This window comes from Panicum virgatum, chromosome 7K (genome assembly GCF_016808335.1).
Source record: "Panicum virgatum strain AP13 chromosome 7K, P.virgatum_v5, whole genome shotgun sequence".
Classification (NCBI taxonomy): domain Eukaryota; kingdom Viridiplantae; phylum Streptophyta; class Magnoliopsida; order Poales; family Poaceae; genus Panicum; species Panicum virgatum.
In genome coordinates this window covers 38808871-38874864 of record NC_053142.1, presented here as the reverse complement: position 1 = coordinate 38874864, position 65994 = coordinate 38808871, and the positions used below count along the sequence as shown (strand labels likewise).

General features: G+C 47.0%; 5 protein-coding genes and 1 long non-coding RNA gene across 23 annotated transcripts; 5 read left to right on the top strand and 1 right to left on the bottom strand.

The window, feature by feature from the left end:
• The first annotated feature begins 7113 nt into the window (after positions 1-7113).
• On the top strand, positions 7114-8899 carry LOC120642459 (protein LOW PSII ACCUMULATION 1, chloroplastic). Of its 5 annotated transcripts, none has more exons than XM_039918990.1 (4): positions 7190-7529; positions 7635-8228; positions 8329-8379; positions 8515-8899. In XM_039918990.1, exons 2-4 carry the CDS (start codon positions 7639-7641, stop codon positions 8654-8656), a joined length of 783 nt encoding a protein of 260 aa, XP_039774924.1. In that variant the 5' UTR covers positions 7190-7529; positions 7635-7638; the 3' UTR covers positions 8657-8899. The 5 variants fall into 5 exon arrangements, 4 of the variants coding, with proteins under 4 accessions (XP_039774925.1, XP_039774924.1, XP_039774926.1 ...); XM_039918992.1 differs by having other exon boundaries at positions 7218-7534; positions 8305-8379; XM_039918993.1 differs by having other exon boundaries at positions 7225-7534.
• Positions 8900-11205: 2306 nt separating this feature from the next.
• On the top strand, positions 11206-12891 carry LOC120642615. Its single transcript, XR_005662650.1, has 2 exons — positions 11206-11823; positions 12542-12891. It is a non-coding gene; the product is annotated as an uncharacterized LOC120642615 (long non-coding RNA).
• Positions 12892-18899: 6008 nt separating this feature from the next.
• Positions 18900-22167, bottom strand: LOC120642577. Of its 7 annotated transcripts, none has more exons than XR_005662616.1 (5): positions 21808-22160; positions 21637-21742; positions 20572-21102; positions 19498-20437; positions 18900-19152 (listed from the first exon to the last, which is right to left on the bottom strand). XR_005662616.1 is itself a non-coding variant. In XM_039919166.1 (2 exons), the coding sequence occupies exons 1-2, from the start codon at positions 22141-22143 to the stop codon at positions 21662-21664; spliced, it is 417 nt and encodes a 138-aa protein (XP_039775100.1). In that variant the 5' UTR covers positions 22144-22167; the 3' UTR covers positions 21631-21661. The 7 variants fall into 7 exon arrangements, 1 of the variants encoding a protein (XP_039775100.1); XR_005662615.1 differs by having other exon boundaries at positions 20572-21082; XR_005662619.1 differs by having other exon boundaries at positions 20572-20860.
• Positions 22168-24277: 2110 nt separating this feature from the next.
• Positions 24278-29190, top strand: LOC120640231. The gene is made up of 5 exons (XM_039916087.1): positions 24278-24485; positions 24589-24653; positions 24986-25102; positions 27300-27681; positions 28619-29190. Exons 1-5 carry the CDS (start codon positions 24278-24280, stop codon positions 29188-29190), a joined length of 1344 nt encoding a protein of 447 aa, XP_039772021.1.
• A 4830-nt stretch (positions 29191-34020) lies between these two features.
• LOC120642365 (DNA mismatch repair protein MSH1, mitochondrial) lies at positions 34021-52866 on the top strand. Of its 5 annotated transcripts, none has more exons than XM_039918846.1 (22): positions 34021-34302; positions 34818-34950; positions 35038-35135; positions 35218-35293; positions 35633-35752; positions 36225-36272; positions 37064-37128; positions 38327-38412; positions 38995-39159; positions 39619-39728; positions 40170-40269; positions 40357-40432; positions 46809-46867; positions 47536-47603; positions 48487-48660; positions 48876-49082; positions 49304-49560; positions 49657-49800; positions 50376-50427; positions 50842-51141; positions 51577-52284; positions 52361-52784. In XM_039918846.1, exons 1-22 carry the CDS (start codon positions 34193-34195, stop codon positions 52586-52588), a joined length of 3384 nt encoding a protein of 1127 aa, XP_039774780.1. In that variant the 5' UTR covers positions 34021-34192; the 3' UTR covers positions 52589-52784. The 5 variants fall into 5 exon arrangements, with proteins under 5 accessions (XP_039774780.1, XP_039774779.1, XP_039774782.1 ...); XM_039918845.1 differs by having other exon boundaries at positions 34066-34302; positions 40164-40269; positions 52361-52866; XM_039918848.1 differs by lacking the exons at positions 34021-34302; positions 34818-34950; positions 35038-35135; ... (1 more) ...; positions 35633-35752; positions 37064-37128 and having other exon boundaries at positions 36248-36272; positions 40164-40269.
• Positions 52867-58780: 5914 nt separating this feature from the next.
• On the top strand, positions 58781-65421 carry LOC120642373. 4 transcript variants are annotated; one of them, XM_039918864.1, is made up of 7 exons: positions 58872-59257; positions 60741-60982; positions 61127-61253; positions 61628-61704; positions 61827-63584; positions 63747-63936; positions 64592-65405. In XM_039918864.1, exons 3-7 carry the CDS (start codon positions 61181-61183, stop codon positions 65290-65292), a joined length of 2799 nt encoding a protein of 932 aa, XP_039774798.1. In that variant the 5' UTR covers positions 58872-59257; positions 60741-60982; positions 61127-61180; the 3' UTR covers positions 65293-65405. The 4 variants fall into 4 exon arrangements, with proteins under 4 accessions (XP_039774796.1, XP_039774798.1, XP_039774799.1 ...); XM_039918862.1 differs by lacking the exon at positions 60741-60982 and having other exon boundaries at positions 58781-59257; positions 64592-65421; XM_039918865.1 differs by lacking the exons at positions 58872-59257; positions 60741-60982 and adding an exon at positions 59856-60057.
• Positions 65422-65994: the final 573 nt, after the last annotated feature.

Below are 65994 nucleotides of genomic sequence, written 5' to 3'. Positions count from 1 at the left end.
CAAGAAATTGTTGCGGCAGAAGATCCCCCTGCAGCAAACTTGAGAAGATCAAAGCGGCGGAGGACAACCCAACAGGAACCTGATGTTGCTCAAGCGGAGGAGGAATTTGATGCAGATGAAGGAGAGACAGACGAAGATGTAGACTATGCAGAACATGAGGAAGAGTGGATTAGCAGCAGCGAAGATGGCGGTTCAAACAATGGAGATGAGGATGAAGATGGGCAAGAAGAGGAAGCAGAAGACAGCCAAGATCTTGTCCCTCTCAGCACGCGGCTCAAGAGAGTGCAGTCAGCTCAAAACAAAACTGGTAGTCCAAAAACTCAAGTAAAAGCAGCGGATAAATCAGGCAATCTGAACACCCTGCGTTCAAAGTTGAAGCTGCCAGACAACCCAATGAATGCATGGAAGCACGACAACATGACGGATGAGGGTTGCAGTGCTAGGGAGGGTAATCATGTTAAGGCAAAATGCGCAGAGAAAAACATGGATGAAGAATGCACCTCAAGGGGGAAAAGCCCAGCCATCTCAGCTAGTGTTGGCAAGGCTAGTTCTTGGGATTTCCCCCATCCCGGATTCGATATCATGAAGTCAATCGAAGAGGCGACCCCACCCGGTGAAGGAATAAGTGGATCACACCAAAACCAAGTGCCATCTACAGCTACTGCAATGCCTAATACATTCAACACCAAAACTGCATCATCTGGTATTCCCGCGCCCACCCCCCTAAAAAAGTTGAAATAGGCAGTTTTGTGTACCTGAATAGGCAACATAATTATTTCCATTTGACATTTTTATTCCCAACATTGCTTTTTTCTTTTCAATTCTGCGAGCATAACAGTATATCCCTCTAACACTTTTTCTTTCTTTTTTTTGCCTCTCTCTAGATGATGCATCTACATGGTCACTGGATGACATACCAGAGGAAGTGTTGCAGCAATGGGAAGCACAAGCTATTGAGGCCAATAGACAAGCCAAGGAAAAGCTTAAGATTAGTTTTCAAGATACACCATCGAGCGCACTAGCATCCACCAGCAAGACAAATGATGCTGGGCCACCAGGGACAACTAACATTCAAGTGTCAAGAACAGATGCTAACTCATCTGTCACACTTGTCTACACCCCTCCACCTAGACGGATTTTCAAAAGGAGTGCAGCACTCCAGTCTCTATATGCTGAAGCTGCTCCTAAGATACCATTCAAATGCAGCTGGGGAGTCAGCAAGGTATACAATGATGTGTGCATGTGTTCAGGAAGGTCCACCAGAGGCAATAATAGGAAGTATGTATGCATACACCCTGCTACTTATTTTCAATCATACTTTTACCTCACAAAAAAATTCTTAGCATTTTTTTTGCAGGGCACTCGTAATCAATTACAAGTCCACCTTTGCTGTACTGGGGGATCTAGTGGACTTAGTAAAATCAGAGGGGAGGTTGAAAAACACCATTGCAGAGGTTAGCATTAATGTTTTAAATGGCAAGAACAAAAGGGGCGCCACCAGATTTGTAATGCCGCTCTATGTCACAGTAAGTGGGATGAATATTTTCATGTTTCTTTTTGATTAAAAATGGCATAAACATGACTTCATCACACCCCCACGTAGACACTGTTGCAAAACAATCAAACCGAAATGGCATCTGTTAAATACGCATTTCAGAAGGATAGAAACAAGCTACACCACCGATAGTTGGTATGTGCCCACCAACCTTTTTTTTCTTTTTTTATTGGTCCCACGCTTTCTTTTTTCTGCTATCTAACGTGATCTGAAATAAAAAACACAGATATTCTTCCCAGTAATACAGCAGCTAGTAGAGAACAATGAACATTCAGGTCATTATTTTTTTATTGTACTTAATTTCCGCAACAAAAGGTTCGAACTGTTGGACTCATTGAGGACTCGTGGATATGCAAAACTGGAGGATTGCTGCAACAAAATTATGGCTGGGATAAAAACTTTATGGGGAATCCATTATGGTGATACTAACCACGATATAGAGAACTATGAACTTGTGGATATTGGAGTTGCAAAGCAGACAAACAAGTAACCTAATGTCACCTCCACCCCGTTTCTTTTTTTTTATGTGTGTGCTGAAAAAAATCACAAACACAGCCCCTGCTTATTTGTGTTTTGTATGGTTTTTTACAGCCACGACTGCGATTTTCATATGCTTTTGCATGCTGAGTTTTGTGATGGACACTACGTCTATACTTTAAAGGAGAAGGATATATCAAATATACGCAAGATATTGACACACAAGTGGCTAAACCACTTCGAAAATGATGCAGATTGGGAAAACATTCTAAACTTGAACTAGGTACGGGCCTTTCCATAAGCATTTTTAGTACTTCCCAATATGCAATTTCATCAAATACTAGAAGCTCGACCCCGCCGGCCATGGGCAGCTCGACCCCGAACCGGCCATGGGGAGCTCGACCCCGAACCGGCCATGGGAGAGCTCGACCCCGACCCGGCCATGGGGGAGCTCGACCCTGCCGGCCAGGGGGAGCTCGACCCCGACCCGGCCATGGGGGAGCTCGACCCCGCTCGGCCCTGCGGCGGGAGGGAGCTTGGCGGTGCGGCGGGCAGGAGCACGGGAGGGAGCTGCCGACGCCGGCGAAGGGATGGGGAAGAAGAGGAAACTATGTATGACATGTGGGGTCCACAGGTAAAATAAAGTATAAAGAGTGTAGATTTAAAAAGTCTGTTGGTTTAACTATGCTATAGAAGGTCTTCTATCTTTTTACAATGCTGGTAAAATTCCAAATTTAGATAAAACTATACAAGAGCTCTTGGAGATGCTCTCAGGATGATAACTATCAGATTTACATCTTCCTCTTCACACAGCAGTGATGGCACCTCAGCGAGACCATCGCATATCTACCAATGAAGCCAGCTATATGGATTTGGCAACGCTATTACTCAATCGATTGGAGCAAATTGGACATATATGGAAAAAAACCCAATTTTGTTTCTTCTTACGAACTACTCAATTGATTTGAAGTGCATATTTCTGAAAGAGTAAAGTCTATTTTTGACCATCCAACTATCGACTGCGTCCGGATTTGGCAATGCAACTCTAAAACCGGACATCCGCAGCCATCCAACTCTCAAAACCGTTCATGTTTGGCCATCGAGCTGTTTTGCTGGGTAGTTTTGCTGAGTTGGACGCCACGTGGCGGTGGGACCCACATGTCAGCCCTCCTCTCCCTCCTCTCTCCTCTTTCTCTCTCCCTCCTCTCTCCTCTTTCTCTCTCCCTCTACCTCTCCTCTCTCCTGTCCCCGTCGGCACGCGCACCTGAGCTCCGCCATCCCCGTCGGCCAGGTAGGCGGCCGGAGCTCCGCCATCCAGGTAGGCGGCCGGAGCTCCGCCATCCCCGTCGGCATGTGCGCATGAGCTCGAGCTCCGCCGCCCAGGCCGGCGAGCGCGCGAGAGGGGCGGGGCACACCGGAGCGCGCGAGAGGGGCGGGGCACACCGGAGCGCGCGAGAGGGGCGGGGCACACCGGAGCCGAGACAAGCGGAGGACCTGAGGCGGCGGCGGAGGAGGAGCCGGAGAGAGGGAGAGGAAGGAGGAGGGAGCAAGGGCGGGGGACGGCGCGGCCGCCGGCGGCCCCTGCTCGCCTCGCCGACCGACGCCACCGTGTCGAGGGAGCCGGCCAGGGCCACCGCCATCGCCGGAGGCCCGCGCGTGCCCTGGCCCGTTTGCCGCCGTCCGGCCCCGATCCACCATGGGAGGGAGGAGGAGGAGGTGCTCCCGGATCCGGTCGGCTCCGGAGCTTGAGGGCCGCCGCCCTGCTCGCCTTCGTGGGCTGGCCTCCGCGGTGCCCGGCGCCAGAGGAGGATGGGGAGCAGGGGTCGCCGCGCCGTCCGCCCGCGCGCGGGATGCCTGGCCGATCCCGCCGCGTGCCGGCTCCGCCTCGTGCAGGCCACCGGAGCTCGTGGCGGAGGGGTGCGGGAGGGGAGGGCCCCAGGGAGCCTCGCCGCGCCAGCCGCCGTAGCTCCTCGGCCTGGTGCAGGGGAGGCCGCCGCAGCTCCTCGCCCGCCGGCCCGGCGCGGAGGGAGCAGGGGAGGCCGGCGGCCACCGCTCCGCCCTGCACCGCCGCAGGAGCTCCCGCCGTGGAGGGGAGCAGGGGAAGGGGAAGGGGAGGGAGCAGGGGAAGGGGAGGCCGCCGTAGCTCAGCGGTGTTGGACAGGAGAGCGGAGAGGTAGAGGGAGAGAGAAAGAGGAGAGAGGAGGGAGAGGAGAGCTGACAGGTGGGTCCCACCGCCACGTGGCGTCCAACTCAGCAAAACTACCCAGCAAAACAGCTCGATGGCCAAACATGAACGGTTTTGAGAGTTGGATGGCTGCGGATGTCCGGTTTTAGAGTTGCATTGCCAAATCCGGACGCAGTCGATAGTTGAATGGTCAAAAATAGACTTTACTCTTTCTGAAAAGAAAAGGAAAAGCGCAAGATTAGTGGGCCCAGCTTCTTGAGGGGAGATGAACGGATGGCCTCTCCATGCACAGGGACACCTAAGGAGACATGCAAAGGAGACAGAAGCCCCAGCCGCACCAATGGCGCTCGAACCCCACGTGGCCACAAGTAGTGTTCCACGTGACCATGACACCATGTCTTGCGCTGCGTCCGCGAGCTGCCCGGAATATAGTCACTGGCGCAGGGGAACGCCCGGAATATGCAGCTTCAGATGTCATATGGTGCGGGACAATGAAATCCTGGAGGATTAAAGAATGTCCTTCTGAATGTAGCAGCAGTTGGTATTTCACTGGGCTGTGTTTAGTTCGCGAAAAAGTGTGGATTTTGGTACTGTAGGACATTTTGTTGTTATTTGACAATTAATATCTAATTATGAATTAATTAGACTTAACAGATTCATCTCGTATGAAACAATTAGACTGTGTAATTATTTATTTTTTAACTACATTTAATGCTCTTTCCGTGTGTTCAAAGATTCGATGTGTACTGCATGAATTTTTTTGGGAACTAAGGTTGTGTTTAATTCGCGAAAAAATTTAGGTTTTGGTATTGTAGCACATTTTGTTGTTATTTGACAATTAATGTCTAATCATGGACTAATCTATATTATAAAGATTGAAAGCAATCGAAAATCTTTCTCACCCAAACTGGGCCCGCCGCACATCTCACGCCGGACCCGCGTGTCAGGGCCGAGGGAGATGGGAAGGGGTGGAGGTCTGTAAAAATTGCATGTTGGAGAGCGGTTTCTGCTAAAAAGAAATTATTTTTGTCACCGCACCTGTTCCTAGCCCCGCACATCTTTAACGCTAAGGTGGGTCCACATCGTATGCCTGTCTCTCAGATCTCTTTCTCTGCTCTGGCACAGAACGACTAGATGCGGCCCGAGGAGGCACCTCTTCGCTGGAGTTGAAGGATGTGGAGGTGGAGCTCGGCCGCCGGTGTTGTGAAGATGAGCTGCTACCTGCTAGCACCCGACGGAGCTCGGTGCCGTGAGGGGCGCCGCTGTCGACGCCAGCCGACGCTTGTCCGCGCCGTGCAAGGCTCCGCGGCCACAGCCCACAGGCATTGGTCGGCCCTGGGCACACCGCCAGGCTCCCTCGCGCTGGCGCTCCACAGAGCTCGGCCGCCCCATGAGGGCTAACAATGAAGCTAATAGGAGAGACGGAGCTTGGGGAGGCGCAGGGCGACGACGCCGACGAGCCGACGGCCGGAGTGCCTCCTCTCCGTGCGAATCTCGAGAGCCAGGCGACCCAATGGGCAAGGGCGGACAGGAACGAAGGCAAGCGGCGGTCGCGAAGTTCGGCGTCTTGGCGGACCATGGGCTCAGCTCCGAGGAGGCCACGATGCGGTTGCAGCGGTACCGGCCCAACGAGCTCGAGCGGCACGCCCCGCGGTCAGTCTGGAAGCTCGTGCTCGAGCAGTTCGAGGACACGCTCGTCCGCATCCTGCTACCGGTGGCCGTCGTCTCGTTCGTGCTCGCGCTCTGCGACGACACCGAGGGCGGCGAGATCGGGGTCACCGCTGCAGGCAGTGCCGTGTTCTATCGGAACTGCCTTTTTCCTCCAGATTGCATACGGCAATTTCGAGGGAGGGTCTCTCATGTTCATCCTATGAAATCTAAATGGACGCTTAATATTAATCAACAATTTCAATTTAGTTTATTAATGCTTGCTTCAGAGATAATCTGGTTCAAAGCATCCTAAGTATTTCTGGTAGGTTTCATATAGTGGCGAATGGCAGGGATTAAACTGGGAAGACGAACATTCTCCTATCAAATTGTGTGCTTAATATAATTTTGACACGTATGATTCCAACAGAATTGTGCAAGACATTGTAATTAATAATTAATTCTATTAGGGTCCATGTGATGGCGAATGGTAGGAATTAAACTAAGGAGAGAATGGCGTTCTCCTATCACATATTGTTAGTTTTCAATGTTAGCAACCATGATCGAAGAATAAAAAATTGGGTCCCAATCAATCCTTTGGGGGAATCTGCAAAGCAAATTGCATCATATGATGGTGGGATTTAGACAATAAAATGTCCTATCAAATTGTATGTTTAATAATTTTGACTCTTATTGTTCCAACAATTATTTTTAGATAAGATAAAATGTATTACAAGGCTGCAAATAAATGAATTTTTGTTAGAAGATCATTTCTAAGATTTTTAATGTATTATAGTTTTATTTAATGCAAGAAAGACTGATTTGATGGATCCACAAGTCTTAAAGGTTTTTCAAAATACGTGCGTGTCGCACGTACATTTTACTAGTTAGGCTTAAAAGATTCATCTCGTGTGAAACAGTTAGACTGTGTAATTAATTATTTTTTCAACTACATTTAATGCTTTATGTATGTGTTCGAAAATTTGATGAGATGGATACTTTAGGAAATTTTTTGGGAACTAAACATGGCCTAATGGGTCCGCAGAATCAATTCCATCATTTTCGTCTGATACTTCTTGGTTGCATTGTGACACGCTGAATGCCTGCTGTGCTGTGGCGTATTAGCTGAAAGCCTGAAACTGCTCAGTACACTGTAATCTGGTTTCCTAGCAAGGCAAGAAAACCTGTAAACTCGAACTACTAATCAATTTTTTGAGCATAAAAGTAAGGCTAGGATCCGTTATCACTTTTCATGCGTGCTGAAATGCAGGTGCACAACAGCACAAGAATGGATGCGGCTGGCTGCGTAAGGCCCAGGCTCTGTCCTTGCTGTTGCGATTCCCGCCACAAAACCAAGCAGCGGTTGGAGGATGAAATCGTACCACTATCCGTCAGCGAGACGCGGACCAGACGCTCTGGTCTGCACTCGGCCGGGGCAGGCAAGCACGCAGTCCTGCCGTCCCCGAGATGGCGGCGTCTCTCCGGTCTCCCCCCTCCATCTCCGTCTCCGTCCCGTGCGCTGCCCTCGGCGCCTCGCTTCACTCCTCGCTGCCGTTTTCCCGCAAGCCATCGCTCCCCTGCGGCAGAGCATGCCGCGCCGGCGTCCGCTGCTCCGCCGCGAACAAGCCCTCCCCTCCTCCCCCCACCGCCCTGGACAGCAGCGAGGTAAGGTAGCCGCCGCCGCCGCCGCCTGCTTGTTTCCGCGACTCGGCGTGTCTCTGGAATCCGTGGGGACCTCACCGGCCGCGGCTGTTGCGTTGCGTGTGGCAGCTCCATGGCGAGGATACGGAGTGAGGTGCTGTCCCCGTTCCGGTCGGTGCGGATGTTCTTCTACCTCGCGTTCATGGCCAGCGGCGCGCTGGGCGGGCTCATCGCGCTCACGCAGCTCCTCCCCGCGCTGTCCAACCCTGCGAGGGCCGGCGGCGCCGCCGAGACGCTCAAGGGCCTGGGCATCGACGCCGCTGCCGTCGCGCTCTTCGCCTTCCTCTACTCGCGCGAGAGCAAGGCCAAGGACGCCCAGGTGGCCAGGCTCGCGCGGGAGGAGCGCCTGTCCAGGCTCAAGCTCCGCGCCGGCGCCGGGGACGGCAGCGGCAGGCCGCTCGCGCTCGGCGAGCTGCGCGGCACCGCGCGGCTCGTCATCGTGGCGGGGCCCGGGGAGTTCGTCGCCGAGTCGTTCCGCCGGAGCCAGCCGCTCCTGAGAGAGCTCGCGGAGAGGGCCGTGCTGGCGGTGCCCTTCGCCACGGACGGGAACGCGCCCGAGCTCCGGGTCGACGAGGGCGTCGTCGTCGTCGTCGACGACGACCTTGCCAGGAGGAGCAGAAGGCTCTGGCAGCTCAGGCCGGTGTACACCACCGAATGGGCACAGTACGACGAAACACGCTGAACTTACCACACACAACAATGTCCGAACACACCTTGCTTAGTCTCGCGTTGATTGCAGCTTCTTGTGCCTGATGATTTGCAGATGGTTAGACGATCAGAAGAAGCTGGCCGGCGTGCCGCCTGATTCCCCCGTGTGAGCGCCTCGAGACTCGAGTCGCCTAGTTTCCGAACGTTTTTTCTGAAGATTTTTTAGCCCTGTCAGGTTGCATCGACCTGTTCTTCTTACCCTGGCTGTCTGCTTGCTTGTGTTCGTGTGTTGCATTTGCAGGTACCTCTCGCTCCGGATGGACGGGCGCGTCCGCGGCAGCGGCGAGGGATACCCGCCATGGCAAGCGTTCGTGGCGCAGCTGCCGCCGGTGAAAGGGTTGTGGTCGGGCCTTCTTGACGGGATGGACGGCAGGGTGCTCTAGACCAACATCGCGAGAAGCCACCCGTTTAGCGGTGACTTGTTTAGCTAGATGTGACCAGTGCTTACAAGGATTTTTTTTTCTTTACTTGTTGTTCAACAGAGTTGAAATGGAGAACGTATTAGCATAGGAGCACACGGGCGTAATATCAGTTAAAGACAGACACCGGGTGTGTAGCCATCATCATCGTGCCTACATGTAATACACACCCATTTCGATTCAGCTAACAAATTTGTCACTGCTATAGTTCTAGGCACTTTTTTTTTGCCATTTTTGCCTTCGTGGCACCCCACGTCGGCCTGCCAGCGTGGCCAAAGCACAGAAAAAGACCGCGGTGCCCCTGCCTTTCCCTGCATTAGCCATCCGTTCTTCTGTCTCGGGCCACTTACGTGTGGGACCGGCACATCAAGGCCATCTTCAACCTCCAGCACACGGCCGTGGAGCTATGTGCATGGTGCGCTCATTCGCGTCGCCCACGCCCTCGCATTTGTAAAAAAAAAAACTCGGTCTGTGGGGGCAAGCCGCCCCCGAGTATTAATGCAAGAAGAATAACTCTCACGTAGATCAAGAAAATCCTCGAACCTCTGTCCCACCCTTACACAAAGGTGCCGTAACTCATACCGTAACCCGTATGAGAGCGGGTCGAAGTGAGCCAGGACATATTTCCATGTGCTTTGGCGTGTAGGCAGGCGAGGGGATTTTTTACCTCAGTCTGAAATTCGCTCCCACCAGAAGTCGAACTCAGAACCTGAGGAGAGCTACTGAGGCCACCTAACCAATCAGACTAGAGACCCTTTCGCACGCCCTCAGGGGCGGAGACAGTGGGGGGCGGGCAGGGGCCTGGCCCCCCTATGATCCCCAAATTTACACTACAAATTTAAATTTTGATTAAATTTTTATATAAATTTGTATGATTGGCCTCCTAACAATGAAAAAATTACCATTCTGGCTCCGCCCTGCACGCCCTTGCATTCGCACGCCACGGCCCCGGGGCCCGGTGGCAATCCGCCGTCCGCAGCGTCCAGCCGGCGACGCGACACGTGGGTTCCGCTCGCCCCGCCGTGTTGGCCGTGGACAGCTCCTTGCTCGTGGCCGGCGTCATCTCCGGCCAGCTTAAATCAACAGGTGTGGAGCATAAATCACTGGCAAGAAGTTCGATTCCTCGTGTGTTGAACTCAAATCCACAGTCGAGGATCTCGATTCCACTACAACGAGAATTTTAATACTTACTGTAATTTAATGTCTTCAATAGTAACATTCAGGTATGTTAATACTTAGCGCATTATATTTATTATGATCGTCTTCTCGTTTGATGCATGCAAAGCATGATAGAAAGAGAAGGTCAAACACTTGTTCCTGAATCGTAATGTTCGGCGCGCACACAAATATTTTGCCGTTAGACGAGCTTTATTATTTCCGTCATAATGTATTTATATACACGACACCGTGTATGAATTGGAACGGCTTTGTGTGAGCGGAGTACAGATCGAACGTGTGCCACTACGACCTAGATACAGAATTCGGTGCAATAACAAGTAGTGGGTATGCGGTAGAGGGTATGCGGGGCCGGGTGAGAAATTTTTTTTGGTAAACTAGACAGTTTGATCCTTCAACTTTGCTTCAAAAATCATGTTAGTCTTTTAATTTTCAAAAAAATCAATTTGGTCCCTCAACTTTTATTTTTATTTTAAATTTATCCATATACTGATGTAATGCTCCATAATACTATGAGACTAATGCTAAAATATTATCTTTACCTTTGGCTATTTTCTCTCGTTCACAATTTGTATGTTTAGCAATGGTGCAACAAGTTAATCAAATATGTGCAAATATTCTTATATGATCTAGACTAAATTAAATATAAAAACGCATTGCAACAAATACGAGAGATATCAACCCAGCTGACAGAATAATAGATCTATCGTGATCTAATATTGATTAATTACAACTATACAACAATGAAAAATGAGTATGAGAAGGAGCTAAGGCATCGTTTGATTTTTTCAGTTTAAGTCATAAGTCCCGTTACATCGCATGTTTACACACCAATTAGGATTACTAAACATAAACTTATTACAAAACTAATATCATAAGTCGTGACTTAATCACGAGACAAATCTATTAAGTCTAGTTCATAATTTGACCACTAGTTGCTACATTAACCATTTATTAATCGTGCATTTGTTATACTTAATAGATTCATCTAGAGTTCTAATTGCAACTTATGTAATTAGTTTTATATTAAATTGGCATATGAATATTGGAATTGACATCCGAATATTCGATGTGAAAACAATTTAAAAAACCATACGAGGTCTAAGGATAAAAATGACTTTTCACATCTATCTCATGGTATTATGAAGCATTACATAAATATAGGGACAAATTTGATCTAAAAATAAAAGTTGAGGGACCAAATTAGTTTTTAAAAAAATTGAGAGATCAACTTGACTTTTGAAAAAAAAAGTTAAATTAGAGCAAAAACACTCTCGAAACGGCGATTTCTATATATCTGTTCTTCATCCCACCTCCCTGACTGACAGGTGGGTTATAATAAAATGAGGGGGGCAGAAGTGGAGGGCACGGTTGGCATCTATCCACCCCTCGTCTGCCGCGCTAGAATCTGCTAGGGTTTCAGTAGCATCTCCTACGCCGACGGCGTCCGCCGCGCTAGAAGCTGCTAGGGTTTCAATCGCATCTCCTACGCCGACGGCGGTGCAGGGCGGCGTGGGGAAGATCTGCCTCCTGGGATCCCCCGGCCCGGTTTGTGTTGTGGATGAGGCTGTGGTGGTGGCGTCTTGGGTGGAGGACGGCAAGAGGAAGGTCAAGCTACTGGGATGTGAGGGCAAGGTGATTGAGGTGGATATGGCGGTCGACATGGCGGCTTCTTCGGTGATGGGCGGAAACAAGAAGTTCAAATTCAAGAGCTCCGACGGTCGGACGGTGTTGTGTTCGAGGTGGATAAGGCGTCGGTGATGCAGTCGCTGACGCTCCAGAACTTTTGCCTAAACTGCACCGACGGCATCCCAGTCGTCGAATTCAACTCCAAGGTCCTGGAAAAAGTCATGGAGTACTGCGAGAAGCACGCCCACTGCAACGCCGAGGAACTCAAGGACTGGGATGCAGATTTCATCAAGGTTGACCAGGCCATGGTTTAAGACCTTTTGGTGGTACTGTACTCTCCGCCCCACCTTCTCTCCCCCCACCCTTTACTTCGATTCACCTCTCTGCAGATTTTATCTGGATGTGAGTTGTTTCTTCACAAATCTGCGCATCTAGATCTTGTGAATGAATTTTGTACATCATTTTACACTGCGCTCTAAGATTACTTTTGCTTGGAACTGGATCAATATTATGTCTGGCACATGAATGTGCTGCTGAGTTGGCTTCCCTTTTAACAAAAGAAATAGAAAAAAACTAGAAAAAGGTCCTGCCTACCTCTACAATCTCATGCCAAAGGCCAATTGGGGATCGATCCTCCATTTCTGAGTGTAGAGCCTTTGTGAGGATCACCTTATGATGTCCCTGTGCCACAGCTAACAACAGACCATCCCTTGCTGCCAAAGCTTCAGCTGTGAGCACATCAGGTAGGAAATCATATTGCCTTGGTGCAGCAGCTACAACCACAGCAGCTACAACCAAACCTTGCCTGGCTGCCTTTGGAAGTTGGAACAATGCATTTTGCGCATGGTTTGTTTACTTTTTCAAAGGTAAGCCCATATGCACATTACTTAACATGAGGAACAATGCGATATTTTGCTGAACGTATTCTGTCTCCTCATTTAATTCTTGCTAGAATTATCATCCCTTGTTTATCATTTCCTTGCTGCCCATGTTTTTGTTCCTTTTTAATGACACGCTTTGACCATTTGGGTCCCTAACTTTCAGGCTGGATTCGATCTGAATATCAAGGGGCTACAGATACTCGTTTGCCAGGCTATTGCTGACATGTTGGTGGGCAAGACGCATGAGGAGATCCGCAAGATTGTCAAACGTCAAGAATGACTTTATCCCCAAGGAGGAAAAGATCTCAATGGAGGGCATGGAGGGAGCTGCGCAGAACATTTACCTTGATTCTGAGATCTTGGCCTTGTTTGGTTGATCTAGCACACAATTTCCGAAAAGAGAATCTCGCATGCATGGAGTACTAAATGAAGCTTATTTGCAAAACTTTTTTAAGGATGGGTGTAACTTTTCGTGACGAATCTAATGACGGTAATTAATCGATGATTGACTACTGTGATGCTACAGTAAACATTCTCTAATCACGCGGTCACATGTCTCATTAAATTCTTCAGGGTTCCTAGTGCATGGGTTTTGAAGTTGGTTTTAAAAACTGACTTAATTCAATACCTCTAATTAGCGGTTAAAGTTGATATAAATTCTAGCATAGCACAAACCAAACAGGGCTATTAATTCGTGAAATTTTTTGGGTTTTGACATTGTAGCACTTTCGTTGGTATTTGACAATTAATGTCTAATTATGAACTAATTAGGCTTAAAAAATTCGTCTCGTGCTAATCAGTTAGACTGTGTAATTAGTTATTTTTTCAATTACATTTAATGCTCTATGTATGTATCAAAAAATTCGATGTGACGGGTACAGTAGAATTTTTTTTGAACTAAACAGGTTATGAGGAAGGAAAGCCGTGTTTGGCAAGTGCTGATGTCAGCATGTTTCCTGATCTTTTAAGAGTCTTGATGACGTGATTATAGTTTGTTTGCTACTCCGAAACCTGGGAACCGAACGCTGCTATTCAGTTGGGTTATGTGATGGAGGTGTTTGCTGCATCTGTTTGCAGCAGAATTGCAGTACTCTTTGGACTTAAAACGGTTCTACTTGACATCCAAAAAAGTTTCGACTTGTCCAGGTCCTGGGTCGTGAGTGCCCTAACGTTATTTCTCTTGAAAAGTTGAGATGGTCAAGATCTCGTATCGTGCCTAATGTTATCAATATGTATTTGATTCTAATTGGCATCGTGGCTGCTGTGCTGTTATGAACCTGTACAAGGATTTAGTTGTAGAAGATTTTGAACCATCGATCCAAAGCCCATGTAATATCATCTCATGAATTCTGGACTAGCACAACATTCTGCAGGAGGCTAAGAAGCTCCTCCCAGCTTGCAATCTTGTCGGGTGCCACGATTAGGGACACACTAATCGGGGTACTAAGATCACCCTGAAAAACGCAAACACATGTTAAGCGACTGAGACCACGAAAGCCAACGGCCTCCTTCCAAATCTGGAAGAAAGGAAAGGACTCAAAGAAGCCCAGCGTGCAGCCCATTCGCATCCCCCTCGAATCCGCGGGACGATCTCCGCCTCGCTCGAGGGTCCCCGTCGAGACCCCTCGACTGCGCCCTGCACCTCCGTCTCGCTCGAGGGTAGCGAGCCCACCCTCGAGCGGGTCACTCATCTCCGCCTCGCTCGAGGGCTCCCCTTGGGACCCTCGACCGCACAACGCATCTCCGCCTCGCTCGAGGCCACCCTTCAGCATAAGGGACGAACGGCCCCGCCGCCCAACCGCTCGCCGTACGGAGGCATTTAATGCCCATCATTCTTCCACAGTGCTCGGGACAGGCAGCATCGGGCCGCCATTCCCACAGTAGCTGTGACAGGAGTCCCATCCATCACCTCCGGTCACTGCTCCGCCATCCCGGACGCTGTGGCGGTACTGTGGAACCTGCGACGCGGGACAAGACGCGCTCAGCACAGTTCCCGTCACTATTCTGCCAACTCCGGCCGTCCGGACTCTGCCTCATCATACGCATGGCCCCGGGCCCACCTCCTGCTCGGGAGGTGGTCCGGTGTCGCCACGGGCCCCTCGAGGAGGGATGTCCATCACCCGCGGCCGGAGTCCCGGACCCCCCCTCGAGGGGTCCGGGACCTCCACGTGTCTCCCAGACTTCCTGGTGCGCGCGCCTGCACTCCGCCCAGGGGGTTCAGGACCGCCGCGTGCCCCACCCCCGCTGGTGCACGCAAGACTTTGACCTGCGGGGCCCACCGGATGCCACCGCGCCACATATGGAAGACCGTACCTCCAACAGCGATGACCACGCCGCCCACAAGGACTGGCAGGACGCCGGCACGATCTCCACAAGACCAATGACGATATCCACGACAGCTGCCACGCCCAACGCCATGCCCCCACAGTGTACTTTCTACAGTATCCGACCACTGTACCCCGCGATTCGGGGGAAAACGACGACTTTCATGCCCCCACTCATGTGCGCCGCCCCTCCTTGTAACTATAAAAGGAGGAGGCGGGCTACCTTTAAACGGGACGCTCAGACGCTTCCAGACGAGATCCATCACCACTTACGCTCCGGCATCCCTATTCGCCACCTTCAACCCCTCTTCTAGCAGAGACTCGGGAGCCTTCCTCCCTCTCTCACCTCGCTTGTATCCCCTACTACAAGCACATCGGGTGCAAGATAATACAGTGTCCTCGCACACCCCCTTTGCTGGATGTACGGCCCCGCGGCCGGAACCAGGATAAACCGTGCGTTACTGTGTTGCCTCTTGCATCATCATCTGGGACGAGGAAACACGCATTATTTACTAGTTGGGATCCAGGCCCCCGGGTCGGGACACCGACAAATCTCCCTTGGAGACAAACTATGCCGAAAGTTTACACACCATTCACCATTAGCGAAGTAGTCAGCGATCAGGACGGTGGGGTCTTCACAAATTCTGAACAGTTCAGGGAATTGAGTTTTTACCGAGTGTCTCCCTAAAAGAAAGTAAGCGGCCCATCACCTAATTTATGAAGGGATGGCTCCCCATTAAAAAGGTGCTTGACTTTATGAAGTCCTTACCAAAACTGTGAGGTGTCCTTGCACATGGAATTGAGAAAATTCCCATCACCCATATATTTAGCCTCTAAAAGCTTGTACCTACCATGCATCATTTCCTCCCTTGGCAAGTAGTACATTGTGTGAAAAACGCCTCAGGCAATCTCAGAAGAAGAAAAAAGACGCCTCAGGCAAGCATCGAGAAGAAGACCTCGCTGGTGCCGGCAAGCTCGGTAGGCACCAGTGAAGCCCTCGTGGCGGCAGCCCCCCAAATCCACGTGTAGTAGCCAGTACAGAATTCTACAGAACCTCAGCAACGGGGTAAAAAAAAAGATTGCTCGGTGGGGGCTGGACCTATTGGTGCTGAACAGATGCTCGGCTGCAGCCCAGAAACATGGTGGCCCGTAGCCGCAGCTGCGCCGAGCGAGACTGTAAATTTGTGAATCTCTATTCTCTACTTAGTAATTTAGATCTATATCTACTTAGTAATTTAGAGAAGCCGACCGTACGTCGTGCGTTGCGATCGTCGGCCCCCTCTCGCACGCAGGGGTTTTTTTTAGCGACCGTTGAGGTCAAACCGCCGCCGCCCGGTTCCGGTTTACCGTTCGGTTTGACTGGAAATCGGTAAAAATCTGTCAAATTCAAATTTCAAACTATAGACGCCAGTTCAATCAGTTTCCACCGGTTAGCCGACCGGTTTGACCGGTAAACCGGTCCGGTTTGAGTGGAAACCGGTCCATTGAAAAAAAACAGACTTTAGTTCAAAATTTGAATTTTTGTATAACATGTTTTTAGCCTAAATAAACCCTCCAATCTTCTTTTGTACTACTTTTACATTAATACAATGTATAACATGTTTTACATTGTATTTGTATACTTTTGTATGCATATTTTTTTGTTTAAATTCAAATGCCCGTAAAGTATACTAAATGAACGAATATTTGAAAAAATTTGACACCATTAGATTCGTTGCAACTTAAAGTATTTTTAGGAATTTTTTGAGATTTTTTCATTTTTTGAATTCAAATTTAAATTTTAAATTTGGGCCGGTTTGAAACCGGTCCGGACCGGTTTGACCGGTAACTGCGGTTTCTGAACCGGTTCCGGTCGGTTTTTTTAACCTGCTCGCACCATCGTCCCGCCGCTCAGATTAGGAGCCGCCTATGTTTCTGTTGCCATCGCGAGACCGTCCGATCCAGGCATCGCGTCCGTGTCCCAGTACTGCGCGATCCGAACTCTATTTGCGAAATTAACGCCGCTGGGATCGACGGTCTGGTCGAGGGTTCGATCCATCGCTGCAGCCCTGCGGGGGAGGAGGAGAGCCACGCTTAGGGGTGGTAAAGGGCCCAACATTTTGAATTAGAAAATCTAAGGATCGGGCTCTAAAAGGGCCGGGCTTTAAACATATGTATTTTTGAACTAAAAATTTTAAAAATTTTATTGGGCTGTGAAGAAATCATTAGAGCCATGGCCCATTACCACCCCTAGCCACGCTCGGGCGGGCCGACCGGGCGAGGGAGCCCGCGAGTGAAAACGGGAGACAAAACGGGATGCAAGGTGAAAATGTCTACAGGTGGGCCGATGCTGCGGGTCGTTGGATCCTCTTTCGACGCTCTAGATTGGCCCAATGTTTCACCGTGACATGCTGTAGCAATGTCATGGAATCTGAATCTCATCTTGAGCACGCCGAGCACCAACACGTTGGGGAACGCGCCAGTGAGCACATTGTCGGAGAGGCGGAGCGCGCGGAGGCCCGAGAGCACGACCAGCGCGGCCAGGTGGGGCGCGGCGCCAGCGAAGAATGGGGCTCTTCTGGCTGCGCGGCGGCCCCGGCAGCGCGCGTCGGGATCCGAGGGAAGGGGACCAGCGAGGGAGGGTGAGGGGACAAGAGTCTAAGGGTAACATGGACATTTTTCTTGGTGGGTCTCACGTGTTAGAGCTATCTAACTGTTACGTACTAACACCAGGTGGACAGAAGAGTATATGGATAAAAAAATATTTGCACGAGGACATATAGGTACGACTGAATTTTTTATGGACACGAAGATAACCACCAATTTTTATAAGAATACTAGGTTCGTGCCCGTGCATTGCTACGGGTAGCGAAAATATTTTACCATAATACAGAGTACGGGGAAAACATAATCCGATTAGGCTCAATGGCACATATATGAAGGAATAACCTTTGTAATCATATTCAAATGAAAAAAAAGCAAAACTCTCTACAACTAATAAAAAAATCAACAGACCTTCCATCAGCGTGATGCTTGATGATATCATATGAAAGCAACACAAGAAACCCCACATACCCATATTGACATTTGAATCATTGAAATGGTGTGCTAGCATGGATTGGCATTGACCATTACAGATAAATCAAGCATTGACCACACACAATATGTCATACAACTCATAGATCAGACAATAAGTATTTTTTGAGTGGTCTACTGCTAATAAACATGTAAATTGCAAATATAATCAAGGATATTTAGAACACGGAGTATATGTAAGGAATCTAGACTACATTATATGCAAGCTACTTACATTCATGCTCGATCTATCAGCTATCAATGTTTGACTTCTCTGAAGTTTCAGATTCCATGTCAAAAAAATATTGGTTGAGGTATAATTCAATCCTATATATTTCACTATACAAATGCATCTCAACCGCTCTAAGCAGAAATTCAAGCACATGTAGTTTGTAAGCACCTTCAGAAAATTGAAAAAGGATGCCCAACTATTTCTAAACTGTAACTGATTGTACTTGTTTAAACGTTGATGGTCCTTCGCATCTAAGGTTAGAATAAACTTTATATACTAATAATGATTACTGCTTTGATTACTAATAACTTTATATACTGTCATAATCATCAGTGGGATCCAGATGGGCTGAATAATTAGTGATCATGAATTTATGATAGGCTTAATTTAAGAAGTTAAATGACAACAAATAGTCACAGTAAAAATATTGAAAAAGTGGAGATCTTGTTTATGTGCACGGTGAATCATGATGATAATGAATATGAACAGACAAAGGTTTTTTTTTCAAAATGTTATCAGGCTTAATAGTTAACAGTAGAAACTCCTTGAGCTTTTCAGACATGACGAAGTACCAACTTGATAAATATGCAAATGAATTATTTCAGGAAACACCTTGGAAGTACTAAAATGTTTAAAATTTGCCAAATTATAGAATTCAAAAGTGTCATATAGTACTTAAATAGGAAGCAGAGTGATATTCTCAAAATAAGTTGGCCTAATCATTGGACTATCTACATGCTAGCTACATTCAATACTAATCTGCAAAAAGAAAAGCCTCTGGATACAAAATAGATGAACATGGACTAAACATTTTGAGCTCCGAGATACATGTTCCATGGGAGAAGTCATAAATCCGAGAATGGAATTTCATTAACAAGTAGTAATAATCCAGTAATTGAGAAAATTCAGTGAGAAGGAAAAGTATATGTTCAAGAATCTTAATAGTAAATATTCAAGGTATGTCATGACAGGATAAAGAGTAATATAAAGTATAATTAATATGAGATAGATGACAGTGACACAGGATATTAAACATAAACCCAACACTCCCAACTAATGCAAAATCTAGACCTTCACTCAAAATTATTCCTTATTCTCTATTGCGCACAATTCTTCGGGGCCACTCCAAAATTTGAACATCGATGATAAATAGAATGATTCAACCTAGCAAAAAAAATTAGAGAATGGTATGGGCTAATGAATTTGGATCTGAATTAATAACGGGCATAAACAAATAAAAGCAAATTTAGTTGCAACTAAAATACAAAAGAGGACGACTTTGAAGCATCTAATTTTAATACAAGGCCTGATACACCACAATCATGACTACACAAAATTTTATTTTTAACAACTCCTGTACAACCAAGTCCAAGTTAATGAACCCATGAGGAAAGTATTAGAAAAGGCTATTACAGTGAGTACAATTAAATTGGACACCAAGTTGAATACTAAGTGGAGTGGGTCACGCTGAAAAAACAAAGGGAAATCATAAGTGCCTATATGCAGTACCTGATTGCTCGCACCCAAACCACGGCCATTGTTTTGCCCATCCATCACTCCGTCCCAGCCAGTCCTCTTGTCCACCTTCTGGCTCCAATCATCCATCAGAATGCACAAAGCTTCCTTGGCGCCTTCCTTGGCACTCCATCACCAATCGCCCTCCACACGCTAGGCATGTAGGACCAGCTGCCGTAGGGCCCTCAGCTCATGAGCCGGCAAATATATAGAAGTAATTTCCATCAAAATCATGGCATCACGGTGCTTCAAATAAACGTTATTGCACACTGAACGCTAGATCACTTAACACAAAAGAAAGCAAAGCCCTGGTACTTAACATTGTGAATCCAGTTGTAGATTTGAATCCTAACTAATTGAACGCACAAAGACAGTAAAGAATGCATCAATTGACCAAACCAGCATGAACATCTCGTAGCAGGGTATAGGCAAAACAAACCTATGGGAAATTTCTTACCGTCTGTTTGGTTGGAGAGTGGGACGAATTCGGGTTGGATCCAACCCAATCCATTCACCCCGCAACCAAACACACGGTTAGCCGTGGAGCATGTTGCACACTGAGCGGGTGGAAATGAACCCATGGAGGATGTCCTAGGTGCTGGAGAGGACGGCGCTATAGATGATATGGAGGCTTTTGGCCAACTCGACCTGGCTCCATCTTGCAGAGGTTACCAGCGGCATCGCATACGCCCTCCCCTTCATGGGGCTGTTGGCTGCGTCCACCGCCACCGCCAGTGCCATCGCCGTGTATTGACATCTCCTGTGCAGTAGTGCAGGATTGCGGGTCGAGGCGTCCATGAGCAGCTTGTGGTCCAGGGGTGCGCGCGGTGCCCAGCACAGCGGCCACCAGCACCCAGACCACCATTGCCTCCGCTGTCGCCTATGTGTCGTCGCCATCGCCTCCATCTCCCCTCACTTAGACATTCATGTGATTCTGAAAAAGTAACATTACTAAGTAAATTTTACATCTAATAGGTACCAGCAGCTATGTAAAGAAAGGAATGCCAAGCTATATTTAAGAATCAGCATTAAGTTCAAAAGAAAAAAAGAGTTGATTAGTACAGATACCTGGAACCACTTTGGATTATCTGGACTCTGCTGCGCGGCTAACACTTCAACAAATCCACATTGGGACGTGCCCTGAGCCTTCATTCTTGTAACCTCCAATATTGCTTCCCTAGACTCTTGACTGTGTCAGCACATAGATCTTTGAGATGTTGCTGTTGAGACAATTGCTGACAGGGATATCAATGAGCCTGTAGTTGGCACCCAATGGAACTGCAGGCTTGGCACACTTGTTTGTCAGGGGGGACAATCTAGTCCCCGCACCACCTCCAAGAATGATTCCAAGAACACTCTGAGGCAGCAATTATGTGGTAATTGCATCCAGACAAATCGATTGAACAAAAAGTGCATTAAATTTATGAGTAATAATAACAGAAGGGCCATGTAGATCATTTTCTGTTAAATGATAAATTACTCATTTGTAGATCATGTTGGATTATATGGAACCACTTCATATTTTCCTACTTTTAGGTAATGAATGAAGGCTCAGGGCACGTCCCAATGCATAAAATTCCTGAAAACATGGAGAAATAGCTATAGTAAAATCATTAGGTTGTCTTTTGGCGCTCCACCGCACCAGTTTTGAGAGAACGTTGTTATAAATTACTAATGCTGGCATCAAAAGTAAACTTTTCCTGAAACTGATGCAAGGGAGGATTTCTATGCTCCGTGGGACCAGTTTGATAAACCCAACAAACCCAAAGAAACTGAGCTATTTTTTATTGTTCATGCAGGCAATGGAGAAAGACTCATTTGATGCCACCTTGCTAGCGAATAGGAGCTTATGCTGGCTGCTAGATGCTCAAAAGTCCTCGTGTTGCAGATTTTCTGTGAAACTGAAAAGCTCCACCAATAATTTTTTTTACTATACTTATTTGATAAGGGGTGGATAACTTCTACCATCCTGATACAGGAAGGAGAATAGAATTGGTCACATGACATTATCTTGGTGTTTCGATATTTCAATAGACCAATCAATTATTTTGCTAATTGATGAGTTCAATCAATAGCCGAACTAATTTGATTATCCACGAGGCACATAACATCTAAATCTCACTTTTCCCATACCTCTGCTCATCGTCACAGTTTGTACTCAAGGAGCAAATTCATCACCATAGAAATTCCTTGAACTGCTCTGCGTCCAAGTTGCGGAGGCACACTGAACCTGCAGAAACTGAAAACGAGAGGATTACAAGTAGCAGTGTCAGATCCATGAGAAAAGCCAGAGCAGGTACTCACACTTGACTTCGAACGGGAGGGAGCTTGGGGCCGGAGATGATCTGGGAGATGGGAGAGGAAGGGAGGGAGCTTGGTGATGGACGGAGCCACGGAGGTGAGATGGGATCCAAGGGAGGGGTCGGGGGGAGAGCTGAGGCGCGGGTCACCGGTGGAGCGGGCGACGAATGCGAGCTCGTCACCGAGGCCCGTCGCCGCGCGCGCGACCTCCCTCCGCACTGCCCCGATCAGCCGAGCAGAGGCGGCGGCGGTGGCCACGCGCCATCGAGCACGCGATCCGGTGAGGGCGCGGACGGCACGGCGGGCGGGGCCGAGCGGCGACGCGGACGTCGCTGTCATGGCTGAGGCCACGCCGTAATGCGCCTACCGGAGATGAAGACGTATAGATATGATTACGTATCCTATTGTAATGCGAAAGTGAGTCGGAGTATCTGACAGTGGGCCTGAGGCCGTGTCGCCCGCGTGAGCTTTAGGCTGACCACAGCGGAGGGAGCAAGAGCAAATTTGCTCCCTCCTCGTTTCCCACGCCCTCTCTGTCTATAGTGCCAAACAGTGCATCTACAGTGTCAAACAGTGTATTTGCTCCTTCATTTGCTCCTTCCGCTGTGGACGGTCTTAGGGCGTGTTTGATATGGGCCAATTCAGTGGCTCGAGCTCCCCACATGCAGGCAGCCGATGTTTGATTTCCTTCCACTGCTCCTCGACCAGGCTCCAACGAACCAAAAAACCTTCTCTCTCTTGGCTCCCGTGCGACGCTCTTGACTTCCGTTTTTCTGGAGCCAAGCATGTCCCGTGCTCACGCGAGCCACGGGTGAGGATAGCGCTACCTCCACTCTCACCCACCGCCCCCCTTGAACACGGTACCTCGACGCCTCCACGTCGTCGTGCCCGGCGACACCGACGAAGTCCAGGCAGGCGCGCCAGGAGGAGGAGCCAGCGCCGAGAGCTTGGCAGCAGGGCGGCGGTGGATTGGGGTTCTGCTCGACGCTCCTGTCGCAGTCCGGCGCGGCGAGGACGCGTCGTCGCTCGTGGTGGAGCAGAGCACGGCTGGTCCAAGCCGTCGCCGCGGTGCCCCCGTCCGCGGCGCTGGCGTCGAGGCCGGCGCCGGTCTCACCCTCGGCCGCGCCCCTCGCGGTGTTCCTCACCATGGACATCCCGAAGCTGGCCGCGTCCCCCGCTGCCGCCCAGGCCAAGCGCCGCTCTCCCCTGCTCCACCGGCGTCCCTGTCCGACCTCATTCGTTCAGCGTCCGCGACCGGCTCCCACGGCAGCAGGCTCTGTCGCGGGCGACGGCGACCTCCGCGTGGGCCCGAGCGAGGCCGCCGGACTCGCCCACCGTGGGCCAGGCGCGGGCACCCGCACACCGGCCGTGCTGTCGTCGACCTCGAGCGGCGGGTGAGCGGCGGGCTCCCTGCTCCGGCGTTGAGATGCGCGAGAACGGCGGGCAAGCGCGGTGGCCAACCGACGAGTGAGAGCGTGCGCAGCGGCTGGCGGGAGCGAGACACGAGGGTCTCCACGGCGCTGAGGTGCTGCTTCGCCGGCCCAGAGGTGGTTGGCTGGTCGCCATGCATGTGTTCGACGAAATGACTCACAGGCGAGAGCAGGGAAAGGATGGGTGGTAAGGCTACATGTTGCTGGATGCAAGGTACCCATACCGCTGGTACACGCAAATCAAACACATTCGCTATATAGCCTGGCTCATTTGGTACAATTAAATCAAACAAGAGCAACTGCTGGCTTGAGCCTAGCTGTGGCTGGCGAGCCACGAGCCAGGCGCCCAGGCCTTCTAGAGCGCAGAAATCAAACACGCCCTTATAGGCCGCGACTGAACATCTTGTAAGACAAGTAATATGCTATGAAACAAATCGGAGGAGGAATCTGTCCTCGTCCCGGCGAATCTCTGTGTTCTTCTGTGATTTCTCACGTCTGGATTTGATCCAAGGCTACAGGTATTACAGTGGTATCAGATTCATCGATTCCTTGGTACGTCGCCGCCAATTCGCTATCTGTTTTGCTCCCTTGTTCGTCCCCTGTTCTTCACCGATTTCGTTTCGCTCCGCCGGATATCCTTCGATTCTGGCGTCCTCGCCCCGTCCTCGACTTCCGTCGACGCTGGACACCGCAAACCGTCGGTTAGCCGCTCCGGCGCCGCCGTCCACATACCCTTTGTTTGCGCCGCTTAGGGTTATAGATTCAATCAGGAGCGACCGTGTTCTGCAATTGACTCGGTTTTGGGGATTTTCTGGGGCGCATTTTGGAATTCGGATCTCGGATTTCCTTTTTCTACATTCCGGGTGAGCCAGTTATTCCGTCAATCTTGACCTTGCAAACGGATTTGGTTGGGCTATCTCGCCTCTACGACACATCGTTGCGGAGATCGATTCCTGTAATTCCTATCCACGCGGGTCGATTTGCGGTGGTTCATCACGGCCCCTCCAAAGCCCTCCGCGCAGTCTCAGCTACTCTTGGAAGCTATGGCTTTGGCGGAGCAGCGTGAGGAGGAAAAGTGGGAGCAACTCATGGCGAGCGTGGATCTCCTATTTGCCAGAGTTGGCTCAATTGATCGCAACCAACAGCAGATCAACGCTCAGTTGGATTTGAGTGCTCAGGTGATGGAGCGTGTGCTGCAGGACCAACAAACTCTGGCCAAGCAGATGGAGCTTACCGGCCAAGTGGTGGCTTGTCCCACCTTGGATCGCCATCCGACTCCACCATCATCATCGCGTCCAAATCATGGAGATACTCGTTTCACAAAGTTCCATCATGGGGCTTCTTCATGCAACAGGGAAGTACCACCTCCTGAACATCGCGACTCTCATCGGTCTCACTCAGATCATCACAGTTTCTCCCGTAATGCACTTCCTAAATTGACTTTTCCCATGTTTAATGGCGTCAATCCTGTGGTTTGGAAGGATAAATGTTTGGATTTCTTTCACTTTTACAATATTCCTGAGAGTCTGTGGGTTACATCTACATCTTTGAACATGGATGAAAATTCTTCTAAGTGGTATAAAACTTACAAGCTCACCAATGTGATAGGAACTTGGTCTGAATTTATTGCTGCTGTGGAACAACAGTTTGGCTCATATGAATATAGAGATGCTATAGGGGAATTGGTGTCTTTATATTAGGAGGGCACTCTGGAAGAATAAATATCTGCATTTGTGGATCTTCAATATCAGATTACTATGCACAATACAGGAATGGACCAGGTGTATTTTGTCACTCAGTTCATCGAAGGACTTAAACCTGAATTGAGAGCTGGGGTGCAGTCTCAAGTCCCTGAAGATATGAGGAAGGCAATTATGTTAGCTCGAGTACAACAACAGATTGCAGAGAGTAAGCATTTCAAACCACCCAAGTATTAGCACTTTTCTAAGGCCAGTAGTCAGTCTACCAAGTCTGATGGCCGTAGTACCACTACTACGGGTTCATTGTGGAAGGAAAGGCAGCTCCGCGATTACAGGAAGGCTAATGGTCTTTGCATGTACTGTGGGGACAAGTTTGATGCTGCACATGCTGCTAGTTGAACTAAACGTCCACAAGCTCAGGTTCATTCTTTGGTGGTGAATAACCGGGATCAACCTCTCTCTGATGATGTACTGACTCAGTTGGCTATGGAGGACTCTCTTACTGAAGACTTACAGCAGTTGTTGTAAGGATCACCGGGGTGTCCGACCCTAGAGGGGGAGGGGGTGAATAGGGTCGCTAATCGCTTTTTAACCTAGGGCTCAATCTAATTGCATAAGATAAACCTAACACGTCCTACACATGCTAGTTATGACTAAGGTTTATCTATGCTACCCTCTACTTACCCCAAAAGACTTGCAACCTATAGCCAATCCTAATCAAACTAACTAGGAAAGTAAAGGAAAGCAAGAAAGAATAAATACGGAAACGTAATGCGGTAAGTAAAGCGGTAAGGGAGAGGATATGCAAACTCCCATGAAGACACCAAGACACACGATTTAACGTGGTTCGGTTAGGACACCAAAGTCTCTCCCTACGTCCACGGCCACTTGTCCAACACGAACAAGTGTGATGCCGAGTCTCTTCGCTTGATCACCGTCTTGCCACGCCTCCAAGGCTCCCGACAAGCAAAGGCTAAGTGACGCCAAGTCACAAAGACGAGGTCACCGCCACCGTCTATCTCGAAGCGTCACCACGGCACCGTCTTCACTATCTAGGAGCTTTAACACCAAGTAGGGGCCTCCTTCCCCGCACAAAATGTCGTTGCCACTCCACACCAAGTCGGAGGGTCACACGACGAGTACACAAGGTGCTTGCCGCAGCAAGGCTTTCTCTCAAGCTAGTTCTCTCAAGAATTAAGCCTAAACAAGCACTAAGCACTCTCACAAGTGTGCTTAAGCCTATATGATGTACAATGAAGCTCTATGGTGGTTGGAGATGATCTTTAGCTCTTGTATACTTCCTTGAACTCCAGCACTCTCAAATGACCCGGCCTTGGGGGTATATATAGGCAGCACAAGCAAATATAGCCATTGGAGAAAAGCTGCTAGAAAACTGCGTAACGCCGGTTAATCCGACGTGCCCCAAAAGCCATCATCGGTTCAACCGGTGTATGTAAACTGCTAATTGAAAAACTAGCCGTTAGCAATCAACCGGTGTATCGTCGGTTTAACCGATGTAATCAACCGGTGTATGGAATATTAACGTCGGTTTAACCAGTGAGTGTACCTTCTTCACGTTCCTCCAAAAACCACCTCTCTGGACAACTGAACCGATGCAATTGACCGATGCATCGTCGGTTCAACCGGTGTAGGTATTTTCCTCGGTCTTCGTCTGCCAATGCACCGACTTATATAATTTCCGTAGCGTCGGTTCATCCGGTGTAAAACCCTAGCCCGCAGACCTTTTTTGTGATTGCACCGGTGAGTTCATTTTGCCCTACGTCGGTTTAACCGATGATAGCAAAATGCCTCAATTCTTGTTCCTTGGACCGAAGAGCTTTCAGGGCTGGCCCTTCGAGCCTAGCTACGCCTATTTTCTCTTTGTCATCACTTGAACCTAAAAGCCTGAGAATAGTCATCTTAACAATCACATTAGTCCAAGTGTTGTGTGTGTCATCAATCGCCAAAATATCATTTTGAAATATGGCATGAGAGGCCATTTTCGCTACAGTTGTCTTTGAATGCTTTGGCTGGTACAGCAATGGGTGATGTTCTCCAACTTAGATGCAAAATTCAAGATAAAGTAATGCTGGTCTTGTTGGATAGTGGCAGTTCTAACATTTTTGTCAGTGCCTCCTTCTTGGAGCGTGTGGGTATTACACCAACTCTAGCAGCTCCCAAACAAGTCAAATTAGCCAATGGCCAGTTGCTTATCACTAACCACAAAGTGCACCAAATGGAGTGGTGGTGTCAAGGACAAACTCTAGTGCATGATATGCAGGTCCTAGAGATGAGTGCTTATGATGCTATTCTAGGGTATGATTGGCTCAAGTTGCACATCCCTATGAATTGTTTATGGGATCAGTATGCTGTGGAATATATGGACAAAGGCAGTCTGATCAAGTTGCACGGGGTACAACCATCTCCATTAGCTGTCTCCCCTGTGTCAGCTACTAAGTTGATGAAGCTTCACAAAGGAAATGATGTCTGGGCATTGGCTATGGTCCACTTGTCTACTCCATCAGACAGTAATCAACCTGAGGAAGTCAAATCTTTACTACAAGAATTTGAAGATGTGTTCTCCAAGCCATCTAGCCTCCCACCTAAGAGGCCTTATGATCATACTATCCCATTACTTCCAGATGCAGTGCCAGTGAACTCTAAGCCTTACAGATATTCTCCTATGCACAAAGATAAGATAGAGAGGCAAGTCAGGGAACTGTTGGCAGCTGGACTGATCACCCACAGTAACAGCCCCTTTGCTTCACCTGTTTTGCTTGTCCAAAAGAAGGATGGCCAATGGAGATTCTGTGTGGATTATAGAAGACTCAATTCTCTCACCAATAAAAATAGATTTCCTCTTCCTATCATTGAGGAAATTTGGATGAATTGGCAGGCACAAAGTTTTCACTAAGTTGGACATGACTGCTGGATACCACCAGATTAGAATGGCAGAACAGGATGAGTTGAAAACAGCCTTCAAGACCCACCATGGGCATTTTCAGTTCAAGGTGATGCCATTTGGGCTCACAAATGTCCCAGCAACATTTCAATGTGTTATGAATGAGATCCTTCAACCCTTCCTCAGAAAATTTGTCCTTGTTTTCCTAGATGATATCTTGATTTACAGTCCAACATGGGAATCTCATTTGCAGCATATCAAGGCAGTCCTGCTTCAACTCAGGCAACATCAGTTTTATTTGAAAAGCAGTAAGTGCTCCTTTGCCCATAAAACACTGGAGTACCTGGGTCACATCATCTCACAAGAGGGAGTGGCAACTGACCTCACTAAAACAACAGCCATGCAGCAATGGCCTACTCCAACCAATGCCACTGAGTTGAGGGGTTTTCTAGGCCTTACTGGATATTATTGAAGGTTTGTGAGAAACTATGGTGTGGTGGCTAAACCATTGACCAATCTTTTAAAGAAAAATCAGTTCAGCTGGTCCTCAACAACAGATCAAGCATTTTACAACCTGAAACAACTCATGTCCAGCACTCCAGTATTGATACTGCCAGACTTTTCCCTCCCTTTTTTCATTGAGATTGATGCCTGCTCCACAAGCATTGGAGCAGTGTTTATGCAGCAAAACCACCCTGTGGCTTATCTCAGCAAAGCCTTGGGACCCAAACACCAACACCTATCCATTTATGAGAAAGAGTTTTTGGCTCTCATCATGGCAGTTGAGAAATGGAGGTCATATTTGCAAAGACAAGAGTTCCTCATAAGAACTGATCACAAGAGTTTATCCTACTTGACAGAACAGAATATACACTCTGATCTACAGAGGAAGGCTATGACACGGCTGATGGGGTTACAATTTAAAGTGGTCTATAAAAAGGGAATTGATAATACAGCTGCAGATGCATTATCTAGAGTGGGGCACTTGATGGCACTACAAGCAGTATCTGAGGCAACTCCACTATGGATTCAGGAGGTGCTGAACTCCTACTATACAGATTCTGAAGCTCAATCCTTACTGCAGTCCCTTGCCATTCATTCTCCCAATGCTCAGGGCTACTATCTGGACAATGGAATCATCAAGAAGGACAACCATATCTGGCTTGCCAATAATTCTGCTCTTAGAACCAAAGTCATTTATGCATTTCATTCTAGTCCCATTGGAGGCCATTCTGGTATTACTATCACTTATCACAAGGTGAAACAGCTGTTCTTTTGGAAGGGCATGCGCCAACAGGTGGAGGATTTTGTCAAACAATGCGGCATTTGTCAGCAAGCTAAACATGAACATTGACATGTACCTGGACTGCTCCAACCATTACCTGTCCTAGCAGGAGCTTGGCAGGAGATCTTTGGACTTCATAGAAGGCCTTCCTCTCTCTATTGGAGCTAATGTCATCCTGGTGATTGTGGATCGTTTTACCAAGTATGCTCATTTCCTGTCCCTCAAACATCCATTCACAGCTCATCACGTTGCTCAATTGATGCTGGACTCTGTGGTTAAGTTACATGGTATTCCAAAAACCATAGTATCAGACAGAGACAGAATTTTCCTTAGCCATGTGTGGCAGGAGTTGTTCACTGCATTGGGTACAAAACTGTTACACAGCACGGCCTATCACCCGCAAACAGATGGTCAAACCGAACGAGTTAACCAATGTTTGGAAATGTATCTCAGGTGTGCTGTCCAACAATCACCTCAGCAATGGAAGAAGTGGCTCCCTTTAGCAGAGCTGTGGTACAACTCTACTTTCCACACTGCACTTGGTTGTTCTCCATTCAAAGCTTTATATGGGTATGATTCCAATATGGGAGTGCTTCCCTCCCAGACTGATCCACCACTCACAGAACACACAGTGCAGGAGCTGTTGAGTGACAGAGAAGAACATATTGCTATGTTGAAAAATCAGTTGGCAGTGGCTCAAAACCGTATGAAGTTGCAGGCTGATAAACATAGAGTGGATATATAGAACCTTTCAGGTTGGAGAACAAGTGTTACTTAAGTTGCAACCCTACGTGCAAGCTTCAGTTGTCAATCGCCCATTCCCAAAGCTGTCCTACAAATTCTTTGGACTTTACACAGTGTTGGAGCGAATTGGATGTGCTGCTTACAAGCTGGACTTACCACCCGATAGTAAAGTTCACAATGTCTTCCATGTGTCCCAATTGAAGCCTTTTAATCCAGACTTCACACCGGTGTTCTCTGATATTCAGAAATTGGTGGATCTCAGCGTCCACAATCCACAACCTGAGGCTCTTCTGCAACGTTGCTTAGTAAAGAAAGGTAACACAGCTATCCCTCAGGTACTAACTAAGTGGACTGGCTTTTCTTCAGACAATGCTACCTGGGAGGATCTTTATGTGCTCAAGCAGCGTTTTCCTCTGGCTGCCGTTTGGGGGCAATCGGCGTCTCAAGGGGGGAAGATGTCATGGCTGAGGCCACGCCAAAGGAGTAATGCGCCTACCGGAGATGAAGACATATAGATATGATTACGTATCCTATTGTAATGTGAAAGTGAGTTGGAGTCTCTGACAGTGGGCCTGAGGCCGTGTCGCCCGCGTGAGCTTTATAGGCCGCGACTGAACATCTTGTCAGACAAGTAATATGCTATGAAACAAATCGGAGGAGTGATATGTCCTCGTCCCGGCGAATCCCTGTGTTCTTCTGTGATTTCTCACGTCTGGATTTGATCCAAGGCTATGGGTATTACAGTCGCGTCCGGCGTGAGTGCTAGGGGCGGGTCGGCGGCGGATCTGATGACGGCGCGGTGGTCGGGTCAGGGCGGGCGGGACCGAGCGGCGACGCGGATGTTCCGGCGGCGGCGTGGACCTCTCGACGGAGCGGCAGCCGGGACGGCGCAGCGCGAACGACGGCGCGAACGACAAGGCGTCGCGCGAACCGGTGAGGGCGCTGGGCGAAGGGGAGTGAGGCACCGCCCCAGCCGACCGAGCGTGCGGAGGTACCAGCGGGGGGTTGGATCTGTGCGGTGGAGGGGCCTTCGTCGGCAGGTGGAGTCGAGCACGGGCAGAGCGCAAGGGCGGCAGCAAGGTGGGGGAGACGGCGACGGCGGCGAGGGCGAGGTTGGGGGCGACGGTAGCACGCGGGGGTGTGGAGGGGTGGGGGGGAGGAGGTTGGGCCGAGTGCGAGGGTGAGGGAGATGGGAAGAGATGGAACCGTCGGGCGAGTGGGGAGCAGAGTTTACAAAACCAGTGGGAACCGGTCCGGTTCCGGTTTGGGCCGGTACCAAACCGGCCCAAATTCAAAATTCAAAATTGAATTCAAAAAAATGAAAAATTCCCAAAAAAATTCCTAAAAATACTTCAAGGTGCGACGAATCTAATGGTGTCAAATTTTCTCAAAAATTTGTTCATTTAACATACTTTTCGGGCATTTAAAGTTAAACCAAAAAAGAAAAGGAAAAAATGAGACGGCCCATTAAGGCCCACTTGGTAAACCGGTCAAACCGGCCGGTATACCGTTCCAAACCGGTTACACATGTGATTTTGAATTTGGATTTGAATTCAAACTGGTCAAACCGGCCAATAAACCGGTCAAACCCGCCGGTATACCGGTCCAAACCGATTACACATGCGATTTTGAATTTGGATTTAAATTCAACCGGTTTCCACCGGTTTCCGGTCAAACCGGTCCGGTAAACCGCTACCGGAGGGCGGCGGTTTGACCGGATCGGTCGGGATTATTAACGCTGGTGGGGAGACCGAGAAGCGGAACCGCGCGCGGAGCACAGACGGACGGACGAATCTCGAACGAATATTCGGATGACGATAAAAAAAAAGTCACCCTTAGCCTCTTTTTAGTAGTAGAGATATAGGTACAACTGGACGAAGGTAACCACCAAATATACAAGCAAGCCCGTGCCCGGCGCGGATTCCCTGACTTCACCACGGCAAAGTCAGGGCTGACTTTACTTCGTCCAGATGACGTTCGTTCTCCATCATGCAGCTGCTATCAGTCTCTTCTTTATGCACACATCATTCTGTCTAGTTGTAAGGCCTAGCCCAACTAAAGCCCATGTCGGGTGGGATAAAAAAACACCACAGGAATGAAGATTTAGACATTCAGTTCATATGCTCAAATCAGTTTTAGTGCAATCTGCAAAGGTACAACAACATTTCATTCCAATATTTTAAATAGTTTAATGCTTGAAATGAACAAAATAATTTCAAGCATAGGACACCACTGCAGTAGAAGTACACTAGCACTCGGCCACATAATTTCCAGAGTTGCTAAATATCCACTAAAAACCATCCATTAGCATACAGTTTTCAACAAGTGCTCAGCCTCCCAAAAGAACAAAATAACCTCCCTTCTTTGCAGGTGCTAAATTTGAGCCCTAAAGAAGATCTTGAATAGATATATTATCAATTTCACTAGGACCCTACAAAGACAAAGACAAAGGAAAAGTTAGAATGCAACAAATACTGAAATCAGTTTATACGAGTTGAAATAGAGCAATATAAACTGATGGAGTTTCTGCCGCCCATATAAGCATTATCCATTGGTACTTGAGTTTCTACACCATCAACATTCTCAGGATGCTGCATAAATCAACCAATATTTTTAGTTGATATTCATCAAATCAAGAACCTTCAAAGCATGATCACACAATACACCTGTCCTTTTGAACTGCTCACAACTACATGAAGCTTTTTTTTATATTTTCACATCACCAACAACTATGGGCTCTTTTTCAGAACTTAAATCACCATTTGCCCTCACAATTGCAACTGCATATGTGTTGTTTCCTTCTAATGTTGTAGTACATGTTGCCATGGATCTTTCATACTCCAGAATCTTCAGCAGCCTCAATTTCAAATGCTTGAAGTTCCGAAATCTTTCTCTGTGACAACATCAAATGGAAGGTTTCTGGCAAATAAAGAACATGGTTGTGTTCAAGCACCAAATCAATCACCTTATAGTTTCCTTCCACTCGGTCTAATGTAAGACCCATCCGGACTTGACAACCCGTCCTTGTTTCAGCTCGAGGATTTTTTATCCCATTATCCCTCTTATCCTCTGTTCGACGCCCCTCCTTGGGACACACATATCTGCATGAAGTTGGCTTTCCAACAAATTTACTTATGTTTGTGTATCTTTTTCTGACCTCGAATCCTGCATGACCTCCATAATCTACCCAAAATGACCGAGCATCATCCAAGTTTCTAAATGTCTGACCAGCCCGAGGTACCCAAACTAGATTCATATTTTCCCTACACCGAAAATAAACGTACACATATAGGTAGACATAAAGATACAAATAAAGCAAATAAATTTTGAATGTAAACCAAAGTCACTTGTTAGGTTCTGCCATTGAATCTCTATCAGTGCTCAGCCGAATTTAGACGCTCATTACGTACTAAAAAGACATGAATACATATGAGTGAATTATTCTAAACAAATGCAAGAGAAAGATGGAGTTCTTTCAGATATCTTTTAAATGCAGCAGGATAGTGAGGGAAGATGGCGGCGAATACCTATAAACCACCCGCGCCGCACTCGCGCAGCTAGCCGAGGTCCTGTGCCGCGCTCGAGTTGTCCGTCTCTTGTGCTCGCCGCCAGTTCCCCGGGCGACACTCCGCCAAACTCCGTCGCGCGCCACGGGCTCCCCGCCAAAACAGCGTTGTGCGCTGCTTATTCCCACGCCAAAACTGCGTCCAGCGGTGGCTGCAGAGCGAGAAAGTTTCTCATTCTCTTACTCTGTTCTCAAGTTGGGCTTTATTCGGGCTACCTGGCCTGAGTAATATACGCTGCAAGATTCATCGGCTATAGGATGGAGAAGAGAACGAACGGAACGGCATCTGGACGAAGTAAAGTCAGCCCTGACTTTCAGGGAATCCGCGCCGGCCCGCGCCCCACGACCAGGGTTCACCATTTCGTTTTTCGGTAGAATCCCGGTGATCGGCGGAAACGGAATTCCGTTCCGGAATTTCGGTGAATTTCGGCGAATTTCGGTGGATTTTGGACGAAATTTGTTGAATTTTGAATTTTGAAACGAAATATATCGAAAAATACCGAAATTTCGGATCCCGGTAACTAGCGGAAACGGAAAAAAAACCGAAATTTCGGCGAAATTTCGCCGAAAAGTTAAACCCTGCCCACGACACGGCCCCAAAACCCCACCTCTCCCCTCCACTCCGCTCCGCTCCGCTCCTCGGGTCCTCCACTGACCCCCTCCCCCGCCGCCTCCCATTCCGGCGGGGACACGACACCGGCGCGGTTACCAGCGCCGCGAAGCCCTAGCGCACCGCTGTTCTTCCCCCGGCGCGGCGGCGCCATGCAGCGGGTGCTCGTGAGCTCGCTCGTGGCCGCCACGCCGCGGTGGCTCCCCCTCGCCGGCTCCATCCTCCGGCGCCGCCGCCCGCGCTGCTCCCCTCTCCCCATGCTGTGAGTTTCCTCCCCTCCCTACCTCCGGGACATTGGACGCAGTTCCGCTTCGTTTTGCCGCGCGTTTTTCAGGGTCCCGTGAGTTTTTTGGACGCCGTTAGGCACTGCAGTGAGGTCATCTCAGCGACTTTGTTTTGATGTTTTGAGAAAATGGTATTCTATTTCAGTCCATTAGCAACCGAGAAGTAACTTGATTACTGCTTGAATGGAGCGGCCTCAAAATCTGAATAACACAAGTTCTAACTGCAAAATACAGAGTAGCAGTGTCCACGTTTTGAAGTTGGCACAAAATTTGGATAGTATTTTTGGTGATCCTCGTAGATATAAGAAGGAACATGCAATTCTGTTTGGTTTAAGCACAGATGTTTAATATGACTAATCGGTGACAAATTGTTGCCCCATGTATCTATGGTCAGCGTTACTGGAGAATGATGTGATCAGCTTGCTTTTTATTAATTTTGATTTAGTATGGCACTTTACATTACTTCCGTAATCCTGATGACCCTTTGTTCCAGGCTATTCGACCGGAGGACTTCTTCCAAACCTAGGAGGGTCTCACGAGGCATTTCAATGGCGTCTAGGAAATCTACCAAACAGGGAGAATATTGTGATGAAGGCATGCTATCACATATCCTGTGGTGGAAAGAGGTTCTTGCAAACTGCTGATTTCTCTGCCTCATGTACTAAGGTTGATGCTTCTGTTACTTACTGTTTCTCTACTATCTGATGTTTCAGAAAATGGAGAGGTGCAGAAAACTGTCATCCATACAATTGACTCAGAGGCTTGTGTATTCAAATATATTAGGGTTGGATACAGCTTTAAGAAATGGAAGGTGAAACATATGCTCTATGCATCCTACCATAATTATGCCAACATGATGATATCACTGACACAATACGGGTACAATTTTTCAGTTTGAAAGATGGAACACTAAACATGGAAATTTTGCAATTTAAATCGAAGTTTCCTCGTGAGGTTCTACTTTGCAGAGTATGCTACTATCTAACTTTCTATTTAATTTGTATTTTTTATGATTTTGAATGGAATAAAAATATGGTATTCCATAGATTCTTAAACAAAGGAAAATGAAATCTTAATGCTGTCAAAACCGGTATGGTTCATAGTCAGAGTCTCAGAGACCTATCAGAGATAGCATTTAGGCATATTATATTTCTCTGTTTTTTATTCACTTATTATTCTCCCAATCCAAATTGGGAAATTCATTTAATTACAGTGACCTGTTATCTTTCATGTTATGAATTGTCTACAATACTGACATGTAAATGACAGGAATTTATTATATTTGAATATTTAATTTTTTTTACTCAGGTAGGAGATTTCTACGAAGCTATCGGTTTTGATGCCTGCATTCTCGTAGAGCATGCAGGCTTAAATCCTTTTGGAGGCTTGCGTTCTGACAGTATTCCAAAAGCTGGGTGTCCAGTCGTGGTATGCTATTATGTAACATTGTTTCTGCTATGTAATTCTGTTTAGCTAACCAATTTCCTTAGAGAATCATCAGCTTGTTAGTTTGTAGAGAACTATGATGAAGGAACTGCAAAATACCATCTTAACATTTCTAGAGTATTCAGATTTTGGTAACTTATCTTGTACCTCACATGCCATAATTATTTGATAACCACAATCGTAACCTTTTCATTTAGGATATAAGGTTTACTTCTAATACATCATTATTTTTGCATATCGCCTTTGCTTTTCTGTTTCTTTTTTGCCATTTAAACATGATAAGCTTTGAAACTTAAATTTTTTCACTCGAGTCACATCTATCTGTAATTTTCTGTGGTAATAAGGGGCTAGCATATTTAGTAGACTGTGAATTATATGTAAGTTGAAACTTATCGTGTTTCATTGATTGATAGCTTTAAGAATAGTATACCATAATGATCAAGTTTGCTTGCAGAATTTACGGCAGACATTGGATGATTTGACTCGATCTGGTTATTCTGTGGTAAGATTTTGAAGTCACTTCCCATCTGCCTGAAAGAATGCATTCATTGATGCCCTTTGTTTGCTGTAATATAGGAATGTAAACGCAACTGTCAGTTCTAAAGCCTAAAATGTGTTCCAACTTCCAAAAATCAAAAGATAAGTGCACTACAACCTGCAGGAGCTGTAGCTGTTAACGGTATAATAGTCAAGGGTAATATTGTAATATCCTAGTCTATGTTCTATGGAGTTGTAGCCGTGAGCTTATTTGGGTTTTAGACAAGCAGGTCGCAGTCACATGATTGTTCTGGCAACTTACTGGTGCCCTCATGATGTTGTGTCTTGTGTTTTTTAATCCACTCATTGCCTCCCCTCACAGTCATGAAATTCATCAGCCGCAGAAGTAACCTGTTGTCAGACAGTTAGAATGAGCTTTTCCAAATGATTTGCTCTGGTGATTATGTATATGTCTATATAGTATTATACCTTTCGTGTGGAATGAGAATTAACCGCCCATTTGTGGATGTGACTTTGTCGCCCCATGGGTGTTATTGCTCAATATTTCTGCCTGGATGTGACTTTGTCGCCCCATGGGTGTTATTGCTCAATATTTCTGCCATCATGCTTACAAATCTATTCATTTATGAGCAGTACTAGATCATACAGTTCAATCCATAGCTATATAGTGACGGTGCAGATTTTGACTGTTGATTTGTCTATTGGCATATGTAGTAGCATTTAACCATTCAACCTGATACTAATTGTTTTCTAGTGATTTTGCTTGTTATTTCGTTTTTTAATTTTATCTTGCAGTGCATAGTTGAGGAAATCCAAGGCCCAGCTCAAGCCCGTGCCCGGAAAGGTCGATTTATTTCTGGGTAATTGCAGAACTATGTAATGTAGAAATTGTGCAAAGTGCTTTATTTTATTCTGTGGCATGGTTGATATTTGTAAGTATTACTGTTTCATAATGTTATAACAGTACTCTTTGGTCTGTAGCTACCTTATTGGTGGTGACATTGTGTTGTTACCTATTCAGAGATCAGAAGTACTAGACAAAATTCTTTGCACCCATTATTTGATAGTAGGGGAGTATTTTGGCAGTACATTTGGGGGTGAGTTGGTTTGGACATGCGGATTTTACCTCTTCACTTTCAGGAGGTTTTTAATGTTAACAATTGTTTATATTGTGCCTGATTGTTTATCATTGTGATGCATACTTGGGTCCACGACTATATGAGGAACTAACTGGTTCCTTTCGTTGCTGTTCTTATCCCCCCACAACTTTTAAGTCTCATTTACTGAAAAATAAATCAAAGTTGAGGAGGGATGGGTAATATATTTCAATGGCACCCTCAAATCTAGGCTCCACCAGGCTTATAACTTGGCTCAAGTAGAAACAGTGAGCTTCCTTAAAATTGCACTGGCCATGTTACAAATGCAGATTCTATTGTCTTTGTTATGTCGAGTTTTTGCAATGATTAGTTTAACCTGAAGCTTAAGTTATGGAGGAAATGTGGGCTATATACTTCAACACTCCTCACATCTATAGGCTCCATGTACTCAAAATGGAGTGCTATTATTTATTTCCTTAATATTGCACCAACCAGATCTAGGTCCTGAACTCAAAACTATTACACTACTCACGTAGATGTTTCATCTTAACTTGTTAGACGCTTGATGTTACACCCATGTATGATGTATCAATTTTCTAATTTGGTGATGTAGTGTTTGTTCTCATCTATTGCATTCATTCTTACAATGACAATGGCAAGGTTCTAAAAAACGCTAGACGCTAGGCGAACGCTTGTCTATTGTTTAGAGTTTTTTGTGATTAAACGTAGATTGAACATGATTAAACGTGTGTTGTGATTAAACGACACTGTGATTAAACGCAACGCTTGGCCACCGTTCAGCGTTTAATCAAGATTAAACGATGTTTAAAAACGTTTTTTAGAACACTGGACAATGGGCTACTGGCAGTTGGCATATTAAGAACTTTTATTGCTTCTGTTCTTTCTGGTCGATAGTTTATTCAATTGACTATCTTAAAGTTTTTGCCTTTTATTTTTACAGGCATGCACATCCTGGTAGTCCTTATGTGTTTGGTCTTGCAGAAGTAGACCATGATGTAGAGTTTCCTGATCCCATGCCTGTAGTTGGTACGCTCCGCTTGAATATTTCTATTCAGTAACCCCAGACCTTCTGTTCTGTTGTAGCTGATAGTCTACATGTCACTTCTTCATATAATTTTACTGTGCAGGATGCTAGAAATTTATTTGCTGTATTTTGTTGGATAGTAAATGACATTATGCAAGAAATTAGAGTGGTAAAAAACGTGTATATATCTCTTTAATATATATTCAGAATAGAATCAATGGTCTGATATGGAATGCTGATCTCTTTTGTTGTGCAATACGTTTTTTTTTCTTATGAATTGTCTGTATGGCGACTTGTTATAATTTCTTATGCTGATACTGAATATATATCTCGGTTCAAATAAAAATACTGAATATATATCTCTTTAATATATATGCTGCTGCAAGCTTTCTATGTTTGCATCATTTGCACAACTGTGTTCCTGGAGGCATGTTGTGATGTTTTAAGATATTTCTGTGTGTTCATGGCTTTTGAATTCCATAGTCAATTGTCCTCAAAAAATTTTTCCGTAGTCAATTACTGAATGCCATTAGACCAGTGGTTTCTGACTTGAGATAGTAAATCATGGTGTTCTCATTCATCAGGGATTTCACACTCTGCAAAAGGCTATTGCTTAATATCAGTTCTGGAGACGATGAAAACTTATTCAGCTGAGGAGGGCTTAACAGAGGAGGCTGTGGTTACTAAGCTTCGCATATGTCGTTATCACCATCTATACCTTCACAGTTCTTTGAGGAATAATTCTTCAGGTTGCAATTTATATTTTTGAACGTTTTTGTTTATCCTTATTATGATTTTTTTTTGATCTAGAAGCAATCATTTCGAACTTGACATCAGAATTTTCTAGCTTATGCTGTTATCATGGGCTCATGGCTTTATTTTCAATTTCAGATGAATAACCCATTTTCATTAAAATCTTTAGAATGGATACTATATGGAGTCTTGAATCTTTTTTTTTTCACACTTGGCTTGGAGCTTTGTTTCATGAGACACATTTTGTAAGCCACACCATTTTCTACATATATTGAGGCATTTAGCAATGAAATATTATAATAGATTTGATTGTTATCACTTCGCTGCATGACGTAAGAGGCTCTGTATGTAAGAACAGTAATGTAATTTATGGAAGCAGAGTTGATATGCGTTACTAGCCCTGCAATATGCATCCAACAGATGCTGTTTTAAACTTCGCTGTCATTTGCTTGTAGGGACATCACGCTGGGGGGAATTTGGTGAAGGAGGGCTCTTGTGGGGAGAGTGCAGTGGGAAGTCCTTTGAGTGGTTTGACGGTTCACCCATTGAAGAACTTTTATGTAAGGTCTGTGAGTCTGTCACGGCTGTATCTTATTTTTTTATGTAAGAGAACCATAAGTGAGGGCTATAGTAAATAAAACCATACAAAGTGTCTAAAAGACTAGAGCATTAACATTATGCAAGTTTTACAATACAAGAATATAAAGCCTTTAATGGTCTATGTGGAAGAGGGGGATCACTTAGGAATTCAGCTTTTCGTTCATAGAATTTGGATCCCAGCACGTCCTTCCCAAATCACAAATGGGCCATAACAAAGATATAACATTGGAATCACGATTAGAATTATTCTGATTGTTGATAATGTGTAGTCTCATTAACTTTCATGTGTTGCAATGGTTTTGCTGAGTTTATGGAACTTTTAATGTACCTCTTGCTATTGGCTATTCTATATATTTCATTGATTTATATTGGTTCTTATAACTGGATTTAATTTGTCAAGGTACGGGAAATATATGGGCTTCATGAGAAAACAGTTTTTCGCAATGTCACCGTCTCATTGGAAGGCAGGCCTCAACCTCTTTATCTTGGAACTGCTACTCAAATTGGTACGCTGCATCTTCTTTGATGTAGTTTATATTTTCAAAGAGCATTCTGAAGTTGATGTATCTTATTCTGGATTTCATGTGCTGTAGGAGTGATACCGACTGAGGGAATACCGAATTTGCTAAAAATGGTGCTCCCTTCAAATTGTGGCGGGCTTCCATCAATGTATGTATTGTGGCTATTTGTTGAATTAACTATCATGCTTATTAGAAGATCTTCATGCTAGTCCCTGGCGATGGTTCACTAAAATTTTTGGCAGGATTCTGTTCAAATTTTGTTTGCGTCTATATTGAATAAAAGAAACTTGGGTACTATACAACTGACCTACACCTATTCGTTATTCCTTCTAAGCCTAATGATAAGATTGGCCAAATAATATGCCACGAACACCCATAAAGCATCACTATCTATTTAGGCAATCTGTCCAGACATGTTTGATACCACCACGGCTTATCTTTTTATCAAGTGAATTTAGGTGTCCAGATCCTTGTTTGACTTATGTAGGCAGCATTTTCCTACAATTGCTCATATTTTTGTTTTCAGTGCGCCTACCTGTTAGTTGGTGTTGGGCAGATATGTGAAAGACTGGGCAATAATTATTTACTTGTTCTGCAACCCAGTTAAAACAGCTTTCTGTACCCTGGGCTATACTTTTGAAATTTTAAAATTAACAACTACTGTGAGGAATCACTTAAGCATTGCGAACTAGCAATGTAAAAAATAGCAGGATATGTGTTGTGGGAGCTACGGAGGAAGTATGAATGGCTAGGAGGAGGACCTCCAATGGTTCCCACGTAGCCTCAGCCGACGGCAGACCCGTCCACTGGACGAGGACGAACCACACGCCACGGCGGAGCTTGGCGTGCAGGACCTTCTCCGGCGCCTGGAGAGGACGACCATGCTGTAGAGGAGGAAGAGCCGGAGTCGATGTAGGCGGGGTTCCATGGAAGGGCTTCAGAACGCCGACATGGAACACGTCGTGGATGCGCGCCCCCTCCGGCAGACGAAGGCGATACGCCACATCGCCCACACGTTCCAGCACCTGGTACGGACCAGCATAGCGCGGGCTAAGCTTGCTCCGACGCCCAGGAACCAGTGACTGAGCCGGCCGATGAAGTAGTCGAAGCCATACCCAGTCCCCGACGTCGAAAGTCAGGTCCCGGTGGTTGGCGTCGTAGTGGCGCTTGGCGTACTCCTGTGCTTGTTGTAGGCGTTCCCGGACCTCGGAGATGAAGGCGTCGCGGTCCTGCAGAAGTGTGTCCACCGTCGAGGTCTGCGCCGAGTGTGCCGTGTACTGAAGAAGCGCCGGAGGCGGCCGGCCGTAGACGACCTGGAATGGAGTCGTACGCAGCGCGGAGTGGTAGGCGGTGTTGTAGCAGAACTCCGCCCACGGAAGCCAGTCGAGCCACGCGCGGGGTCGGTCGCCAGTGATGCAGCGCAAATACATGGCGATCGTCTTGTTGACAGCCTCCGACTGCCCGTCGGTTTGCGGGTGGAAGGCCGTGCTCATCCGTAGCTGGACGCCGGCGCACTTGAACAGGTCCCGCCAGATATGACCCGTGAACACTGGATCACGATCGCTGACGATCGAGGATGGGAACCCATGGAGGCGCACCACCTCAGAGAAGAAAACCCGTGCCACTGAAGCTGCCGTGTACGGGTGGCCGAGGGCGATGAAATGGGCATACTTGGACAGGCGATCCACGACGGTGAGGATGACGCTCTTGCCATGTACCTTGGGAAGGCCTTCCACGAAATCCATGGAGATGTCCGACCACACCAGTGCTGGAATGTCGAGTGGTTGGAGGAGCCCCGCAGGATGTAGCGACTCCGTCTTGTTGCGCTGGCAGATAGCGCAGGACCGAACATACTCACGGACCAGCCGATGGTCGCCGTCGACGACGAAGTCTGCCCGGAGTCGGTGCAGTGTCTTCTGAACGCCCTCATGGGCGTTGGTGTGGGCGAGCTGGAGCACAGTGGCCAGCGCAGTAGACGTCGCTGGTATGAAAACGCGCCGGCTGCGGAGGACGAGGCCCTCGTCGACCCGCCATGGGGCACCACGGATCGCAGTGATGGTGTCGCGGAGGCGGCGCAGATCGTCGTCAGTCTCCAGTTCGGCGCGAAGGTCGTCGTAGAAGCTGAACGTTGGGCCCGAGAGCGCCGCAAGCTCGGCCTGGGCGACCTCCATTCTGGAAAGGGCGTCGGTACTCGACTGAGAAGTCGAAACTGAAAAGTTTGCTGATCCATTGGTGTTGCGGGACCGTTGATAGGCGTTGATCGAGCATGAACTTGAGGGCGTAGTGATCAGTGCGAACGACGAACGGCCTGCCCCACAAGTAAGGCCTCCAATGGCGAACGGCCTGGACTAGGCCGATGAGTTCGCGCTCGTAGGCCGCAATCTTGAGGTGGCGCGGCGCGAACGGCTTGCTGTAGAAAGCCAGGGGCCCTGCACCTTGATGTAGTACGGCACCAAACCCCGTGCCCGAAGCATCGCAGTCGACCATGAACGGCTGGGCGAAGTCCGGCATGTGCAGCACCGGAGCCGTGGACAGCGCGCGCTTGAGGGCGTCGAACGCGGTCGCAGCTGCGTCGGTCCACAGGAAGGCGTCCTTCTTGAGGAGCTGCGTCAACGGTGCCGCCAGGGTACCGAAGTCCTTGATGAAGCGCCGGTAGTAGCCGGCCAAGCCCAGGAAACCGCGCAGGGCGCGGACGGAGCGCGGCTGCGGCCAGGCGGCTACCGCGGCCACCTTGTCGCCATCCATGGCCACACCGTCCGCCGATATCACGTGGCCGAGATAAGCCACAGATGAGGTCGCGAAGGCACATTTGGAGCGCTTCACCTTGAGGTGGTGTGACCGGAGCGTGTCGAAGACGGCGCGCAGGTGCTGCAGGTGTTCACTCCAGGAACGGCTATAGATTAGGATGTCGTCAAAAAAGACTAGAACGCACCTCCTGAGGAATGGCTGCAGCACGGTGTTCATGAGCCGCTGGAACGTCGCCGGGGCATTGGACAAGCCGAATGGCATGACCAAAAACTCAAAATGACCTTGGTGTGTTCTGAAGGCCGTCTTCTCGATGTCGGCCGGGTGCATGCGCACTTGATGGTAGCCGGCGCGGAGATCTAGTTTCGTGAAGAAGCGGGCGCCATGGAGTTCATCAATGAGTTCTTCCACGACCGGGATGGGAAATTTGTCATTGACAGTGCGGTCGTTGAGTGCGCGGAAGTCCACACAGAAGCGCCACGAGCCGTCCTGTTTCTTGACCAGGAGAACAGGAGCTGAAAATGGAGAAACGCTCGGGCGGATGATACCTTGAGCGAGCATGGCGGCGCATTGCTTCTCCAGTTCATCCTTCTGGAGTTGCGGGTAACGATATGGCCGAACAGACACCGGCGGAGTGCCAGGAAGGAGATGTATCCGGTGATCACAGTGTCGTGGCGGCGGTAGACCCGTCGGCTCCGTGAATAGGTCGTTGTAGTCGTTGAGTAGCAGCGCCAGGAGGTCCGGTTCGGCAGCGCGGACACCATGAAGGCGACCCGCGGCCGCTGGGGTCGTCCAGGACGAGTCCAGCCCGTGCCAGAGGACGCGACGGCCACGACGCCAGAATGCTAAGCACATGTCATCGAAGTCCCAAAGAATGGGTCCCAGCGTCCGCAGCCAACGAACACCAAGGACCATGTCGTAGCAATCCAGCGGGATGGTGTAGCAGTCGATGGCGAAGTGTTCGTCCACGATCCTGATGTCGACATCGCGCGCGAGGCCGGCACACGGCACTCGGTCACCGTTGGCTACAATCACGCTCATGCCCGCACTGTTGCCAAAACGGAGACCCGCCCGCTCGGCAGCTGCGGGGCTGATGAAGTTGTGGGTCGAGCCGGTGTCCAGGAGCGCCGTCATCACGTAGTTGCCCACCGACACACGCACGCGCATCGTGTCCGCGGTGCGGATCTCGGCAATGGCGTGCAACGAAATCAAAGGCTCCTCCGGTGCAGCTGGGATGGCGTCTTGCGGTGGTTCGTCATCGTCCACGAAGTCCGAGACTTCGAGGTAGAAGAGACGCTGGCACTTGTGGCCGCGCGTGTATTGCTCATCGCAGTTATAGCAAAGGCCTTGACGCCGGCGGTCCGCCATCTCCGTTGGTGTGAGGCGACGGAACGGCCTGGGTGGAGGCGACGGCGAGGACGCTGGCGCCGTGGTGGCGGCCGGAAGAGACGCTGGGGTGGTGCCCGCGGCCGGATGGTGAGGGCGTGCCGGAACGCGAGGCGGTCGGAACGCCGGAGTAGTGACCGCGGCCGCGGCACGGCGCTCATAAGCGCGCGCCAAGCACATGGCGCGTTGGAGGTCCTGTGGCATCTGCAACTCCACGTCGACCCTGATGTGGTCCGGTAGGCCCCCGGAGAATAGCTGCACTTGTTGTTCCTGGGTGAGGGACCCCGCGTGAGCCAGGCGCTGCTGGAAGGCGTCGATGAAGCCGTCGACGGTGCCTGGGAACGGAAGGCGCGCCAGATCGGAGAGGTGGTTCGTGCCCAGAGCCGGCCCAAAGCGCTGCTGGCATAGAGCGCGAAAGGTTGGCCACGGAATGTTGTGGACACCGCCCGCATCGCGCTCGAGCATGTCGTACCATTGCTGGGCGCCCTCCGTCAGATGGAACGAGGCGAGCCAGACCTTGGTGTTCTCCCGGGTGTGCTGGCCACGGAAGAATTGCTCGCACTTGTTCAACCAACCCAAGGGGTCGGTTTTGCCGTTGAACGTCGGGAACGTGAGCTTGTGGAAGCGCGGCACCTCCAGATCGTCGGCGGCCTCCATGGCTTCAAACGGCGGCGTCGCGGACGGAAGCGAGAGCGACGGCCCGTTCAAGTTCGGGATTGGCGAGGGTGAGTGTGGAAAATTGATCTGGTGGATGGGTAGTGGGTGGGATGCCGCGGTGGTATGCACGATGGTCGGCGCCGGGGAAGGCACTGGCAGCGGCGGCGCCCCGTAGCCCGGCATCCCGAACGACGATGACTGGGGAGCAAAAGAAGATCCCGCAGCAGATGGGGATCCGCGACCTTCCATGGACGACAAACGTGTTGCGAAGGATCCCATCTGGCGCTGGAGCCCATAGATGGCCGCCGTCAGAGTGGCAAGGGTGCTCGGCTCCGCGGCCGTAGCCGGCGGCGTGGACACGGTGGAGATGGCGGTGGTCGGCGCGGTGGAGGTGGTCGGCGCGATGGGCATGGGTAGAGAAGGCGCGGTGGCGGCACCAGGAACGGCGTCCGGCATTCCTGATACCAGAGTGTTGTGGGAGCTACGGAGGAAGTATGAATGGCTAGGAGGAGGACGTGGTTTGGGTGCGCGGCGAGGTTGATTACTCGACGCCGTCCTGACGGCCGGCGGCGAGGCTGCAAGGAAACGGTGCGTAGGCGCAAGTCGCCAGGGAGAGAGAGATAAACTCTATCTCTGGCCTACTCCTCATTACTTGCATGATGGTTCTTATACAGAGTATCTTTAACAAACTTGAGGCAAATCAACTCCTAGAATCTAGGGAACAAGCAACCAACTCGAGTAACAGACGCCAACGAGAGCAACAGACGCCGCACGCCATGGACTCCGCGTCAGCCACGAACGACGTTCCTCCTGCGTTCGTAGACTTGACCGACCATAACAATATGAAACTTAGCGGAGACCCTTCAAAAGCGCTATGGCTGCTATAGCGTCCGCTATAGCGGTGCTATCCCATTTAGCGGATTGCAAAAAAACAAGTAAAATATAGCCCATATTATGTGTATTTGGACCATTTTCACAGCAACACTTGTTCAACACTTCAACCAAATAAGAGTGCAGGTTTACAAGACCACAATAGTTGACACTTCAACCTTGGCTGCTTGGCGCATTCTCAGCTGGAGTTGGCATTGTTGCCGTTGGTGCTGCTTTGCAGTAGTGCAGCCGACGGCCGGAGTGTGCTCGTCGCAGGCCTAGGGAACTCGACGCCGGCCGCTGCCCTGAGGGGGAGAGCCCTCCTGCCGGTCGGCGACTCAAGCCACGGCGAAGCCCCCCTCCAGAGTCCGTTCTCTCCCAGGGGAAGTGGCCGCCGCCGGTGATTTTTTGGTTGGGGACAAAGGCAATGTCGTGGGTTTAGGGTTGCAGGGGACAACAGGCACTTGTATTAGCTGTTTTGGGCTGATATTGGGCTGAAGATGGGCTGGAAAGTGACTCGTCTTCGTATTTTGGTCTGCAGCAACCCATTCAGCCATAGCGGCGCTAAACGCTATAGACCGCTAAGCTATTTAGCGGCGCTAAATCACGCTATATCGGTCTTAGCTGCAATATCGGTGTTATAAGCTGTATCATAGCGTCACCCCCTCCAAAACGCTATAGCGGCGCTATAGCCCGCTATTTTTTACATTGCGAACTAGTCTTTTATGCAAACTATGACATCACACTATGCACTATGCTATAGCACAAGGGGTGGAAAATATGAGATACCGGCTTGCCTTTTGCAATTTAATGGTTATGTGGGCTGGCCTTAATTTTTGAGATGTACCTTTTATTGTTATATGCAGGTATATTAGAGATCTTCTTCTTAATCCTCCATCATTTGATGTCGCAGCAGCGGTTCAAGGTAAAATTTGTTACACCTCAGAGCTGTAATTTATTTGTGGGGATACATTGCTACTGGCTTGAGAGACAACTTTGAGCTCATTGTGCAATATAATATTTCTAAAGATCCATGATTTGTGTTAATAATTACTAAATATTATGAACGGATAATTCACAAAGGGAATCAAATGGGAAAGCACTACATATAATTCTAGGTTAATTATGGATTGATCATTGAGCTATCCTCTGTTAACTACATTGTGTTGATCTGAATATTATGACTCAAAACAATAATTGTGTCTTTGTGCAGACATTGCGCAAAGTTGTGCTAGAAAACAATTTCATGGGTGGAACATGTGAAGTATTTTGTTAATCCTATATTAATCATGCATAGGTACTATAGGATCATTGGAACAATTTGTTTAAGGTTCTTACAAAAAAAAAGCCTAATTGCAGGGTCTGAACTTTCTTTTTTGTCTGTCATGCAGTCTTAGAATCTTTGGTCTGGTTACTTGTCAACTTTATTTCTTGGGGTTTGGAAAATGGCCATGTAGTTTTTTTTTGTTGTTTCCCAGTTTTCCAGAAACATTTACTAATTGTGATTTGTTCATGTTTTAAAAACTTTTACCTAGTTTGATGGAAATGTTAGTTCCAGTGCTAGATGATAACCCATTTATAACATTGTTGCAGAGGCTTGCAGGCTTATGGGCAACATAACTTGCTCCATTCCAGAATTTACTTGCATATCAGCAGCAAAGGTTAGTTCTTCTCTATATTCTTGGAATATATATGCCCAATCGTCCTATCATTTATCCTATGAATTATTTTACATCTGATGTAATTTAAATTTTGAGAATTAACTCGATACTTTTATGAGTTTAGACCTGCATGTAACTTAAGTAGAACCAAAATTGGCCGGACTAGCAGGAAGTGCCCCTCTTATAGAAATCTTTATTTTCTAGAGCAAATTTGGTCATCTAGCACCACTAACACTATTTTCTTCTTCAAAGTCATACATATGGCTTGTGTAATCCAGTGTAAATCAGACAGTCCCTCTGTGTACTTATATTGGGCTTGCTTTTGCTGATTTACATATGGCAAAACACAATGACGAAGCAACATGAGTATGACACAATTGTTGTGCACTAGTTGGAACGCAGCCAACAGCAAACCACATGCTAGTCAAGGAAACAGTAATGTATAGGATATTTGGATAGAAGTTTGCACAATCACCTTGTTTCCATATAAAAATATCGGCTTACTAATAGTGCAAATCATCTCATGTGTTGAATACACCACAGTATGAGAGATTCGGCATGCATTTAGCGGGAATAACTAAAGTAGTATTGCAGGTATTTTGCCAATTATGTTAAATCAAAATGAATTTAGAGAAATCATTTTATTCAACAAATGTTTCTCTAAAACTTTTGTATTTTGAGACACAATAGTATCTTGATGTGCAACTATTGTGTCTCAAAATAGTATCTTCTCCTGTTAGTGCTTGTCAATGTAGATGCTGTCATGGATTTTAGTCCATCTCGTATTGACCCTTTCACATTATGATAGAACCTTCCTACTTATTTTTTTTGTAATTTATCTCATTTATTTGCCTAATATCGGTTGAGCAATGCTGGTTTGCAGCTTGTGAAGCTACTTGAGTCCAAAGAGGTCAACCACATTGAATTTTGTAGAATAAAAAATGTCCTTGACGAGATTATGCTCATGAGCCGAAATGCTGAGCTTTCTGCTATCCTGTACAAATTGCTGGTACCTGCTTCTGTGGCTACTGGTTTGAAAGTTGAACCTGATATACTAGTAAGTGCTATTTAGAACTTTTTAATTTTCTTCTGGAAGTCTAGATATTACATGTAATGCGGCACATTGATTGCTGTAAACATCTTTATCTTTATGTTTGATGTACATGTGATGTATATGTATGATATTTTTGGCATTCCTTATTTTATTTTGTATAGTTGAATTTCCCCTCAGTTTTGTTATTGATCTGGAGCATTTTTTTTAACCTTTTGCAGATGAGCGAATGTAGTGTTATCTCACAACGAATTGCTGAAGTGATTTCTTTAGGTGTTGAAAATGATCAGGCAATAACCTCATTCGAACATATTCCAAAGGACTTCTTTAATGACATGGAGTCATCTTGGAAGGGGCGTGTGAAAAGGATCCATGCTGAAGAAGAGTTTGCAAATGTTGATAGAGCTGCTGAGGCATTATCAACCGCGGTTGGTTTTGAGCAATCCTTTTGTGTTTTAAATTTTACTGCCTATTTTTCTTGCATAGGATCAAATGTTTCCATTAGCCCTTGATGGTCATTAGTCTATGACCATAGCCGTGCCCTCCAGTGTGGGATATGATGCTGCAATATTAACAGGAGGCCATGAATTTCATTTCCATGGATCCATCAATTGCTTGGGGGGTATACTAATGCATATCGTGGTTTCAGGTCATTGAAGATTTTATGCCAATTATTTCAAGAGTGAAATCTGTAATGTCCTCAAATGGAAGTCCTAAAGGAGAAATATGTTATGCAAAAGATCATGAAGCTGTTTGGTTTAAAGGAAAGCGATTCACACCAAATGTATGGGCTAGCACCCCCGGCGAGCAACAAATAAAACAACTGAAACCTGCAATTGATTCAAAAGGCAGAAAGGTTGGGGAGGAATGGTTTACAACGGTCAAAGTTGAGAATGCTTTAAACAGGTACTGGCTCACAGTATTACAACCTGACTTCACAAATGGTTCAGAAGTTTTTCCCACAATAACTTTTACTAAAATTATGCTGATGTTTGTGTTCAGGTACCATGAAGCTTGTGATGATGCTAAAAATAAAGTTCTTGAACTATTGAGAGGGCTTTCAAGTGAATTGCAGGACAAGATTAACATACTTGTCTTTTGCTCAACAGTGCTCATCATAGCAAAAGCACTGTTTGGTCATGTTAGGTGATTATTTCTATCCTCGCTTTTAGGCCACTCCATTACTCATCACGTTCTTTCTTTTTCCATCAGTCTATAACATTTCACTGGATTCTTGCTATTCTGCTAGCTGCAAATTATCCAAGGTTCAATTTTTTGGCACCCAAGTAGCTCGACAAACCAAGCTTTGGAATGGTACTAGTAGGAAGTTGCTAACTGCAAAATGAACCGTCTGAGGGGAAAAAATTGCACTTTTTTGTGATGATTAAAATGTCTGGTTTTGCATAAAGATCTTGTCTGGTCTGGTATCAGTAGTTTGGTGGCTAGTTGGTCACCAAAACTAGCTTGTGAAACTTGTTATTATATTCATAATTTCATGTCGCAATGTGAAATGTGGATATTTGGTGTATCTCTCTATTTTATTTAGTTCAGATATTTGACAGAAGCTCAGAAGCTATTGATAACATGTTGCGTTGTGTTTAGCGTTTGGCAATGCAGAATGTTATCAGTTGTGTGTGCTGATTATATTGTTGTCTGGCAAATCCATCTATGCACAGTGGACTTATTCATGCTTTGCTTTTTTTTAAAAAAATCTTGAGCAGTGAGGCCCGAAGAAGAGGTTGGATGATTCCTACTATATCTACCTTATCAAAGGTAATATTTTTTGAACCATATTTCTGCATTTTGAGTCTCAGTTCCTCCCACTTTTGTCCATCCATCCATGCAATTAGTTAATGGGTGTCTGTTATCTTAACTGTTAGTCTAGTGCTGAGCAAGTTTTCCTTCAGTTTATTGGCTGGTATAGCCCAGCAATGATGATACTGCCTTCAGTCAGTATTACCTGACGTTTAGGACAAAAGAAAAGAAAAGATTAGGAAATAGTTATGCTGCAGGGAGTACTTGATTTTGGTTAAAGATGAACTAAAATAGTTTTATTGGACCAGGCATGTTTAAAAGATGGCAGCCATGAGCTGTGCTCTTTATACTTGTATACATTTCCCAGATAACATGTTCCTTCCTTACACATTTTCTGTTTACATACCTGATACCTTGATTCTACTTGTGTAGGACTGTGTTGTGGAGGAAAGTTCAAGTGGAATGGAGTTAGTAGGGCTCTTTCCTTACTGGCTTGATGTTAATCAAGGGAATGCAATACTGAATGATGTCCACATGCACTCTCTATTTGTCCTGACCGGTCCAAATGGTGGTGGTAAATCTAGTATGCTGCGATCAGTCTGTGCAGCTGCATTGCTTGCAATATGTGGCCTGATGGTGCCTTCATCTTCAGCTGTAATCCCACATTTTGATTCCATTATGCTCCATATGAAAGCCTATGATAGCCCTGCTGATGGGAAAAGTTCATTCCAGGTGCCAACATTTTTCTTCTGTCCAATTTGTGTCATACATTCTCAGATGAATGCGGGTCACATTGCAACGTCTTAGTTATTTTTATGAATGGAATTTTCCCTGCTGAATGTTCATTAATGTTGTTGCTGTAGGTTGGTTATTTTTGTGTTTTATAGTTATCCAAGCTTCTTATCTTTTCCACCAATTGTTCTCCAAGCACATTAAGTTGTAATCATGTGTAATTGAACTATGCTCATCTTTTTTCTCATATTTTCTGACTAAGGATGAAATGAGTTATCATTTTATCAAAACCGTTTGGCTCCTGCTGTGCATATGATAGACTACTTATTACCTGATTCCAGAAAATTATATTTGATTTTTTGCTTGTACTATTCGACCATAAACTATATTATACCCGATCCAGATACTTTGTTTTGACTTGCTGTCCTTTTGCAGATTGAAATGTCGGAGATACGCGCTTTAGTCAGCCGAGCTACTGCTAGGAGTCTTGTTCTGATTGATGAAATATGTAGGGGCACAGAAACTGCAAAAGGAACGTGTATAGCTGGTAGCATCATTGAAAGACTCGATACCGTTGGCTGTCTAGGGATCATATCAACTCATCTACATGGCATTTTTGACCTGCCTCTCTCACTCCGCAATACTGAATTCAAAGCTATGGGAACTGAAGTGATTGATGGGTGTATTAATCCAACATGGAGATTAATGGATGGTATCTGTAGAGAAAGCCTTGCTTTTCAAACGGCAAGGAGGGAAGGCATGCCTGACTTGATAATTAGAAGGGCTGAGGAGCTATATTTGACTATGGCTGCAAATAAGCAGCAGGCAATATCAATGGTGCACAATGAACCTTCTAATGTCAGCCGCAGTGTAAATGGCTTGGTTGAGAAACCTGATTCTCTGAGAAACAGACAAGAAACTCTGCCTGATGCATTTGAGCCGCTGCGGAGAGAAGTCGAGAGCACTGTTACTATGATATGCAAGAAGAAAATGTTGGACCTCTATAACAAACATAGCATCACAGAATTGGTTGATGTGGTCTGTGTTGATGTTGGCGCTAGAGAGCAACCACCACCGTCAACTGTAGGCAGGTCTAGCATCTATGTGATTATCAGAAGTGACAGCAAGCTTTATGTTGGACAGGTAAATTCTTGATCACATTTTCCGGCATTTTTAGTATTTCGATAAAGTGTTGACAGCGATCCCTCTCTGACTGCAGACAGACGATCTTGTGGGGCGTCTTCACGCTCACAGATTGAAGGAAGGTATGCAGGATGCCACGGTACTGTACATCGTGGTTCCTGGCAAGAGCGTTGCCTGCCAGCTGGAGACACTTCTCATAAACCAGCTTCCTTTGAAAGGCTTCCAGCTCATCAACAAGGCAGATGGAAAGCACAGGAACTTTGGTATATCTCGCATCTCCGAAGAGGCAATTGCCGGTCACTAAATTTATCAGCTGTAGCTCTAATTTAGCTAGTCGACGTGAGAGCCTTGTTTTGCATTATCGTCTCTTTTGGCTGCACGATAGGAGGCAGGAGCTAACTGACACCATTGCCGCCCCCAATTTTGCTGCATAGTGGTGTTTGCCTTGTGCATAGTAGGGGCTTTTCTATTGTTTTAGGCTGGGCAGTGCAAATGATTAGCAATGCAATGGTACTACTGCCATGCAACATACCTTGTGCAGTTGATTCATTTGTTGGATCTCAATCAGTGCTTGTGCTCCTAGTGACGTGATAGCGTGATCACTTCAAGCAGTAGCCGGGCGCTCCTTTCCAGAGCACCAGGTCAAAAAAAACTAACAAAACATCGGCGTGGATCAGATTCCAGGGGGCGCGTGCGCTCGGAGCCCTTTGAAAATGAGGGAGCTACTCCGTACCCCATCCTTGTTTTCAGCAACGCCCCGAATATTCTGTGCTAGCTTGAAAGTACTGGCGAACAAGAATGTGCTGGGATCATGATTTCCATCATTAGATTCCGGAGAGGCAGGCAGGTCTGTATCAATCATAAATCCCTGTGGCGTGGCACGAGCGAGATGCCCAACCCAAAGGCAAACCCCCCCTGCAAGTGCAACTGGCTAGCGGCTACCGCCCCATGCTACCGAGCCCAGCATAGTCCACAATGTGGCAGGTGAATGGCGATCTTATCAGCTTGCCGTTTCAAGTCTCAAGTTCCCATCGCGGCGGTGCCTGAGCGAGAGAGGGAGCGCCCTCGACAAGGTCGGCTTCGGGTGGTCGGCATCCGATGCGGGCTGACGCCAACATGCGCGGGCGCGGGACGGGAACGACAGCGACACCCCCCGCCAGCAGCAGTTCGGCACGACGGCGACGGCCCGGAGGCACACCCCCCTGTTTCAAATCATTGGGGTCGCCACGCGCGTCCTGCCGCACTGGGTCACGCGGCGAGTGCAACGCCTCAACCGACTACGGGCCACGGCTGGAGCCCGCTGCCCCTGCCCGGCACGGCAGTTGAGCACACACAGGCAGCGCGTACCGGGCGGCTGATCACGGGAAACGCTATCTGACGGCGTGGGCGGGTGGCCCCCAGCTGGCTGCTCAGAAGGCAGAACTGCTCAGAGGCAGAACGACGACACAGCCACAGCCCGCAGCTCAGCGCCATGTCGTCTGTCTCACTGTCTGTCTGACAGCGTGTAACGGTACCTCGACGCTGGTACGTATGTACAATGTGTTTTTTACGAAGCACGAGTGCAGAGTTCTCGCATCACATGTGGCTGGGTGCTGCTGGCTTCGCCTAATTCCTTTTTTTCACTACTACTAGTCTGGACCTGTCTTGACTCTTGACAAGCCTAACAAGCAACAAAACAACGAGAAAAGTCCAACTGCTTTGACAATGTTGGGCGCTTTGCCTCGGAGGCCGGGCACGTAAGGACCATAGGGTAGTACTACTAGCTTACCAGGCCGGACCCGGTCTCGTGGTAGGTCAAACCGGCAGAGGAGGGAAAGAAAAGTGTTCAACCCGTGCCGCCCACACTGTAGCAAGAGCAGGGGATCGGAGCATGCAGCCGATGAGCGAGACATCACTACATCAGACATCTCATCGCGTCACGCCGGAAAGCGCCTGCTGCCGCCTGCCTGAGCCTGTGCCTGCATGCTGCAGCCATGCCGCCGGCCGGGCCTTCCGGCCCAGGCCGATCTGGGAGAGAGCATGTGACCGCCAGGAACCTACGCAGCGGCGCGGCAGGCGCGGCGCGCGCGTCCTCCTCTTGTCGCCTCGCGTCCGTGCCGGGCCGGTAAAGCCGGATGGGAACGGGGCGGAACGGCCTGCGCGGCTGCGCCCTCGCCCCGACGATCCAGCGGCTGATCCTGCCGTCGCCATCCCGATTGGTTGGCGATCGGGGGGGCTTGCTCGCTGGCTACTGCTCCGCATTTAGTCGCGGGGTCCCGGCCACGCTCATCGATCACCAGGAGGGAGCCCCTAGCGATTGGCCGTGGATCGGATACCCCGCGGTCGCCAGGAGCCCCAGGGAGGAGAGAGGCCCCGGTACTGGCAGGCAAAGGGTTCCGTTCCGTTCCGTCCAGCGCTCCAGGCTGCTTCTTGCATTGCCTTAGCAAGCTGCAAGAGGAGAGTGTACGTATTCCTATTCAGCAGCGGACACAACGCCACAAAACTGCCAGCGCGTCGCTCCGCCAGAGACCATGGATCGTGTCGTCTGTTTGGATGTGGGTGTGGGTCGTCATTCTATTTGCCCAGAACATGCTGTCCGCGTAACCAAATAAACGCGGCGTCGTTCCATGATGGATGGCGACACAATCGTTTTTTTTTGGCTTCAACGCATGCATGTGCACATCTCACTTGAGAGTTGAGAAGAAGGTGGACAGTGGACGACACCCCAGCCTCGGCCGAGGGTGCGGTGGCCTCGGCCGTCTCAGGATTTTTGAACTCGGAAAGAATGCACAGTTCGGGGCGTCTTCGGTGAATCCCGCGGCCGATGTGCGCACGATCGAGCACGACCCTGCATGTGACGGGTTTATGGCATCGGAAACTTTGCAGTTATATGCATTTAAGATCTTTCATTCTCATTGATATGAATATGATACAGATGCAGGCCCTGCTCATGCCATTGTTATCTATATATTCTATATAGATGCAACCCACTAAGTATCATAATTGTATTTCTCTCAATCCTCGTGCTGCCACGGCATCAATCCACTAAGTGCCATGTTGCTATGTCATCAACCCACTAAGTGTCATAATTTCTATTTCTCTCAGTCATATTTTTCAATATGTTGCGGTTCATCAAAAGTATAAATAAAGAAGAAGCCCAACAGCCAAATTTTTTATTTATCAATTAAATATTACTCTATGCAACATACATATGTTAAATCCCCTCCCTTTATTTTCTTTTATTATTGTATCATGAACATTATTTTCATTTATCAATTAAATATTAGTCTATCTAATATTAATAAATAAATCCACATTTGTTTCAAAAATAAAAACAATTAGTCTCCTATGGTATTTCTGTCTTCTAAAATTGATGCATCCCACTAGGAAACGTTAACAAAAAGAAAAACAATTAGTCTCCTATGGTATTTCTGTCTTCTAAGATTGATGCATCCCACTAGAAAATGTTAATTTATATTTCTCTCAATCCCCATTGAGCCACCAATAATGGAAGAAGCACTCCTTCATCCACCTTACTATGTCTCTTCATTTCTCTCATGTTTGTAACTTGATCATCCAAGTTGTCATTTCCTTAAGTCTCTCTATCTAACAATACACTACCACCACCACCCCATCTACTTCTCATGATCTGTAGAACCCAACGCTCTATATATTTTGCTTAGTCGAAGCCATCGTAGCGTTACACACACTCTCGACTCCATTATTCCATTCGGTTTTGGTAGCTCCTTGCCTTCCCCAGCTGCTTTGCTACTCTTAAATTTTGTTTTGCATCACTGTGGCATGCAGGAAGAGCACCGTGAAGGATTGTTCCAGGTCTCTTCTCTTCAATGTTACACATTCATTCATTATGTTCTGATATTGACACTATGTTTGGTTCCTCCTTAATATTTTACTATTTGATACAACTATATTTCCAATTATCAACATTTCACACACAACTGCATTCCTCACATTTCATTTAAAAAAATATTTGCATAAATTTTGCTTAGCCAAAGAGTCGATACAAAGTCGAATCACTTCACAAAATGATGCAAACTTTTTTTAATTTTCTCCTAGAATAAAATTAAAGCGATCTTACCATATCAATTACGATTCCTCTTTTTATCAGTTTCATCAACTTGAATTTTTTATATGTACTTCAATTTTAGTATTTAAGCATATCTTATATACAACCATGACATATATCTCCAATGCTAAAATTGACTACAACTTCATATCTCTATTTTTTCAATACACTCAACTTCAACATTTTTGTCCACAAATCCCGCAGCAACGCGCGCGGGGTATTCAACTAGTTATACAGCAGCGTCTGCAAAGATGGTGAGGCCACATAAGCTAAAAGCCAACTCACCAGGTCCAGCAAGTTTTGCGCAAAGCAACCAGTCAAATCTTTTTACTTCTTTCCAATCACACAAATTTGTAGGACGGTTAACTTCAAAAAAAAAATGTAGGACGGTACATTCAAGAGACATTCAAGACATATCCAAGGGGTCGTTTTTTTTTCTTCAGTTGACAAGCATGCTTAAATGGAATATAATAACATGGGTAGTGAATGGGTCCAATCCGTCTCTTGTCCTTTTATTCCTATTTTTATATAACCACTAACTTCATGAGAGCAATTCCAACGGTTTGCCATTTGGTTTTGGCATTCTTGATTTTTGCTAAAAAGCACAAAAACTCCTCTCCAACCGTTTGGTAATTGGCTTTGGCAATTTTGGGGAGTTGGCAAATACCGGCTGAACCCGCGCATATATGCGCGCGTCCTCGACGCTTGGGCGCTTGGCATCCGACGTTTCGCACGAGAAAGTCTCCTCCCGCGCGCGCCGCCGTCATTGTTCGCGCGCGATCTGGTGCCGCGCGAAGGGGAAACTCCGCCAGGGTCGAGGGACGGGTCTGAGGGTCTGCTTCGTCGACGGGATCTACTGCTTCGTCGTACAGCCATCGTCCTCGACGGTTGGAGTTGCTTCAGCGCCGCCAGACAAGCACGACGCGCCGCCCTGCTTGTGTCGTGGCCGGCTGCCTCTGCGACGAGCAAGCGCACAGAACCGGCCCGGTCTTTACCTCGCCATAGCACAGACACGCGCCAACACCTCCACGCGACCACGGAACCTGCTGCATATAGGCGATTTTTCATCTTGTTTTCCCGTGGGGAGGGGATTGGTGGATACATGGCCTGTCCATAGCAAAACTAACATGAACTACCGTACATTTTAGTCAACAGAAAGAAAAGCATCTACTACCCGCAAGCCAGTAACTTGTCCTGGTAATCGGCGTCTGATCGACAAGCCATGCTTTTCCTTCTCTCCATCATCTTGAATATATCACAACCTATGATGATGTATTGATGCCACAAACCTTGAAGATCTGCAGTGCACGCCGGCTTGATGGAGTCCTCGGCCTGGAATCCATCTCTGTAGCTTCTTGGGCAGCAGGGTCGGGGACAGGAAGCACGAAGTCGGCGCAGGCGACGGAGCGAAGGAATTTCTGGCGACGGCGCGAAGGGACACGGCGAGGCGCGAAGGCTACCCGCACGACGAGAGAAGAAGCGCACGACGGCTGGGAAAATATCGCGGGAGAATTATTGTGGGTCCACAATTTTCATTTATGCCAAGTGAATAATGCAAAACGGTTGGAGATTGATTTGTTTTACATTTGGCATATTTGTTTGGGAGTTGGCAAACTCCATAATTTGCCAAACAAAAAATGCCAAACGGTTGGAGTTGCTCTGATTTAGGAATAAATAGGTATCACCAGATAACACCATATGACTAGGATATCACTCGTAGATTCTTATGCTTAAACAAAGAAGAGCTTTACTCCTTCTGCTATTTTTAAATCATGCATCAATCGATACACCGCCCCTAATCGTGCAGCATTATGTGGCTAATTAATTGACTACAGTTCTCTTCCCGGACATTCCGATCCATAATTTTGTTGAACAGTCTGGTACAAAAACTGCAATAAAATTGTGGAGCGTGTGGGACAACACTGAGTATATTATTACGTCGTATCTGGAGTCATCAGAATGAGCAATGAGATTTCTTTTTTCAACTTTTTTCTTGGTCCGATGCCATGAAAATTTTGCGTACGATGTAAATTAACAGCCAACATTAAGATAATATGCGAAACCCAAAAACTTCTTAGCAAGGCCAAGGCTCCATTTTGGAGCGGTGAATTTTATTAGAATCCTTTAGGAACTGAAGTGTGCCGTATAAATCTACCTGCATTTCAAAACAAATGCCTACAGTTCTGCCTCAAAAAAAAGAAGAAGAAAAAAACAAATGCCTACGGTGCTACTACTTTTTTAAGCCAATGATTCAGTCTTTTCTCCCCCCCCCCCCCCCCCCCCCCCCCCCCCGCCCCACCCCCCGCGAGAGGTACGTACGATCGCTATCGCACGATACGCTTCCGAGTACATCGCGCCGAAGTTACTGAATAAACAAACCGTAGACTACAAACAAACCACATACGATTAGCGACACGTCACGCCTGATCGTGCAGTGCTCCGTAATTCTTGCCCCCCTCTTCTTCCTTGCAGTTGCGTTCACCCGCCCGTGCACTCTTCAGTCTTCATCTCATCCACGATCGATCCCACCACCCCCCTCACGCTCACCGTCATCATCGCGACTTTTCGGGTCTGTTTTTCTTTTTTCCCGCACGCACGCACGCAGCGCACGCAACGCAACGCAGCCCACGAGGCGCGAGGGGAGGAGAGGAGGAGAGTGGTGGAAGTGGAGGGAGTGGTGTGGTGGACACCCGAAGCAAAGCAAAGGCAGTGGGGGAGAGAAGACAAACGAAACGCGAAGCGGGCGGGGGTGAAGAAACAACCAGGAACAGCTCACGCACGCGAGCTGGGGCTGGGCGGAGATCGATCGGCCCCCATTCCACCAACCTCCCACACCCACCGCGTCGCTTTGCGCGGCGCTCGCCGCCGCTCCGTCGTCCCACGCGCCGGCGGATGCTCCCGCCGCAGGTGAGGGCCTCCGAATTCCGCCTGTTCGTTGCTCCCTCCCCCACTCCGCTCTTCTCTCTCTGTCTGTCTCTGTCTCTCGGGAAAACGGGCGATACTGGTGGCTGGGAAACTCCCATGGTTTTCTTCTCCCTGTTGAGGAATTCGTGCCGTTTTTGTTAGATCTGTTTTTTCCCTTCCTTATCCGGTTCCAGTCCGTGCTCGCCGTGCAGAATTTTTTCTTACGAGTGTGGGATGCGCGGCCTCGCCGGCCGCATTCCGTCGTGGCGCAATCCTGCTTCGTCGGTGTGCGTTCGGTTTAAAGCTGCATTCAGTGGGGGGGTTCAGGCTGCGAATTCGGGGGGCCAATCTCCGCGCAAAAGTAGAACCTAAGGATCCGAGCCGAGTTTATGGTTGGCCGGGCCCGAATTCCCGTCGCTGCCGGCGTAAAAGCGCCACCTTTGCCAGCTCCTCCCGTCCCTTTCCGCTCCCGCGCCCGAGAATTTATTGCTCGAACGCGCGTCCCGTCCGCCAGTCCTGCAACTCGCGATGCCCCTCTGACGAGCAGCGGACGCAGGCTTTGCAGTTTAAATCCTCGAGCTAGTTACCTGCAAGATTCCCTCCCCCTCTGGCCGTGCAGTGTTTCTGCAATTCTGCATCGCCCGCGTCTGAACTCTGAACTCCGCCTCCGTAGCCCGTGCGGTTGCTCGTTTTCGTGCCTCTCGATTGCCAGATAGAATTGGGATGTTTTAGCTGCGTTTTCTGCTTGGAAAGTTTCGAGTTCTTGGTGTTTCTCTCCTACCCTGCAAGAGCTGCAGGCTTCGGTAAGTGGTTTCCTTTTGCTTTTGCTTTCGGCTTCAGAGTTCGTTTGGACTTGAGCATAGTATGACTCATTGGTTTTTTAGTGTTCGTAGTTTTCTATATACATTGTTGTTGTACGTCTTCTCCGCTTTTATCATCGTCCCTCTTTTCTCTTTCCACCGACTAAATTCGCTGAGAGGCAAATTGGGTCTTCAAAATGTGCGACTGAAAGATTCCTTCGCAGCACCATATGCACCATCTCGTTACTCTCACTGTCGCCGCTGCATAGTTCTGTAGTTGTCGATACCTGTTTCGCATTTTTGTTCACTTTTCTTTAATTTTCCTTCTAGGTACATGCATCTGATTAAGTTAACAGCTCGAGCTTTGGTTTCCATATTCCATAGAGCACAAAGCTGAGCGCCTTTAACCTCCCCTCACCTCTGAGGTAGTGAGGTGCGAGGTTTAGTTTACCTGTTTATCTGTCCCAAAAGTGCAGCCTTTAAAAGGCTTTCCGTGCTGAAAGATTCCTTTTGATCGTAATCATAGATTTGTACTAATTTGTTCAGCCCTGTGCATTAGCTTTATGTTGCCTCCTGATCTTTGCTACATTCCACTTTTCCATCTTGCCTGGTGTTGCTCTGTCCCCATCGTTTCATTTCGTTGGGCGTGCCGGCTAACTTCCTTTTGCTTTTTTAAACAACCACAGGGCCATGAACTGTGCTTCTCATGCACAATATTGCCTACTAATGCCTGCAAAAGCCCAGCCTTAGGAATGTGTGTGCTGAATTTTTTCTGAAAGGACAGCATCTTGCTACAGCAATATACTCTGACCTTGTGCCCAAGTTCAAATTTAAGGCTTGAAAACATTCAAAACTCGAGACTTCAGATGCTGAGACACCCAAGGCTCTTCAAACTTTGGTTGCCTATATATCCACACGCCAGTGGATGGTACCAGCTAACTGTTACGCTCCTGTGTTTTATTTAGACTTACTTATAGGCTTTCTTGGGCTCAGGTACAAGCCTAGTTGGTAGCGTTTCATTTTCTTCATGTCCTCACATTTATGCCTTGTTGCCCATAACTAATATTTTCAGGAATCTATCAGTGTTGCTGTGCTCTGAGGCAGCCTTTATGATCAGACGAAGGCAATGATCAACTTGTTCGACCTCGGCGCTGGGTTGTCTAGCTCGAACATGCTCACAGATCGACCTCGAAGAGATGGTACACAAATTTCTTCCACTTTGTGTTTTTATTGCAACTGTTGAATGCAATGCTCCAGTAGACTCGATCTTTACTTATCTTCTTTGATCGTGATAAATAATAAGATGCAAGTGTTTGCAATTGGCCTAGGACAAATGTTTCCGATTTCCTCTTTCGTGTGGTACGAGATGGCACTGGTGTCACGTGGACAATAATTCCTTTGCACATGTTTGCCATTTTCCCTCTAGACGATGACATGCTCTACTTGTCTTTTCCTCTTTTCTTTTGCCCTTCTTAGATTAACAGAACTTCAATGCTCTCTTGCTCCTTTTTTGAATCTTGCAAAGACTGATCTCAAAAGTGAAATTGATATATCGTTTTCTTTGCTATTTCAGGTTCTCCATCTTGTAGAAGCAGGCAAGATGTCAAGAGAACCGTTGATCCTGCTAAAGTTTACGCAGAGGATAAACTAGTAAGTATCATGCCACTCAAACTTCTATAGGCGATTTTCTATTAAATGTGCAGTAGGCAAGAGCATACTGAATTCCATTGTAGTAGTACATTATCTGTGTTTTAATAAGAATATTGTTGCAGGGAGCTAGTAACTGGAGCTCATCAAGCAATAGATCAAATGCATCTCCGCTGAATGTGGTATTAGCAAAGGAGAAGTCCAAGGAATTGGAGTCGAAGAAGAAGCCACCAAGTGTCGTTGCCAGATTAATGGGACTTGAAGATGATCTACCTGGTCAAGAGGCAACATTACAATCTGCTAAAAGAAACTTGAAGAAAAGACACTTAAATGACAATTCAGCAGAAAGTAAGAGTCTCCATCAACGTCAAGACCAGTACAATTCCATTATGACAACACGGGACATACACGTAGGACACACAGAAACTGTTCAGTTTAAGGATGTCTATGAAGTCAGTGAAAAACCATTAAGAACATACCATCTTCAGGACCAAACTTTTCCTAGCGGAACATCCTCCAGGAGCAAGAGGGACATAAGGATGGAAATTGTTCGTCAGAAGTTCATGGAAGCTAAGCGCCTTGCTACAAATGAGAAACTCCTCCATTCAAAGGAGTTTCAAGATGCTCTTGAGGTTCTCAGTTCAAATAGAGATTTGTTTCTTAAGTTTCTTGAGGAACCAAACTCTGCTTTCTCAGAGCAGCTGGCTGGACTTCACAGAAGCCCATCACCACCTCAGACAAAGCGTATTACTGTCTTGAAACCAAATAAAAATGTTGAGAATGAAGGCAGAAGGGAAATCAGAACACAGAGATTAAATGAAGAAAGTGTACATGTGATGCCTTGGACTCACCGGAGATCTCATTCAGAAGAAGTTATTTTCTCCCAGCCAACTAGGATAGTGGTGCTGAAGCCTAGTCCTGGAAAGCCTAGTAGAACAATGGCCAGGCTAACACCCCAAGCAGCCACAGCTCAGCTGACTGAGCAGATAGATTTTGTTGGAGGTTTAGAAGATGACAATTACCTACCAGATAGTCTACATCGGCGGGATGAGTCATTATTATCCTCTGTATACTCTAATGGGTATGGTGGAGATGAAAGCTCTTTCAGCAGATCAGAAGCTTACTACATCGATGAAGAAGATGGTAACCTAAGTGATTCTGAGATAGTTAGTCCAGTATCACGGCATTCATGGGATCACATCAAAAGATATAACAGTCCTTACGCAGGCTCGCCTTTTACCCGAACATCACGGTCACCTGAGTCATCTGTGATCAGGGAAGCCAAAAAATGGCTTTCGGAACGATGGGTATTGGTAGCATATAATGAGATCAACCAAGAGCAGATGCAACTACCCAGAAGCTCAAGCACTTTGGGAGAGATGCTCTCCCTTCGAGGAACCAAGAAAGAAGTTGATCGGATGGGTTCTGTTTCAAGTAGCCAGCCATGTGATGCAGAAAATGAGCTGACCCTGCAAGCTACCTGTAAATCTATTTTTACAGAGAATGAAGGAGATGGACAGAGCTCCCCAAAGAGTCTAGCAAGATCAAAATCTGTTCCAGTGTCATCATCGATGTTTGATAACATAGCACAAAATGACCCATTATCCAATTCTGAAGGCTGTAAAACACCAAACGTGGCTACAAGGTCAGATAAAGTAAAGCCATCATTCAAAGGGAGAGTTTCGAGTTTTTTCTTCCCTAAAAGTAAAAAACAGTCAAAAGAGAAAATGACCCTATCTGCTAGTTCTGATGAGAAGGTTGAAGTCACTTGTTTTAGCAGCATGAAACCAGAGGCTGCTCAAAATATTGGCGCTGATGAAAATGTGTCATTTCATGAGGCCAAAGATGATAGTATGACTACTCGAACAATCTGTTCTTCGAAAGTATGCACTTATCTCTTACTGTTCTTTCTATTGTGTTGATCGTTGCTGGAATAATTTTCTGTTACTATCAGTTTATGACCTCTTAGTTATTTTTCCTTGATGATTTTCCTTGTCTCTCCACTTCCATTGTCCTCGATAAACTGATGATGAGGCATACTGCAGGATATTGTTTCCATCGAAGCACCTATTTCTTCTGTCTGTTCAAGTGGACATCTTGATGGATTGAGATCAGGTGGAGGTCTGAATGGTAACCGTGATGAGCCTAGTCCTATTTCAGTTCTTGATGCGTCATTCGAAGATTGCAACATTAATGAATCTGATTCGTCAAGAAGCACTACTTGTGACAATGAGAGTAAGTCTTGCTTCCTCTTTGACTTGTGAGTTTGCTATTATTTCCTTTTTTGTATACTAAACTAGGCATATAGCCCGCGCATTTGCGCGGCTAGTATTGAAAATTTCAAAAATTTGCATGTCGTTGTATTCTTACTTAAAGGTTATACTATTTTTTTACCATACATCATCATGTTCATTATCGTAAATTATGTCTTATTGTTGATTAAAACAATTCAACTATGATCTACCTATAATAACAATTTCATTTGTTGAGCTTTAATAATATTATACAGATAATTATTCTTATTTTCATTTTATTTTGATTGATTGTTGTTAGCTTTAGTTTTTATTAATAGCATATATTTGGAACTGATACAATAGCTAAATGATATTTTATATTTAATTTTTCATACTGGCATTGGTGGGTGATTTTTAATTAGGCACAGGGGTATTTTAGGCTAATTTTTATCGTAATGGCAGTGGTGGGTAATTTTTATTTTTCTATTTTTCTCCGATTAATGTGGGAATTTCTAGGCCTTGAGAGCGAACGTGGAGGCTCCGTTTGTTGGCCAAATAATAAGATAATAGATGCCTCTCTTACTTCCTCTTTGACTTGTGAGTTTGCTATTGTTTCCTTGTTTGTATACTAAATGCCTCTTCTATCATATCTTTAGGAATTGTCTTACGAGCTGATGCAATTGAATCTGTCACACGCTCATTATCATGGGAGGATATGAACTCTCCTTCATCTTCACTTGGTATGACAAAGTTAACCCCTCCCTCCAGTGTGGGCAATGATGAACTAGAATGTGTTGCCTTTGTACGAAGGATTGTATCATCTGCTGGGTTAGGTGATCTGCAGTTCGGTATGGTCTTTTCTGGCTGGTACTTGCCTGATTGCCCCCTGGACCCTGCATTGTGTGACAAGTTATTGGACCGGAAGGAGGAGGCTGCCAAGTCGAGGGAGCGAAGGTCGAACCAAAAGCTTCTTTTTGATTATACAAATATGACCTTAGTTGAGATTGGCCAGGACACCTTACTACGCGTCTATCCTTGGAGTCATGTGCGCTCACTGGCCAGGAAGGAGACCCTATCTCTAGATTTGGTTGAAGTACCACGCAATATGAGGGATTGGCTCCATGGATCAGGGAAGTTTGCAGTGAACGAGAACGAAGATGCTGGAACAATACTTGAAAGAATTATGGAACAGGAGGTGGAAGGAAGAGGCTGGGCGAAGTCCATGAGATGGGAATTGGATGATATCACAGCGCTGATTGCAGGCGAGGCATTGCAGGAACTACTAGAAGAAACTGTGGATGATCTCACAATTTGTTCGCCACAGCAAGAGATGTCAATGACAATAGCAAATCTGTAGGAAGCAATTCCTTTGTGTATGAAACTGCTCTCAAAATTATTGGGCTGAAAAAAAACTCTTGAGCATCCTCATATCTTGTATGTATGTTCACGTAGTTGCTTGTGCATATGCCAGTAGCGCATTACACTGCAGAGTGCAGATTGTGGAACTCTAATCAGCTAAAATCTTCCACACGTGCTATTCTGTAGCCTGTAGGGAACCTGCCGAAAAAAAAACAAACGCCCATATTTGTGAATGACAAAATCTTTGGGCTTTGGTAGCATAGTTGATGCTTAAATGGTGGCACCAGCGATTTTCTATTCTTTCGGGAAAGGTAACAGATTGCAATCCCATCACGGCATCACCCATGTTTTATTAGCAGATAGTATCATACATGGTGCTGTCAGTTAGCACCATCTTGTTGTCCTGAACTGTCAATCTGAACAGAAATAAGAAAATAATTTCTCAGTCAACCATTCTAACGTCTTATCTGGTTCAGTATATTAAATTTTGAAGGTAGACTAAGAATAATGTAAAGCACTTGTCTGGTTTGTTGATTCTTCAGTTGTTGAGATTTTTTTTTTTATTTCAGGTTACATCATGTGGTAGCAGCTTAGACGCTTTAGTTTAAACCTGGGTGCATTGTTTAGTGTTTATTCCCATGGGCCATGGCGATAGGCATGGAGGCCCTTGCTGTCCTGTTATGCTACAATCCAAGAGCCA

Bases quoted from the DNA above. Each gene is read 5' to 3' on its own strand.
- LOC120642459 (XM_039918991.1), top strand. From the start codon at position 7,117: ATGCGTGCTGAAATGCAGGTGCACAACAGCACAAGAATGGATGCGGCT. The intron at 7,530-7,634 runs GTAAGGTAGCCG...TGCGTGTGGCAG, and splicing joins CCGCCCTGGACAGCAGCGAG to CTCCATGGCGAGGATACGGA.
- LOC120642577 (XM_039919166.1), bottom strand. From the start codon at position 22,143: ATGACAGCGACGTCCGCGTCGCCGCTCGGCCCCGCCCGCCGTGCCGTC. The intron at 21,743-21,807 runs GTGAGTACCTGC...TCTCGTTTTCAG, and splicing joins CCTCCCGTTCGAAGTCAAGT to TTTCTGCAGGTTCAGTGTGC.
- LOC120640231 (XM_039916087.1), top strand. From the start codon at position 24,278: ATGGCTTTGGCGGAGCAGCGTGAGGAGGAAAAGTGGGAGCAACTCATG. The intron at 24,654-24,985 runs GTAATGCACTTC...CTTCAATATCAG, and splicing joins AGATCATCACAGTTTCTCCC to ATTACTATGCACAATACAGG. The intron at 27,682-28,618 runs GTAACAGCCCCT...TCATCATGGCAG, and splicing joins AGCTGGACTGATCACCCACA to TTGAGAAATGGAGGTCATAT.
- LOC120642365 (XM_039918845.1), top strand. From the start codon at position 34,193: ATGCAGCGGGTGCTCGTGAGCTCGCTCGTGGCCGCCACGCCGCGGTGG. The intron at 39,729-40,163 runs GTCTGTGAGTCT...TAATTTGTCAAG, and splicing joins TTGAAGAACTTTTATGTAAG to GTACGGGAAATATATGGGCT. The intron at 49,801-50,375 runs GTGATTATTTCT...AATCTTGAGCAG, and splicing joins GCACTGTTTGGTCATGTTAG to TGAGGCCCGAAGAAGAGGTT.
- LOC120642373 (XM_039918862.1), top strand. From the start codon at position 61,181: ATGATCAACTTGTTCGACCTCGGCGCTGGGTTGTCTAGCTCGAACATG. The intron at 61,254-61,627 runs GTACACAAATTT...TTGCTATTTCAG, and splicing joins AGATCGACCTCGAAGAGATG to GTTCTCCATCTTGTAGAAGC. The intron at 61,705-61,826 runs GTAAGTATCATG...ATATTGTTGCAG, and splicing joins TTTACGCAGAGGATAAACTA to GGAGCTAGTAACTGGAGCTC.